The 57,000-nt window shown below is 33.2% G+C and overlaps 7 protein-coding genes across 9 annotated transcripts; 3 read left to right on the top strand and 4 right to left on the bottom strand.

The window, feature by feature from the left end:
* Window positions 1-125: 125 nt before the first annotated feature.
* On the bottom strand, window positions 126-6,298 carry LOC124456529 (serine/threonine-protein kinase tousled-like 1). Of its 2 annotated transcripts, XM_047006951.1 has the most exons (17): window positions 6,158-6,298; window positions 5,991-6,091; window positions 5,511-5,570; window positions 4,300-4,369; window positions 3,771-3,832; window positions 3,559-3,642; window positions 3,055-3,198; window positions 2,467-2,493; window positions 2,227-2,292; window positions 2,019-2,057; window positions 1,592-1,627; window positions 1,322-1,357; window positions 1,015-1,091; window positions 833-892; window positions 658-740; window positions 507-567; window positions 126-218 (listed from the first exon to the last, which is right to left on the bottom strand). In XM_047006951.1, the coding sequence occupies exons 1-17, from the start codon at window positions 6,282-6,284 to the stop codon at window positions 131-133; spliced, it is 1,221 nt and encodes a 406-aa protein (XP_046862907.1). In that variant the 5' UTR covers window positions 6,285-6,298; the 3' UTR covers window positions 126-130. The 2 variants fall into 2 exon arrangements, with proteins under 2 accessions (XP_046862907.1, XP_046862908.1); XM_047006952.1 differs by lacking the exon at window positions 507-567 and having other exon boundaries at window positions 145-218.
* Window positions 6,299-14,257: 7,959 nt separating this feature from the next.
* On the bottom strand, window positions 14,258-20,029 carry LOC124456532 (estradiol 17-beta-dehydrogenase 8-like). Its single transcript, XM_047006954.1, has 8 exons — window positions 19,843-20,029; window positions 18,747-19,063; window positions 18,069-18,164; window positions 17,582-17,667; window positions 16,195-16,279; window positions 14,666-14,708; window positions 14,498-14,572; window positions 14,258-14,426 (listed from the first exon to the last, which is right to left on the bottom strand). The coding sequence occupies exons 1-8, from the start codon at window positions 19,892-19,894 to the stop codon at window positions 14,410-14,412; spliced, it is 771 nt and encodes a 256-aa protein (XP_046862910.1). The 5' UTR covers window positions 19,895-20,029; the 3' UTR covers window positions 14,258-14,409.
* A 1,078-nt stretch (window positions 20,030-21,107) lies between these two features.
* Window positions 21,108-23,605, top strand: LOC124456527 (tubulin alpha-8 chain-like). Its single transcript, XM_047006949.1, has 4 exons — window positions 21,108-21,273; window positions 21,481-21,703; window positions 21,945-22,093; window positions 22,425-23,605. The coding sequence occupies exons 1-4, from the start codon at window positions 21,271-21,273 to the stop codon at window positions 23,400-23,402; spliced, it is 1,353 nt and encodes a 450-aa protein (XP_046862905.1). The 5' UTR covers window positions 21,108-21,270; the 3' UTR covers window positions 23,403-23,605.
* Window positions 23,606-23,691: 86 nt separating this feature from the next.
* On the bottom strand, window positions 23,692-31,769 carry LOC124456526 (tubulin monoglutamylase TTLL4-like). Of its 2 annotated transcripts, XM_047006947.1 has the most exons (23): window positions 31,560-31,769; window positions 30,734-31,487; window positions 30,072-30,314; window positions 29,718-29,828; window positions 29,347-29,420; window positions 29,101-29,190; window positions 28,651-28,755; window positions 28,498-28,580; window positions 28,126-28,254; window positions 27,589-27,714; window positions 27,404-27,502; window positions 27,016-27,063; window positions 26,749-26,835; window positions 26,003-26,113; window positions 25,858-25,930; window positions 25,628-25,660; window positions 25,486-25,557; window positions 25,256-25,333; window positions 25,108-25,177; window positions 24,919-24,992; window positions 24,614-24,720; window positions 24,425-24,488; window positions 23,692-24,291 (listed from the first exon to the last, which is right to left on the bottom strand). In XM_047006947.1, the coding sequence occupies exons 2-23, from the start codon at window positions 31,191-31,193 to the stop codon at window positions 24,229-24,231; spliced, it is 2,400 nt and encodes a 799-aa protein (XP_046862903.1). In that variant the 5' UTR covers window positions 31,194-31,487; window positions 31,560-31,769; the 3' UTR covers window positions 23,692-24,228. The 2 variants fall into 2 exon arrangements, with proteins under 2 accessions (XP_046862903.1, XP_046862904.1); XM_047006948.1 differs by lacking the exon at window positions 31,560-31,769 and having other exon boundaries at window positions 30,734-31,504.
* A 153-nt stretch (window positions 31,770-31,922) lies between these two features.
* On the top strand, window positions 31,923-40,354 carry LOC124456530 (SH3 domain-binding protein 5-like). Its single transcript, XM_047006953.1, has 7 exons — window positions 31,923-32,091; window positions 32,337-32,399; window positions 34,141-34,269; window positions 37,904-38,065; window positions 38,916-39,046; window positions 39,239-39,281; window positions 39,451-40,354. Exons 1-7 carry the CDS (start codon window positions 32,026-32,028, stop codon window positions 39,877-39,879), a joined length of 1,023 nt encoding a protein of 340 aa, XP_046862909.1. The 5' UTR covers window positions 31,923-32,025; the 3' UTR covers window positions 39,880-40,354.
* Window positions 40,355-40,686: 332 nt separating this feature from the next.
* LOC124456528 (post-GPI attachment to proteins factor 3-like) lies at window positions 40,687-44,545 on the bottom strand. The gene is made up of 10 exons (XM_047006950.1): window positions 43,949-44,545; window positions 43,688-43,840; window positions 43,549-43,611; window positions 43,110-43,171; window positions 42,454-42,480; window positions 42,089-42,198; window positions 41,921-41,961; window positions 41,393-41,467; window positions 41,219-41,307; window positions 40,687-41,133 (listed from the first exon to the last, which is right to left on the bottom strand). Exons 1-10 carry the CDS (start codon window positions 44,228-44,230, stop codon window positions 41,082-41,084), a joined length of 954 nt encoding a protein of 317 aa, XP_046862906.1. The 5' UTR covers window positions 44,231-44,545; the 3' UTR covers window positions 40,687-41,081.
* Window positions 44,546-50,641: 6,096 nt separating this feature from the next.
* LOC124456533 (myeloid differentiation primary response protein MyD88-like) lies at window positions 50,642-56,994 on the top strand. Its single transcript, XM_047006955.1, has 6 exons — window positions 50,642-50,772; window positions 51,876-52,178; window positions 52,550-52,585; window positions 54,576-54,620; window positions 56,144-56,413; window positions 56,520-56,994. The coding sequence occupies exons 2-6, from the start codon at window positions 51,893-51,895 to the stop codon at window positions 56,882-56,884; spliced, it is 1,002 nt and encodes a 333-aa protein (XP_046862911.1). The 5' UTR covers window positions 50,642-50,772; window positions 51,876-51,892; the 3' UTR covers window positions 56,885-56,994.
* Window positions 56,995-57,000: the final 6 nt, after the last annotated feature.

Genomic DNA, 57,000 nt, shown 5'->3' with positions numbered 1-57,000 from the left:
AATGCTCGGAACTCAAATCCCATAGAGCACACGTGATCATGCTCTAACCCTAACATAAATTGCTTTATAATTTATGTTATTTCTCCATTAACTTGATTCATTTAATTTTTTGCATTTATTAATAAAATAATTATATTTTACTAGATATTACCTTCTTTATGTATGCAGCTCGAAGTTTTAAAATTTCATCTTGCTCGTGATATTCAAGATGGGTTAAACTAGAAAAAGAATAAAAAAAAACGCGTTATCATATTATAAGAACATTGAAACACACAACTTTAATACACATGCGTAAATCAAAACATATTGTAAAGTATATTACACAAAATTGTTGACAGTAGAACCAATATACATACATAAAATAAATAGTCTGGATCGTTATTTCCGGATATAAAATCAACAATATCGCAGGAACATAAGAAAAAATAACTCTACAAACTTTAGCGTACAACAGAGGACGCGTGTGATCTAACACAACAATCAAAACCTTTAAACAGAAATAATACCTGGAAGGCAAAGGAGGTTTAGCAAAGTCAGAGTCAGTAGAAGATTTTTTCTTCTCTTTCCCTAGAGTAAAAACCGATACGTAAAAGGTTTTGTATGTCGACGTTTTATTCAAGATACAGGACAACAAAGACAACAAGAAAGTAGATGAACCTGTTGAAGATGGTTTACGTTTACTTAATATCTTCCTGTTTTTCTCAATGTCTTCTTTTTGTTGATTAATGAAATCTTGTTGTCTTATAGATAAACAAGCCAAAAAATATTACAACACAAGATCTCGATACATACATTATAGTTTTTTTCACTCGGAGTAAATAAATTCTCATACTTTTGTTTTTCCTTAAAAGAAAATCCATCTTCCCAAGTTTCAACAAAATGAGGTCCTTGTCTAAAAGATAAAGTCTACAATTAAATATACGTGTCTAAACTTGCATTGTGTCTCAAACATAGAAACAAATATTCCATACAACTTTTTCGCGCCATTCTCCACGATTCTACCTTACAGTTTACCTTGTTGGGACATACTGCCCAAGTCGCAAACGATTATTCATGCTTTCCCGTTTCGCTTTCATCTTTTGCTGACGTGACTATGAAAAAAGAAATGATTAAAGTCATTATTAAGAAATATATGACTGTTATGATACAATGCCTGTCAATTCTGATTAGTTTTTACACATAAAAAATTATCAATGCAAATAAATTATTCTCGTGAAGACTTGATTTACTAGTGTAATCAGGTACGTACACCTAACCAACCGTCATTGTAAAGCAACAACTTTTTCTCTGATATTTTTCTATAACGTATGCAAAATGATACCTGTTCAATAAGAAGATTTTTGATGAATTCAATGCACTAAAAAAATTGTATTCAGTCAGTCATTATAATTACATTTTGTGAGCAGGGATATACCGGGCGGAAAGCGAACTTTAAATATAAGTATAAATATCAAAGTAAGTATAAATATATATCTTGAGACCTGCAGTGAATAACTTTATACAAATCAAATTTGGAAAGTTTTCATATTTTGAGGAAAAAAAGCAGAAATTGCGAAATCAAATGTAGATTGAGATTAAATTGAGAAAATACCTTTTCGTTGGCTTTTTTCAGTTGATTTTCAACATTCTAATAAATAGTAAAATAATGTTTAATGTTTATAAATTCTCTTAAGCACAACAATAGTATAATGAATGCGGAAGAAAGAAAAGTATCACTTCAATAACATAGATAAACAAGATAAATGAGTGATCAAGCTTTTCAATTGAAACACATACTACGTATAAAATAAAGATACAACAAAGATTATGTATTGTTTTCGATAGTAATTTGTAGTTTTCCAACAAAATTATTTCGTTTAGCTTGAGATTTACTTCATTCTCTGCCATTAATTTGATTCATATATTTCTATCTTCACATCAACGAATGTTACTGAGTCAATAACACCATATATGTACATATGTACATACAACGTATCTTGTAAATATATTCATTGTTGAGTACGTAAAAAAACAAATACCTTAAGTTCTGTGATCTGCTTCATGAGTGTGGAATTGGCCTAAACAGAATATAAAATTACAATATACTATAAGACATTAGAGCTTTATGTTTCATGATATTATGGGGTCAATGCAAACTTGACTAAAAAAACCCCCTTGTTTTACAGATAAGCAAGGTTTTTAAAGACATGCATAATGGGTATGGAAAATCTGAACAATAAAACATACACTGTCCAGTTCTTTCATTCTTTTCTCATTTTCCTCAGATGTTGTAAAGGCAAGTGCTTCATATTCCTAAAATATTAACACATGTTTGAGAAAAATGAGAATATATCAATCTTACAAGCCCACTAATCACCAATCTTCCCATGCCCGTAGTTTCAATTTACAACAAAAATGTAGAAACACAAAGCTGAGAGAAGGTCCCCTCCAAATAAGACATCATTAAACATTAAAATGTAAAATTACCTTCATTTTCATCATGGTTAACTCACTCTAAAACACAAAAAGAGTTTGAAAAAATGTATCTTATTAATGCACGATGTTGAGATAACAAAGGCAATAGTAAAGTGTACCAGTAAATGATGATAGTAAAGTGTACCAGTAAATGATGATAGTAAAGTGTACCAGTAAATGACGGTAGTAAAGTGTACCAGTAAATGATGATAGTAAAGTGTACCAGTAAATGATGGTAGTAAAGTGTACCAGTAAATGATGGTAGTAAAGTGTACCAGTAAATGATGATAGTAAAGTGTACCAGTAAATGATGGTAGTAAAGTGTACCAGTAAATGATGATAGTAAAGTGTACCAGTAAATGATGATAGTAAAGTGTACCAGTAAATGATGATAGTAAAGTGTACCAGTAAATGATGATAGTAAAGTGTACCAGTAAATGATGATAGTAAAGTGTACCAGTAAATGATGGTAGTAAAGTGTACCAGTAAATGATGGTAGTTAAGTGTACCATAAAATTGTAAAACTACAGTGTGTAAACAAATAATGGTATTATTTTACCAATACTCTTCTAAATGTAGCAATTGTGTCATTATGTAAACCTGAGTTGACTCATGGACACAAACAGTTTCCAAGACATCATTGTTTTGTTGTTGCGATGACAAAGAAGATTCGCTTGATCTTCTTATCAAAGAATTTTTTTTACCCATTAAGTGAGGAAGTGTTGAACTACTTTCCATTGGACTCTAAAAATCATAAAAAGAATTAGGATATTTACACATTGTAGTGTATGTTTAAGCTACTGCAGTCTCATGACATAATGGAAAAATTTCTAAATTATTTATATTTATTAAACATAATTAAAATAAATCATACATTTTATAGGGTACCGGTAGCCAAAAGTAAATTTAATACATGTCTTATGACGTCATGTGACAATAGTTATTCAAACAATTTTCATGAAAAATTTAAGGGTACATAATGTATCTCGAAATGATTCAAAAGTTATGAACTGAAGAAATGAGATTGTTTCTCTTGTTTTTCACCCTGTACAAAAAAACGTTCCATAAATCCTGACATGGTGAGTTTGATAAAAAAATACTTACTAAAGATGGATCATTACAAGCCATATTGTGTTTAGGACTTGGTGTCAAAGACATCTTGTTTGGCGGTGTTGTCATTCCGTTCGTCTATAACAATAAAAAAACATAACCATAACATATATATAACAACATTACAATAAACGATATATTTTCTCCAATCTGTTAACATAAATACTTTACTGAAATAATCAAATTTTACATAAAAAGAAAACAACCTTAGGAAAATATCCAGTAATTTTATTTGACCCAGATTCTGCCTTACCAATCTTTGGATGAGCTATAAAAAGAAAACAAGAGATTATTTCCACAGTTTTTAATGATCACTACAAATAATTTATGATCGTACAGAATATCATACATATTTTCATTGTATGTACACAAGTACCTAACATCATTATGAAAACATCACCATATGTATGGAAATGTCACTGTTGTCATGCTAAGTACCATACACGTATGCATATGGAAATGTCACTGTTGTCATGCTAAGTACCATACACGTATGCATATGGAAATGTCACTGTTGTCATGCTAAGTACCATACACGTATGCATATGGAAATGTCACTGTTGTCATGCTAAGTACCATACACGTATGCATATGGAAATGTCACTGTTGTCATGCTAAGTACCATACACGTATGCATATGGAAATGTCACTGTACCATATGTATGGAAATATCACTGTTCTTATGCTACATGTACCATACGCATGGAAATATCATTGTCATCATCAAAGTAAGACCTGAATATTCTGAATCTGGAGCTTTTCTTTTACGCTTAACAACTTTTTCTGACTTTTCATTTCCAACATTCTTCAAAATGAGAATATGATATAGATTAATAATTAGAAATTTTGTTTACCCTGGAAGAGTTGGGAAATACACAGTACACCCAGGAAGAGTTGGGAAATACACAGTACACCCAGGAAGAGTTGGGAAATACACAGTACACCCAGGAAGAGTTGGGAAATGCACAGTACACCCAGGAAGAGTTGGGAATTGCACAGTACACCCAGGAAGAGTTGGGAAATGCACAGTACACCCAGGAAGAGTTGGGAAATGCACAGTACACCCAGGAAGAGTTGGGAAATGCACAGTACACCCAGGAATAGTTGGGAAATGCACAGTACACCCAGGAAGAGTTGGGAAATGCACAGTACACCCAGGAAGAGTTGGGAAATGCACAGTACACCCAGGAAGAGTTGGGAAATGCACAGTACACCCAGGAAGAGTTGGGAAATGCACAGTACACCCAGGAAGAGTTGGGAAATACACAGTACACCCAGGAAGAGTTGGGAAATACACAGTACACCCAGGAAGAGTTGGGAAATGCACAGTACACCCAGGAAGAGTTGGGAAATGCACAGTACACCCAGGAAGAGTTGGGAAATACACAGTACACCCAGGAAGAGTTGGGAAATGCACAGTACACCCAGGAAGAGATGGGAAATACACAGTACACTAGTTTCTTCTGATTTGATAAATAGTTAACAAATTTACTATAACAATTCAGAAGGAATATAAAACAAAAGGCCCATTAATTGCTTCAATTATTTATGCATCAATAAGATCATCAAATACATAGTTTTATGAGTAATACGATTACTGTTCTGACAAAAAACTTACTGCTAATAATGCCCATTTAAATACAATAGTGCACGTTACATTTGTTGACATAAAACAGTTGAATTAAACAACTTTATCTTGTCAAACTATACATGAGTGTGGAAATGGAATATTTGATCAATAAATCAACTTTCACAAAAGCAATGCCACATCATATCCCTATGTTGTGTTTTTGATGGTTTTTATAAATCTTTGTGCATGAGAAGAGGGGGGGGGAGCTTAACCCAACTACTGTTGTGTGTGCAATAGGAATAATAAAAGTACATTAAACATATTGTGTTTTTACAGTGGCAAGTTAGACATTTCATAAATTGGTAGACCTACAAACCTCAAAATCTCTTGATGATTCAGATAGTCCAGAAGACGCATTGCTATGGTTAGAATTCTCCTAACCAAAAGTTTATTACTAAGTCAGTATTTAGATATACTATTTATGTATTATGTACTTGGGCACAAATGGAGAAATCTTTCTTTTGACAGTAAACCTTCAATAGTATAGCAAAATAAGTTATTCATGATTTTGGCAACAGTGATGATAAAAATCATGATCTCACTTTAATACAATTTTAACAATCCAAAACAAAACGCCTGGCTATATAGCTTGTAAAACATGATTATTTAGAATTCTTAACTATTAGATCAATATTAGCACTAAGTAAAACTTTCATACAACTTTTTATTGCCGAAGAAGGAAAATTGAAACGTTAAAAAGGGATTATAAGCTGTCGTGACATAAATTTCCTCATCAAAAATTGTTCCAAGAGATCCACTTTCGTAAATGTACAAGTAAGCACAAAGATAGACTTACCCTGTTATCGAGTTTATTATCAATAAAACGTGCTTCTAACAGTTCTCTTCGTTGAGGATCTAAGCCTTGAAGACTAGTTAAGGAACTACCAGACTCTCGTCCTAAACAAAACAGTTAAAATTTACAAAGTTCAACTGCATAAGTCGCAGTTTCAAAAATTCAGAAACCTTCCATGGAGGAAAATTGCAAGCTTTTTCTACTGCGACTTAAATGTGATTTTGATTCATTGCTAAGGTGCAAAGAAAATTCTTGAGAAGGTGAAACAACATTTTTCAACTCGCGTGAATCAGCCATTGAAATTTGAAAAGTTGCGAAAACAATGGCAAAATCGCGCAGGAAGTTAGCCAATCATATAAACAAAACTGCTTCAAAAGAGCTTATACGTAAAATTCTCTCACTCCATAGCCGGGCGTGGTGGCGTGCGCCTGTAACCGAGCTACTCTCGGGGCTGGTGGTGTAGAACGTCTTGAGGTTGGGATTCCTGTTGCATATTATCCTATGTTGATCGGGTGTCCATGCTAAGCTAGGCGTCAATATGGTGATCAGTAGGGAACTTCAGATCACCAGGTTGAATAAAGAGGAACGTACTGGTCAAGGATGGAAACATAGCAGACAAAAGTTCCCGCGTCAAGCAGTAGTGGGATAGCACTTGTGAATAGGAAATATGTGACAGCCTAATCAATACAGCCGAACCCATTACCTTTTTAATTTATTTATTAAATTATTGTTTAATTAGTTTTAATAAGCTGATTGTATCCATAATTGTTTATTGTTTATTTTGACAGCAAGGTTAACACGTTTTGAAGAGATTTACAATGCATTGTGTACCATGTGTAATGTGTTCCATCCCTTTCTGTGAAGTAAAGTTTGAAGAAATAAGAACATTGTCTATTCATGAAACAATCTCAATCCCACTCTTAACAGTAAAAAAGCCAACAAAACCAGGATTCCAACAGAATCATAGACATTTAAAATTTCTGCTCAGCCTGAAGCTTATGTTGCAAATTTGAAGTGTAACGTTACTTCAATATTTTAATGGCATTTGGAAGATACTTTATTTATAATGAAAGCACATTTGTTTGGCGTTTGATTAAGTTATTGTATAAGTATTGAATGCAACGGCAACTTAAGGAACTACTGTTGATGGAGAAAGTTCAAAAACCATTATTATAACTTTTTAAGTGGATATTTGTACATGACATAACAAATGTGCTGGGCGTGGTGGCGTGCGTCTGTAACCGAGCTACTCTCGGGGCTGGTAGTGTAGAACGTCTTGAGGTTGGGATTCCTGTTGCATAGTATCCTATGTTGATCGGGTGTCCATGCTAAGCTAGGCGTCAATATGGTGATCAGTAGGGAACTTCAGATCACCAGGTTGAATAAAGAGGAACGTACTGGTCAAGGATGGAAACATAGCAGACAAAAGTTCCCGCGTCAAGCAGTAGTGGGATAGCACTTGTGAATAGGAAATATGTGACAGCCTAATCAATACAGCCGAACCCATTACCTTTTTAATTTATTTATTAAATTATTGTTTAATTAGTTTTAATAAGCTGATTGTATCCATAATTGTTTATTGTTTATTTTGACAGCAAGGTTAACACGTTTTGAAGAGATTTACAATGCATTGTGTACCATGTGTAATGTGTTCCATCCCTTTCTGTGAAGTAAAGTTTGAAGAAATAAGAACATTGTCTATTCATGAAACAATCTCAATCCCACTCTTAACAGTAAAAAAGCCAACAAAACCAGGATTCCAACAGAATCATAGACATTTAAAATTTCTGCTCAGCCTGAAGCTTATGTTGCAAATTTGAAGTGTAACGTTACTTCAATATTTTAATGGCATTTGGAAGATACTTTATTTATAATGAAAGCACATTTGTTTGGCGTTTGATTAAGTTATTGTATAAGTATTGAATGCAACGGCAACTTAAGGAACTACTGTTGATGGAGAAAGTTCAAAAACCATTATTATAACTTTTTAAGTGGATATTTGTACATGACATAACAAATGTGCTGGGCGTGGTGGCGTGCGTCTGTAACCGAGCTACTCTCGGGGCTGGTAGTGTAGAACGTCTTGAGGTTGGGATTCCTGTTGCATAGTATCCTATGTTGATCGGGTGTCCATGCTAAGCTAGGCGTCAATATGGTGATCAGTAGGGAACTTCAGATCACCAGGTTGAATAAAGAGGAACGTACTGGTCAAGGATGGAAACATAGCAGACAAAAGTTCCCGCGTCAAGCAGTAGTGGGATAGCACTTGTGAATAGGAAATATGTGACAGCCTAATCAATACAGCCGAACCCATTACCTTTTTAATTTATTTATTAAATTATTGTTTAATTAGTTTTAATAAGCTGATTGTATCCATAATTGTTTATTGTTTATTTTGACAGCAAGGTTAACACGTTTTGAAGAGATTTACAATGCATTGTGTACCATGTGTAATGTGTTCCATCCCTTTCTGTGAAGTAAAGTTTGAAGAAATAAGAACATTGTCTATTCATGAAACAATCTCAATCCCACTCTTAACAGTAAAAAAAAAGCCAACAAAACCAGGATTCCAACAGAATCATAGACATTTAAAATTTCTGCTCAGCCTGAAGCTTATGTTGCAAATTTGAAGTGTAACGTTACTTCAATATTTTAATGGCATTTGGAAGATACTTTATTTATAATGAAAGCACATTTGTTTGGCGTTTGATTAAGTTATTGTATAAGTATTGAATGCAACGGCAACTTAAGGAACTACTGTTGATGGAGAAAGTTCAAAAACCATTATTATAACTTTTTAAGTGGATATTTGTACATGACATAACAAATGTGCTGGGCGTGGTGGCGTGCGTCTGTAACCGAGCTACTCTCGGGGCTGGTAGTGTAGAACGTCTTGAGGTTGGGATTCCTGTTGCATAGTATCCTATGTTGATCGGGTGTCCATGCTAAGCTAGGCGTCAATATGGTGATCAGTAGGGAACTTCAGATCACCAGGTTGAATAAAGAGGAACGTACTGGTCAAGGATGGAAACATAGCAGACAAAAGTTCCCGCGTCAAGCAGTAGTGGGATAGCACTTGTGAATAGGAAATATGTGACAGCCTAATCAATACAGCCGAACCCATTACCTTTTTAATTTATTTATTAAATTATTGTTTAATTAGTTTTAATAAGCTGATTGTATCCATAATTGTTTATTGTTTATTTTGACAGCAAGGTTAACACGTTTTGAAGAGATTTACAATGCATTGTGTACCATGTGTAATGTGTTCCATCCCTTTCTGTGAAGTAAAGTTTGAAGAAATAAGAACATTGTCTATTCATGAAACAATCTCAATCCCACTCTTAACAGTAAAAAAAAAGCCAACAAAACCAGGATTCCAACAGAATCATAGACATTTAAAATTTCTGCTCAGCCTGAAGCTTATGTTGCAAATTTGAAGTGTAACGTTACTTCAATATTTTAATGGCATTTGGAAGATACTTTATTTATAATGAAAGCACATTTGTTTGGCGTTTGATTAAGTTATTGTATAAGTATTGAATGCAACGGCAACTTAAGGAACTACTGTTGATGGAGAAAGTTCAAAAACCATTATTATAACTTTTTAAGTGGATATTTGTACATGACATAACAAATGTGCTGGGCGTGGTGGCGTGCGTCTGTAACCGAGCTACTCTCGGGGCTGGTAGTGTAGAACGTCTTGAGGTTGGGATTCCTGTTGCATAGTATCCTATGTTGATCGGGTGTCCATGCTAAGCTAGGCGTCAATATGGTGATCAGTAGGGAACTTCAGATCACCAGGTTGAATAAAGAGGAACGTACTGGTCAAGGATGGAAACATAGCAGACAAAAGTTCCCGCGTCAAGCAGTAGTGGGATAGCACTTGTGAATAGGAAATATGTGACAGCCTAATCAATACAGCCGAACCCATTACCTTTTTAATTTATTTATTAAATTATTGTTTAATTAGTTTTAATAAGCTGATTGTATCCATAATTGTTTATTGTTTATTTTGACAGCAAGGTTAACACGTTTTGAAGAGATTTACAATGCATTGTGTACCATGTGTAATGTGTTCCATCCCTTTCTGTGAAGTAAAGTTTGAAGAAATAAGAACATTGTCTATTCATGAAACAATCTCAATCCCACTCTTAACAGTAAAAAAGCCAACAAAACCAGGATTCCAACAGAATCATAGACATTTAAAATTTCTGCTCAGCCTGAAGCTTATGTTGCAAATTTGAAGTGTAACGTTACTTCAATATTTTAATGGCATTTGGAAGATACTTTATTTATAATGAAAGCACATTTGTTTGGCGTTTGATTAAGTTATTGTATAAGTATTGAATGCAACGGCAACTTAAGGAACTACTGTTGATGGAGAAAGTTCAAAAACCATTATTATAACTTTTTAAGTGGATATTTGTACATGACATAACAAATGTGCTGGGCGTGGTGGCGTGCGTCTGTAACCGAGCTACTCTCGGGGCTGGTAGTGTAGAACGTCTTGAGGTTGGGATTCCTGTTGCATAGTATCCTATGTTGATCGGGTGTCCATGCTAAGCTAGGCGTCAATATGGTGATCAGTAGGGAACTTCAGATCACCAGGTTGAATAAAGAGGAACGTACTGGTCAAGGATGGAAACATAGCAGACAAAAGTTCCCGCGTCAAGCAGTAGTGGGATAGCACTTGTGAATAGGAAATATGTGACAGCCTAATCAATACAGCCGAACCCATTACCTTTTTAATTTATTTATTAAATTATTGTTTAATTAGTTTTAATAAGCTGATTGTATCCATAATTGTTTATTGTTTATTTTGACAGCAAGGTTAACACGTTTTGAAGAGATTTACAATGCATTGTGTACCATGTGTAATGTGTTCCATCCCTTTCTGTGAAGTAAAGTTTGAAGAAATAAGAACATTGTCTATTCATGAAACAATCTCAATCCCACTCTTAACAGTAAAAAAGCCAACAAAACCAGGATTCCAACAGAATCATAGACATTTAAAATTTCTGCTCAGCCTGAAGCTTATGTTGCAAATTTGAAGTGTAACGTTACTTCAATATTTTAATGGCATTTGGAAGATACTTTATTTATAATGAAAGCACATTTGTTTGGCGTTTGATTAAGTTATTGTATAAGTATTGAATGCAACGGCAACTTAAGGAACTACTGTTGATGGAGAAAGTTCAAAAACCATTATTATAACTTTTTAAGTGGATATTTGTACATGACATAACAAATGTGCTGGGCGTGGTGGCGTGCGTCTGTAACCGAGCTACTCTCGGGCTGGTAGTGTAGAACGTCTTGAGGTTGGGATTCCTGTTGCATAGTATCCTATGTTGATCGGGTGTCCATGCTAAGCTAGGCGTCAATATGGTGATCAGTAGGGAACTTCAGATCACCAGGTTGAATAAAGAGGAACGTACTGGTCAAGGATGGAAACATAGCAGACAAAAGTTCCCGCGTCAAGCAGTAGTGGGATAGCACTTGTGAATAGGAAATATGTGACAGCCTAATCAATACAGCCGAACCCATTACCTTTTTAATTTATTTATTAAATTATTGTTTAATTAGTTTTAATAAGCTGATTGTATCCATAATTGTTTATTGTTTATTTTGACAGCAAGGTTAACACGTTTTGAAGAGATTTACAATGCATTGTGTACCATGTGTAATGTGTTCCATCCCTTTCTGTGAAGTAAAGTTTGAAGAAATAAGAACATTGTCTATTCATGAAACAATCTCAATCCCACTCTTAACAGTAAAAAAGCCAACAAAACCAGGATTCCAACAGAATCATAGACATTTAAAATTTCTGCTCAGCCTGAAGCTTATGTTGCAAATTTGAAGTGTAACGTTACTTCAATATTTTAATGGCATTTGGAAGATACTTTATTTATAATGAAAGCACATTTGTTTGGCGTTTGATTAAGTTATTGTATAAGTATTGAATGCAACGGCAACTTAAGGAACTACTGTTGATGGAGAAAGTTCAAAAACCATTATTATAACTTTTTAAGTGGATATTTGTACATGACATAACAAATGTGCTGGGCGTGGTGGCGTGCGTCTGTAACCGAGCTACTCTCGGGGCTGGTAGTGTAGAACGTCTTGAGGTTGGGATTCCTGTTGCATAGTATCCTATGTTGATCGGGTGTCCATGCTAAGCTAGGCGTCAATATGGTGATCAGTAGGGAACTTCAGATCACCAGGTTGAATAAAGAGGAACGTACTGGTCAAGGATGGAAACATAGCAGACAAAAGTTCCCGCGTCAAGCAGTAGTGGGATAGCACTTGTGAATAGGAAATATGTGACAGCCTAATCAATACAGCCGAACCCATTACCTTTTTAATTTATTTATTAAATTATTGTTTAATTAGTTTTAATAAGCTGATTGTATCCATAATTGTTTATTGTTTATTTTGACAGCAAGGTTAACACGTTTTGAAGAGATTTACAATGCATTGTGTACCATGTGTAATGTGTTCCATCCCTTTCTGTGAAGTAAAGTTTGAAGAAATAAGAACATTGTCTATTCATGAAACAATCTCAATCCCACTCTTAACAGTAAAAAAAAAGCCAACAAAACCAGGATTCCAACAGAATCATAGACATTTAAAATTTCTGCTCAGCCTGAAGCTTATGTTGCAAATTTGAAGTGTAACGTTACTTCAATATTTTAATGGCATTTGGAAGATACTTTATTTATAATGAAAGCACATTTGTTTGGCGTTTGATTAAGTTATTGTATAAGTATTGAATGCAACGGCAACTTAAGGAACTACTGTTGATGGAGAAAGTTCAAAAACCATTATTATAACTTTTTAAGTGGATATTTGTACATGACATAACAAATGTGCTGGGCGTGGTGGCGTGCGTCTGTAACCGAGCTACTCTCGGTGGTAGTGTAGAACGTCTTGAGGTTGGGATTCCTGTTGCATATTATCCTATGTTGATCGGGTGTCCATGCTAAGCTAGGCGTCAATATGGTGATCAGTAGGGAACTTCAGATCACCAGGTTGAATAAAGAGGAACGTACTGGTCAAGGATGGAAACATAGCAGACAAAAGTTCCCGCGTCAAGCAGTAGTGGGATAGCACTTGTGAATAGGAAATATGTGACAGCCTAATCAATATAGCCGAACCCATTACCTTTTTAATTTATTTATTAAATTATTGTTTAATTAGTTTTAATAAACTGACGGTATCCATAATTGTTTATTGTTTATTTTGACAGCAAGGTTAACACGTTTTGAAGAGATTTACATTGCATTGTGTACCATGTGTAATGTGTTCCATCCCTTTCTGTGAAGTAAAGTTTGAAGAAATAAGAACATTGTCCATTCATGAAACAATCTCAATCCCACTCTTAACAGTGAAAAAAACGCCAACAAAACCAGGATACCAACAGAATCATAGACATTTAAAATATCTGCTCAGCAAGTTATTGTATAAGTATTAATTGCAACGACAACTTAAGGAATTTATTTGAACTACTGTTGATGGAGAAAGTTCAAAAATCACTATTAGATCTTTTTAAATGGGTATTTGTACATGACATAACGAATGTGCTGGGCGTTGTTTATTGTTTATTTTGACAGCAAGGTTAACACGCTTTAAAGAGATTTACATTGCATTGTGTACCATGTGTAATGTGTTCCATCCCTTTCTGTGAAGTATGTGACAGCCTAATCAATACAGCCGTACCCATTACCTTTTTAATTTATTTATTAAATTATTGTTTAATTAATTTCAATAAATTAACTGTGTATACATAATTGTTTATTGTTTATTTTGTCATTCCGTGAAGTAAAGTTTGAAGAAATAAGAACGTTGTCATTCATAAAATAACGAGAAAACCAAGATCCCTACTGAACAACAGACAGTGAAAATATCAACTTACCTATGTTGCTAGATTTGAAGTGTAACGTTGATTCAGTGAAATTATGAAGATATTTCATTTACAATGACAACACGTCTGTTAATTTGCACGATGATATCAATATATACGTACGCAGGCATAATACTTCTTATAAAAGTAAATTACTCACAGGAATATGTATGTCATAATCTGTCCTATTTTTTAACAGTTTGGAGAAATATGAAGCTTGGGAAACTACTCAAGATATATGAAGAGTGATAAAAATTGTAATTTGAAATAATTTGATTTGTATAATTGGGATGTATAACTGTTGAAACAAAAAGTACAACACAACATTAATATATATTTGTCAGTGATAACCAAGTTCCTCAACAGATTAGAATTATGCAATTTATTTCGCAAACCAATAACATATATATATATATATGGCAATAACGCATCCACTACCATCCCAAGTCATTAAATAAAAAACGTTATTCCTTTAGCTCTAAATAACTATTTTTTAAGTTATATATCTATGGCTTCATTTTACATGTAGATTCCACCTAAAAACGTAAAAAAAATTATTTAAAAATAATTTTCATAAAAGAGAAGATTGTATTTAATGTTTTCACACCAGTAACTTCGATGTTGGCTCCCGTTATGTAACTACTCTCAGTTGAGGCAAGAAAATAAGCAGCATTTGCAACGTCTGAAAAAAATAAATAATGCATAAGTACATTATGATGCGAAAAAAGCCATAGTAAATGACGTACTGAAAATATATAATGGACTTTTCTCATACCTTCTGAGCTACCAAGTCGTTTCAGAGGTATAGCAGACGTAAACTATGAGCACATATAAAAATCATCATGATCAACAAACAAGGAATGTTTTACTTGCTCAAGTCAACATAAGCAGGACAAGTTAACATTTATAAATGACCAAAGGCTAACAACAAAATGCCTGAACTAAAAAACCAACTGTACAGAAAATGCTCCGTCGCTTTAGCTTAAGTTCACACAAAATGTTTTCGCTACAAGAAAATAACGAGTAGACAAAATCTATTTACATATCTTAATATGATATAATTGAACAAAAATAATGTCACATATAAGTGCAAAGCAAGATTGTTGTAGTTAGAAATTCTAACTTTCGTCCGCACTAAAGTTACTCAGATGTGGAAAGCGGTGCTAAAGAGAGCATTTACGGTATTCCACAGTGCCACAATAATAAAATGCTGTTTTCATGTCATACTATTATCTACAATCTGCTGCACAAAGTATAATCAAATACAGCTTGCCTGACGATTATCATCTAGCGTCTCCTTTACAGATTATTATCTACAACCTGTTTTATAGACTGAGCAACCATCTACAACCTGCTTTATAGACTGGGTAACCATCTACAACCTGTTTTATAGACTGGGTAACCATCTACAACCTGCTTTATATACTGGGTAACCATCTACAACCTGCTTTATAGACTGGGTAACCATCTACAACCAGCTTTATAGACTGGGTAATTATCTACAACCTGCTTTATAGACTGGGTAACCATCTACAACCTGCTTTATAGACTGGGTAACCATCTACCACCTGCTTTATAGACTGGGTAACCATCTACAACCTGCTTTATATACTGGGTAACCATCTACAACCTGTTTTATAGACTGGGTAACCATCTACAACCTGTTTTATAGACTGGGTAACCATCTACAACCTGCTTTATACACTGGATAACCATCTACAACCTGCTTTATATACTGGGTAACCATCTACAACCTGCTTTATATACTGGGTAACCATCTACAACCTGCTTTATAGACTGGGTAACCATCTACAACCTGTTTTATAGACTGGGTAACCATCTACAACCTGCTTTATATACTGGGTAACCATCTACAGCCTGCTTTATAGACTGGGTAACCATCTACAACCAGCTTTATAGACTGGGTAATTATCTACAACCTGCTTTATAGACTGGGTAACAATCTACAACCTGCTTTATAGACTGGGTAACCATCTACCACCTGCTTTATAGACTGGGTAACCATCTACAACCTGCTTTATATACTGGGTAACCATCTACAACCTGCTTTATAGACTGGTTAACCATCTACAACCTGTTTTATAGACTGGGTAACTATCTACAACCTGTTTTATAGACTGGGTAACCATCTACAACCTGCTTTATATACTGGATAACCGTCTACAACCTGCTTTATATACTGGGTAACCATCTACAGCCTGCTTTATAGACTGGATAACCATCTACAGCCTAAATGATAGTCTATCATATGTTGCCCTTCTATAAAGAAATTGAATACAATACCTTATTTATTAATTTTGGAGGTATTGTATTTAACATGGACGTTTGTATAAAACCAGGTGAAATAATATTGCACCGAATGCCATATCTGAAAAAATACAAGTTTAACTTGATTACTTTAATTTCTTCTTGTCTTATTTTAGAAATTAGAACTTAAAAAAATGCGAATCTTCCTCGGCTATCATACATACTGTACGTACAATATTTCGCTATTTGACAATATAATTATGAAGAGAAATACATTGCAGTATTTAATTAGAAATAAACTCTGAATTGAAAAATTTTGATTCGAAATTGGTCAACAACTAATGCTCTTGACAAAGCTTGCAATTTTAGTGATTTCGTGACGTCTCTGACTCAAACTTTGCTTTGCTGTTTTACTACATGTTGCTATACATGTTTAATTGTTAAAGAAACAGTAAAACCTATTCGCGTCTTTTCTACCTACAAACTTAAAACATTGAAGAAATAATATTCACATTGTCTTTAAAGACATTTGACGCAAGGAAGAAAGCAAAAATTAAAGTTTAAACATGCCCCTATTGTTATTCAAAGTTGTTTAGGTATAGTTGTTAAGACAACTAAACAGTATTTGTTTTGTAGAAGTGTTTAAAATACATAATACGTAGCTTAATTGCGTGAAAAACAATCTATATTCAAAACCGTGGCAAAGCGAATTTTCACTATGAACATGAAAGCCCAACATACGATTTTAAAAGAGCCATTAAAAGAATAAGTTGGAAAAATAATCGGTTCTTTTAATGATGACGTCTCATCTTTAAATTAACACATCTTCAGATACAATAAACAATTATTAAGGCCTGTTCACACTATACAATTTGTCGGATCCTAAAAAACGGATTGTGTGAACACATATAAAGTGAGCCTTCGACAGTCGGATCCGTCAATATGAAAAATCGGATGGAAATAGAACTTGCTCTATTTTCATCATACAATATCAAAGGAAGCCGACTACTCAAATTACATACGTAGTTTTGACAAAGACTTGGAAACAAGAACAAAAATACGAAAAATATATCGATAAATGTAATGGATAAAACAAATGGCTTTTCACACAACTATAAATATCTAAATGAATATAATTAATAAATATGAACAAAATCATCGGAGCGTCTAAACAAGCAACCAAAAGTCAGAACCTAAACAATTGGATCTGACAAATCGGATTGTGAAATGCAATACTCAAAAATTTCCTTGTCATAACTTGATACATGCACAAAATGCACATGCAATATGACTGTCCCTTAATGATGAACTGGTAAATCATTTATGAAATTATTGATATGCATGTTAAAACATGAACATATTATACATCAAAACATATTGTGAAAAACTAAGTTAACAAAAGATACAAGATAGGTAAACTTACATAGCTAATTCTTTAGCACATGTCCGAGTCATGGCTTCAATGGCTGCTTTTGACGCAACATAGTTAGCTTGGCCAAGATTGCCAACCTTAAAAAAATACAATGTGAATGTAAAGCAACATGCAAGTCTAAATAAACAATGTTTATGGTACTATACATTTCATACGTATTTATAAATGACTTGCATTAAGTATATTCAATAATTTTGAAATTCATGAACTAATTAGTATTTCAGTTTTTTATACATTTATAATACAAGATTGGTATATTTTTGATAGAATGGCCAATTATCCTAATATTTGATATTGAAACAAAATGAAAAACATATTTTGCATACTGATCAAATTGACAACTGATGATTGAAGAAAAATCTGTCGAAGCATATCATACATGTTTAAAAACAAAAACTCCATTCAGTCAGATGAATATAAAGTCTTATTTAAAAGATGTTATTTTAAGAAATTAGATATTCAACATTGACATACATACCTTTCCTGAGATACTACCAATGCTAACAATTGAACCATTTTCAACTTTTGACTCAATCATACCTCTTGCTGATGCTTGAATCATTAAAAATGTTGCCTAAAATTATCAAAAACATGGTAAGCATGTTATAACTTCTACATTAAAATATACCTTTACTAATGAATGTAAATCTGAAACAAAACTAACTCAATTTTTTGCTGTTAGAAAAGCTTCAAGGATATGGTAGGAATAGCACAATTTTTATTGTGAACTTTGGAAAATATAATGGCAAAGCAATAATTTTTGTTCAATTCTCTCATACAAACAGAATTCAAATTTATGAAAAAATGCAATTTTTTCACCTAAGGCCTTTACTGATCAAGAAAAGTTAGCAAATGCATCAAATATTAGATTTTGTTTCAAGCTATATCTTGAAACTGGCCATGTCAATGGTGGCTTAAAATTAATGGCCTAGCAAACTCAACAATTTGAGTGGGGCACTAATTCATATATTTGTGTTATAATCCACCGAAAACAACGGATTTCAACATGACAGAACATGAAGACATAATTATGCACACCAATTGTGAGTTTGCTATGAAACTGGCCATGTCAATGAACTTTCCCAATTATATTCATGAAGTTAATATAAAATACTTCATGCGTATAATGCATAAGAAAAACTACTGTGGCACAAACCTTTAAATTAACATTTATAACTTCATCAAATGAATCCTCATTCATTTTGATTAGAAAATCATCCCTTGTTATGCCATGACAGTTGATTGCTATGCAAGGATATCTTTTATAAATTTCTTGGATATTTGCCATACATTGATGGATCTCTTTGGCAGAGGTGACATCCAGTTTATAATGGGAATGTTTCAAATCCCCCATGGTACTTAAATTCTCCACAGTCTTCAATGCATTACTTCCTTCAATATCCACAGCAATCACAGATGCACCCTCATTGGCCAATCTTTGACATATGGCTATACCAATACCGCCACCAGCACCTTAAAAAAATGATTCTGTGAAGTTTTGATAAAACACACATTAAAAATTACAAAGATATCATGCAAAATCATTTCCTAAATAATCTATTCTATTAAATAGCCAGTTTTGAGCATAGCCAAATACATTGGTTATATATAAAGATATATATTACTTTATGTTAATGCTATGACTTTGCTAAATGTGTGCTTCTGTACACGTAAATTTTTCATAAGTTCAATACATCTTCCAACAAAATCACAAATTTTTTTTCAAAATATGATCAAGATTGCGTGCGTGAATTGTACTTTGATCATTTATTTTATAGTTCTCAGTGTGATGTCAAACATTTAACTGTTGGACACAGGACATAAACGTCACAATACACAGCAATACTTGTTGTGTAAGATGGTAATAACACAGTACAAATATTTTCATAAAAGCAACAAAAACAATTCATCGAAAATATAATGGCTATTGTAAATAAAACAAAATTTCGCATAATTGCAAAATGATCATCAAAAATAATTTCACAATTCATGATTTCTATAGTGAACAATGACAGGCACAATTAAACATGAGAAGCTTTAGGCCATGTGCAAAAAAATGCTTTAAAGTTTGACCACAATATCCTTCACAGAATAGCAAAAAAGCGAACGTAATCTTTAATTTATGGCCACATCATATATCAATAAATTTTGTATCTCAATCACTAAATATGAGATACAGAGCGTTCTTCAATATTATAGGACATAAGATGCTGTACAATACAACAAGTCTTTCCACTTGTCTAATTACTTGCCTGTAACTAACGCTAAACGTCCAGCTAAATTACGGACCAACTTGCTCGCCATTGTCAGCAACCATTTATTACTTGTCTTTTATCGTCTCCAGCTAAAGATTTCCTCAATAACGTCATTACGTCATGAAATGTCACACTATATGTAGCTTCAAAGCTGTGGGAGAGCACGTGTTGTGAAATATTAAGTAAATGAAACAGCGATACGAATATACAAGTAAATATTGTATGAAAAACTAATGAATCTTGATCGAGATGTCGTTTATGCCTAATTATAATTATTTTTAACCCTAACAACTTGTCAGGACTTACCAGAGAAGCACTTTGGCTGAGTTGAAACTTGTGGACTGGGTGCTAGTTCTTTTGCAAAACAATGGCTTTGTTTTTCGGAAACAAAAAATATGTTGCGCGTTTCTTCCATTGTTTCTTTTAGATTGTGCATGGAAGCGCGAACAGCTGTTGTCGTATTTTAGTGACACAAGAAAAAAATGCCTTTGCTAATGAAAGTCAATCTGAAACAACTCTAACAAGACTAACTCGTTGTTCATTGCTAGCAAAAAAGCTTCATGGAGTTGGTAGAAATAGCGCAATTTTTACTATAAAACATCAATTTTCAACTTTAGTTTTGCGGAAACAATAAATATATTTTGGTCTAGATTTTGCTTAGCAGTGCGAATTAGGCAGCGCGAACAATAACACAAGGAAAAATATTAATTAATATTTGTTCAAGTCAAAACAGGCTTTTCACATGAAAAGTCTTGTTCTACATTCAGGAAAAGTGGAAAATTGCGTTGTTGATTCAATAAAAAATAGGAAATGAAAGCAATCTTGTTGTTTGCATTGTTATTTCAATTTATCGATCTCATATTGATTATAAATAACCTTGTCAAATATATAGAAGTTAAAATCTAAAATAGTATTTACAAATTAATCGTAGTTTCAAACATGACTTTTAGCTAATTTGTTCGCAAAAATCTAGTATCGACTCCATTTTATTAAATTTCTTAATGAAATCAGTGTTCAAGAACAAAATATATGTAACTGTTCAGGTGTTTCTCTCATTTGACAAAGTGTATTTAAAAAGTGATTTCTATGGTTTTTATGAAGGAAACATGATCTTGATTGTCAACAATATAAATAAGTAATGTTAAAACATGGCTGGGTGCTGAAAGAATATTATGCTTTAAAGTGGTTGTTGTGAGGTTAACCAGTTTTCTTATGAGACCAGCTGTGTAGATCGTTGAGACGTTTCACACCAGATGTAAGCACTTTGATTTGACAATTTGCTTCTCTATGCTTAAAAATTAATCAGTTTGCCAAATTTGACAAAAAGACGCTGTAGCGTTCTTCTTCTGAAAGTTGTGTACGTCACTTGAAATTCAGCTTCAGACCAAACGCTTATAAGAATCAAAATTTTCTAGTCCTATAACAATGGTATGTATAACACATTCAGTAAAAAGACTCAACTCCACCTATACTGTGACTTGCTTAGCGATTAAGGAAATTTGTTTTAAGTTTTGTTAACGAGCGAAGAGCTTATCGTTTGATATTTTTCAATTTTATCATTGCGCAATAATTTAAGAAATATCTGCTTTATTTGTTTATCCATGGTGCTACAATGCTTTAACATTTTACTTTTAGCGTGAGTGTCTTTCAATTCATGTGGGTCAAGCTGGAGCTCAAATTGGCAATTCATGTTGGGAGCTGTATTGTTTGGAGCATGGCATTCAACCTGATGGAATGATTGTGAATAATACAAAAGGAAAGAATGGAGGAGACACTTTCTCAACATTTTTCAGTGAAACGAATTCCGGAAAACATGTTCCAAGGGCAATTTTTGTGGATTTGGAACCTACAGTTTTAGGTATTCTTAGCTATAAAAAAGTCGGAGGAAATAATCAAATTATAGCTAGAGAATGTGGACTATTTATGTTGTTCTTTGTTACCAAAAATTTATTATGAAGCCTCTTAGAAATTTAATAACCGCACAACTACATTTAGTCAGTTTTTAAATTATTGGAATGAACAACTTTATCCTGGAGCTGTACGCGTTGATTACATTATTGTGGCTTTGTTTGAAATGATTTTATAAAACATGTTTTTAGATGAAATTCGTGTGGGAAGCTATAAATCTTTATTTAGCCCAGAAATGCTCATTAGTGGGAAAGAAGACGCTGCCAATAACTATGCAAGAGGACATTACACCATTGGCAAAGAGCTTGTTGATAAAGTTTTGGATAAAATTAGAAAACAGGCATGATTTTTATTTTTTATTCATTTAATGGTATAGTTTTTTTGATCAATTCTTCCGGCAAAAAGTATGTCAATGTAATACACTAACATTACCAAGGTCTCGATGAGTTCTTGTAAACTAAATTACACAAGGTCAGGCCTGCGCACAAGCCTCACATAGTCTGGCCCATTTGTAAGCCAAGAGCATCGTTAGCTGTTTTTTACTTTTAAAAATTTTATTCTATCATGCACTAAACTTTAATTCTTTCCATTAGTACAGCAGAGATCTCATTAAATTATATATTTTTCTATATTTAATGGAACAGTTGTAGTATTTGTTTTTGTGCTTTTAGGCAGATCAATGCACTGGCCTTCAAGGATTCTTAATATTTCATTCATTTGGAGGTGGTACAGGTTCTGGTTTCACTTCATTGCTCATTGAACGACTATCCATTGAGTATGGGAAAAAATCAAAACTGCAATTTGCCATTTACCCTGCTCCCCAGATCTCCACTGCCGTAGTCGAACCATACAACTCTATTCTTACAACTCATACTACAATGGAGCATTCAGATTGCTGTTTTATGGTCGATAATGAAGCTATTTATGATATCTGCCGAAGAAATCTGAGTATTGAAAGGCCAACGTATACCAATCTCAATCGTCTTATCGGTCAGATTGTCTCTTCAATAACTGCATCTCTACGTTTTGATGGTGCACTAAATGTAGATCTTACAGAGTTCCAAACAAACCTGGTTCCTTATCCGCGAATTCATTTCCCCCTTGCAACGTACGCCCCAGTCATTTCTGCCGAGAAAGCCTATCATGAGCAATTTTCAGTTGCTGAGATCACAAATGCATGCTTTGAACCAGCCAATCAGATGGTGAAATGTGATCCACGTCACGGAAAATACATGGCATGTTGTTTGTTGTATCGTGGAGACGTTGTACCTAAAGATGTAAACTCAGCCATTTCTACAATCAAGACAAAACGTACCATTCAGTTTGTTGATTGGTGTCCTACTGGTTTCAAAGTTGGTATCAACTATCAACCTCCTACTGTGGTACCAGATGGTGATCTTGCCAAAGTTCAACGAGCTGTTTGCATGTTAAGCAATACCACAGCCATTTCAGAGGCATGGGCCCGACTTGATCATAAATTTGATCTGATGTACGCCAAGCGGGCCTTTGTTCACTGGTATGTAGGTGAAGGCATGGAAGAAGGCGAGTTCTCTGAAGCTCGAGAAGACTTGGCTGCTTTAGAGAAAGATTATGAAGAAGTTTTGGAAGAAATTGACGGAGAAGAGAGTGATAAAGATGAAGATTACTGAATGAAATAATTTACTGTCTTTTGAATGTTTAGCAAAAATAAAAATAAACAAAAATTTAAGCTGAAGTATACATTTAAATAGAGATCGAATGTTGTTATCAAACAGCACATCAATTCTGTGGTTAAATTGTCTTAATTTATGATCATAGCATTTGGTCTCCAGTAGAAAATCTAATCAAATAAAATACTTTGATAGTTTTCAAACATAATGGTAGTTTTCAATTGCCAAAACCTCACCGAGAACTTCTTCACACGTAGACAGAGCCATTTCCAAAAGACGAAAATCAATGTTAAAATTCTGGCTACGTTTCATTTAATGTGGTGTAGTGTAGTTCATATTTACAATGAAACAAATTTCATTTTTAAGTTCGTTAAATCATAGATAGAGCTAGGTCTAGTATAAAACCAGGTCCAAAAGGTGTTATTAATTTGTAGCTGCCATAGAGATAACTTAGTAGTGACGTACTCATTCATTGGTAGTTTATATCTTGTGGCAGCGTTAAAATTAATATGCGTATTTAATAATATTTCTCGTTAAATTACGAAAAGACAGAACCATACAAGGTTTTTTAGTATTTCATTTGTTCATGTCCAGGGTTTCTACTCTATTTTTGTATGTTATAGCATATTTCTCAAATATTTCTTTGTAATTTTATTCACTCTCATGAAAATATTATTCAAACAGAATGTATAAGAGTGATTATCAATTGTCAGTAATTGAAAACAAAGTAAAAAATCTTCGAATGCAACTATCACTGCATCTGCTATTGGGTGTTACTGGATATTAAAAATTTACACTCTATTATTGAGTATAAGAAATAACTATTTTATATGTTCTTATTGGAGCATTTTTTCTTAGTTGCCATCGACGTTGTCTTAGTAGAAATGCTCTAAAAACCATAACATAAGTTGCAAGATAATGACAACAAGAATAATTAACAATAAATGTGGGACTCTTCGTAAATTAAACACAGCAAGAATCAAGCAAATAGTTATTATTCAGAGTTATTTCAAGTTAGTTACCTTAGAAGCGTGTGATCGACCAGTCTTTCTTTTTATCTTGGGCAAGGAAATTTGACTGGTCGGACTAGAACATTTGAAGCAAAATACTTTTGATTAATAATAAGTTCCATATTCTGATAATTTAGCAATAATCTCCAACAATACCTATATGACTTTCACAGCTATAAAACACAAAAACTGGTAACTAACCTTATGCCATAATTTTCAAGCAATCTCGTGCTTGCTGGGGCTGAAAGTGATCTGGAGACTGGTGACTGGTAAGATTGATCACTTGAGATTTGTTGAGGTGATACCCACTATAGTAAAAAGGTATAATTTAAGTAAAAAACAAACGATAAATAAAACATGTAAGCAAATAAATTACTCCTTTGGTGGATGAAACAATATTCAACACAACAGTCGGTTGAGGGCATTTGTCACTAACTATAATCAAAACTTTTGCTGTCGCTAAAGTAGTGTACTTAGAACTAAGTGCAATGATGGAGTATTTAAACCTGGTGATTTAGGTCATAGCATGAAGATCTGAGATGAATGCCTTGTTGAGTGTAGGTACATAACAAAGCTACTCCTAAAATACAAAAGAAAAAATATTAGCTATATAAGTGTAATATTTTTCTTCGCGTTCAAATAGAATGCGAAGAGCAAAAAAGTCAAAATAAAAGTATGGTTGTTTGTCAACTCACCAATAGCAGTTCGATGTCCTTCCCTTAAATATTTTTTGGTCCATTCATCAAGCAAAATGTTGCGATACCTCTATAAAAAGAAGAAATTGAAGAATTAAATATGAATAAAAAAAAACATTTATTGTAGCTAGATTAAAGTCGAACTTACAGGTGAATCAAAAAAAGTCAAATATTTTTGAGAGGTTTCTGATGGAAATATTCTTTGAAAACAACCACGGCGACTGTACTACAAAACACATAACAATGTTTACCTAAAGACGCTTTCTACTACAAAAAAATCCTGGGGTAAAACATCTGTTTTTGTATAATTAAATACATCGCTTTACAATTAATTTACTTCAAATGCTGTATAGCTAAAAAATGGCGAGTTTCACTTACTTCATCCTCAGTCTCCGCTAAAATTTTTATATCTTCTGGGGTTAAGATGTCTAATATTGTTGCCTTCAGTCTCTTAAATGAAAAAAAATTGATAACACAGAAATCTACGACTGTGGGAACACATACAACTAAAAACTCGTACATCGTTACCATAATTGTTGACGTAAAACCCATGCTGTAAAGACATAAAAAATGAAAGAGTTAGCATTTTTATTTTAAAAAATTCTCATTTTCTCTTTTCCTAGTTTCCATCCAATCAAACCGCTGATCATTTGTGATCGACAACGTCTTAAAAAACATGCCCAGTCACTTTTAGGGAATGGTGAAAATAGCTTGCTCACGTTGGCTATAAATTGTACTGACTTTACAAACCTTTGCCTTCTGATCAGACGTTAGAGCAAATCTTCCTTTATCTAGTGAACTCGGATTATTAAAGGAACTGCTTCTAAAAACAAATTTCGAGCGTAAATAGTACAAGTCATGGTATATACATGTAGATTCATTTTTATCATCACACCTCATCGCTGTATTGAGTAGATTATCAGGAATTTTATAGCCAGAAATATTTAACAAGTCTCGAACCATTTGACCTTTGATGCTCATATCCAAAGGAGATGTTGAATGTAAACTATAGGAAATTTTTAAATTAGTTGATGTTCATAAAATATTGCTTGTTATAAACAATGCATAAATATCTCTAATAGCTGATAAAACAGCACATTTTTAGCGAAATCAAATTTGATGGTCCATATTTAAACGTTAGGTACTAAATCAAATAAAAATACTTCAGTCTGAACATAATAGCCCAACATAATACTTTTAAAAAAGCCATCAAAATAATAAAATAAAGAAGGATTTATTAATAACGTTTCGTCTTTAACTTAAGACATCTTCAGATTGATATCCTTCTTTATTTTATTATTGTGATGGCTTTTTTAAAAGTATTATGTTGGGCTATTATGTTCATATTGAAAATTCGCTTTCCGCCTGGCAAATCTCTGGCCACGATTTTAAATACTTCAGTCCTTCGACAACTTTGGCAGTACAACAAAATGAACGTGTGTCCAGAAAATAGATTTTCACAAAAGGAAGATTGTTGACAAAGACAAGTGTTCACATATAGCTACGTAGCTACAACATGCGAAATATTTACAAAATACTTGAACGAAAGGTTCGAACAAGAACTCGAAATATTTACCAAAAACACAATTATAACAAACAAATGTTAAATATGTGAAAATTCTAATTAAACTATAACTTTACCTTGGAGAAATATTGACCTCCAAAATCCACGGTTTCAAATTTTCATCAAGCATAACATCAAATCCAAATAATTCGTTGCAGCAATAACTAAAACATATGAAACGCATTTAAAAAATGAGAGCACATCTACATACACCAAGGGATGTACCGCATGCGTATCTCTTTATCAGGCTCTTTTTGAAGTAACGATGTCAACGTACATTTGAACACCAGACGAGTAGCTATAACTGTATAACATATTTTATTTAAAATACTTATTTTCAATACCTGTTTCGTACATTTTGTTTCATCAGTACATTTACTGTAGATTCACAGCTGTAAAATATTGTTAAAAACTTCTTGATTATTTTATCCATAAAGATTATGAAAAACTTACCTAATAATCACTTAAATGTCAATGCACTTGAAAGGACGTCAAAAATGAGTTATAATACATATTTTTAGGTTTTTGTCAACATTTTTATAGGTATTTTAAAGCGATACGTATGCCTAATCAAAGATTATAAGATTTCATTAAAGGTTACTACTACGCACTAGTTTCATTGTTCTCATTCATCGCTGCTGCAACAATTTGCTAAGTTGTTGGCCGTATTGAGAAATAATTTAGTTGTAACAAGTGCATTGAAATACGTTTTAGCAGATATAACAAACTAACCATATAACAGTTTTCACAACAATATCTTTAATATTTTCCCAAATTTTGGACGTATTCACTCCACTCCGTTTTAGGTAGCCCCAAAGGGCTTTCAGAGACCTAAATTTAATCGAATGTAACTACATTAGGAAACGACGCAGAGCACTAAACGTCACGAAGAATAAAGAACGAGAAACGTTTTATACCATTTATGTCCCTGACAAACTTCTTCGTTATCATTAGGAGTATAAACATTATTATTCTTCTTGTTTATACTATAGTTTGTTAAATGCATAAATCTGTTGCCCAGACTTTTACTAGATGAAGTATATCTAAAACAATAATTTAAGCGGATATTTTACGTAACATCTCGATAAGCGTCCAGTCGGGAGGAAAAAAAAGATTTTTAAACGCGCCTTAGAAAATAGCGATAAAAATTTTGAGGTATCAAGTAGAGGGGTTTGTGTAGACTGGTGAACTAATCAAATCAACTGACGATTTTTTATATACATCATTTTTTACGTCAGATAATTAATAGATTTAAATATAACATCACACAAATTTACACAAAATACGTTTTAAAAACATATCAAAATCATCATATGAATTTGGATACAGCAAAGGAAACACTTGATACGTTCGTACAATACAATCCTCTAAGGCGATGCTTCAAAATTGTAAGCACCAAAATTTGTGGAATGGTTAATTTCTGAAAAAAAGTTAAAAGAGCGCATTTGACTTACTTGCAAGTTGCAAAGCGAGCAAGTCCATCTTCAAACAAATATATCCGTAAAGGATCAAATGACGTTACAAAAACATAAATACGAAGATCGAATTTCCTTCCATTGATGAGATATGGTTTTGTAAGATATCTAAAATGTAAAGAGAAGTTTTTGTGAAACAAAATTCTGAATGGAAATTAGATTTAAGCAGATAAAAATAATGCATTCCTCGATGGATATTTGATTTCACGTATTCACCAAGCAAACACGACCAGAAACCAGGATTGAGGGAATGAACATGGTGTGCAAGATGTCAAATTAAATAAACAGCCATTGTGTTAGAAGACGTTGGTTTTACTAAGATGTCAGTTGTGTTATAAGATGATCACTTACTTCTGAACAACAACAGGTTTTTTCTTAGGAATTTGACTCCATTTATTTACGACTCTTACACCAATACCTCTTGCGGAAGCTGGCTAAAAAATTAGAAATATTGCATAAAATGCTTCAGATGCTTCATATCATCAACAGCAAACACTTTTTTACTGGCTTCAAAATCCACTTCTGCCTATTTCCACCATCTTCCCAGACTCTCTTGAAAATTCTAAAATCTTGCGGTAAGATGAACGTCTGTGGGATGAATCCAAATTCCTGGAAACATAAAATATTGGTCTTAAATTAAACACATCAGGGATAAGATGGAAGATGGTTGTTCCGAAAGGTCACCTAATAACTATTTTTCTAGAGAGAAATCCCTGTGCCTCATTTTAAAAACATGGCAATATCAAGTACAAACTATATATAAACATATACAAACTATAACGTCAAACCTAATGTTAAAGCAATCACTATGTTAAAGAAAACATTAAACCAACATTATCCACCATAAAATGAATTTCCAACTAAAGCGATTTCTGTACCAGAGACAATAACTTCATGAGTGATTGGCATTGATTAGCGTAAAGCAAAAATTATCTAACATTGTTCATTTTTGACCTTTCTTCCATGTCGTGTTAAAAGTTTTGAAAGATTTTTCCACAGTTTGTCTTTTCTTCCAATTTGAAATGAACCAGGAAAATGATTAACCTGAGAAAAAAGATTCGTAGGAAAGTATCAGAATGTATGTTTAAGAGATAAAGGCAGTGAACAAGTCATCTAGACGGAGAATCATTTTGCAAAATTTAATACTGCGTTTGAATTCCGTCATACAAAAAAAAATTAAAACGAAATGCATTTTAACACCTTTTGGTATTCTCGAACAGATTTGAATCCCGTCGCTTTCATATGTCTTCCCCAGTAACCAAGCCAGTCATTTTCTAGAGAGATTGAGATTAATGGGTAAAAATGAATATGTGTCGTACAGTAGATGTGTCGTGTGTACGTGTACTACACATGAATAAAAAGTATTTACGCCTTTTAGGACACGTTTAATACGACACATTTATCAGCTTTTTTTAAACCAGGTTTGAATATCATTTGCTAATCAAAAGATAAATTAAATATAAAATCAACGATTGTACACGAAACTACAAAATGCCCAACGATGTTCTCTTGTATTATTATAACTAAATAAACATAAATCTCTCAATAAAATCCAACCTAAACACCCTTACTTTTGGTAGGAAGAAAACCAGATCGTGCTATGCATAGTTTCACCACATTAGGAGTTATAGGGCTCATTTTCCATTTTAAATGTTTCTTGATTTTTGAAGGAAATGGATGAACTGCAATGAAAGTTAAAAATTAAAAAGAATGAGATAACTGATTCACTAATTCATAAAATACAAATATTTTTACTATCCCATTGATGTGATCATTATTACTAGAACTTTTACAACTGATTTGCAAATTTCTGAACTCATAAGTTTTTTGTTTTGTAATTAGTGAATGAAGACAAACTATGTAGAAAGAAGGATAAAAGTAACAAGCTAGTTATGTCATTATGTTTGATATATAGTAACAATTACCTCGTTCCCCATCAACAGTAAAATGTATTGTTCCAGGCATATTTGGAAAGAGGCTAGATGTTAGAGCAGGTTGAACTTCTTCTGTTCCATATGCAATCCAGTGACCTCTTGAATCAACATTTGCCGATCGAATTTTTGTTGATCTTTGCTTTAATGTATGAACAAGTTTCTCACGATGGAGTGGTTCTTGAAGGGCAGCTGTTGAGGGACGAGATTCACTTGAGCCAGTAATGTTCGATAACTCTACAAAACAAGACAATAAATAAATTTCATCCGGTTAGATGTGAATTTAAGGTGGATGGTGACAAATTGATAATTTGGAGAGGCAATAATTCTTAATCACAATTGATTTTAATAGATCCTAACAAAGCAGACCATGCATTTATGAATATCAGCCCCTTCCCCCTACCAATCTATTGCAGTGCATGAGTAAAATCTAGTGTTTCATGAAGGATTTTTTGGCTATGGTGTTGTAATGAGTGATGGGATGGAGAAAGAAGTTGAATTTTACCAATGATTTCAATCATTGTGGGAAGATTTTATCAATCCCACTGATTAGTACAAAAAACATGCTTGGATTCTGTTACAAAGAGTATAATTATAAAATGGACACATTGTAAAGGTTTGAAGATTTGCAAGAAAAGGTTAAATTTTACAATCACCATCAGACTCATCTTCTATGAGATTAATTCCTTCTTCGAGCAGCTCGTCATCATAATAACAATCAGATAATTGTTCAAAATCTTCCTCAGTACATTCAGAAAAACAACCATCACCCGGGGATCTTTCAATGCAACTGTAATCAATGTCATCATCTTCAACACAATCTCGTTCATCATCATACTCTTGTCTAAAAACTGAGCTTTTTCGACGAAATGCAGTAGACCTTGGCAAATCTGGAGGCTTTGGTGTCTTAGATCGAGCTTTAAACAATAATTGATTGCCAGCATTTGAAATCAATTTCACGTCCACGTTTAAATCACCAGAGTCATTGGTATTGATCATTTCATAGTCAAGAAATCGCTTTTCTTGCTTATAAGAGACGGAAGTTATATCATTTTCATGTCTATTTCCAACGATTTCGTTGGATTTGCTTTTTTCTTTACATGTAAGCGTTTCCATAACAACTCATTATTAAAAACTGTTTTTGTAGGAACAATTTAGTTGACTTCATTTAGCACTAAGAAATCAAAATTTAACACATTTACGCCTTGCAGATAAAAAGCAAAAATTGCATTTAAATCTGCGTTTTAAATTATCCTTGGTCTTGATCCTGAAATTTACAAACGATCATCGATAAGACGCTCGGAATTAATGACGTAATGACGTAATGACGTAATGACAACAACAAGGTTGGCTTGGCTCCATTGTACTCTTTTGCTCATGCACAAAGCCAAATAAAGGATAAATTATTACCTTCAAAGAATAAATTATGAAGTTCAAAAGATACTAAAATAGTCTGAGAGAACAGAACAGAGTATTGTTTACCTTGGAAAAAATCGAATGTTTTCAATGCTCATAAAATCTTAGCTTAGATATCAACCAAAGTTACCCAACGTCCAAACTAGTTAAATTAAATGAAGTTAAATAACATTCTTTCATATAACATTCGTCCAAACTAGTGGTATGGACAGTCTGCTTTAATGTCCTAAACATGCCTTTGTCACAATTTAATGCATTGTGTTGTTGTGAAATTTATGATTGGCATAACAAACAAAAAAACCCTTAAAAGAATGTTAAATTCACACATTCCTATCATTATCGCTTACATTGTCTTAGCACTGATTGGCTGATCACTATTGCAAAATACAAAATATCAAACTGTGACGCATAAAAACCTGCCCGGTAAACTTCACTGGGACATGGGTACAAGATTTTATGAAGGTTGACACTTCAAAGGTTACAATTATACAATTATATATATTATAATTTTCTATGACCACAATTTAGAACCATGGATGATAAATGTGACTTAACTTGCTCGAATGAGGAAAGCGAAGGATTAGATCCAAGAATTCAGGTAACATATTTCCATTTGAGGATTTTATAAGAAGCGAAAATCTTAAACATAGACACGTAGGTTTAATTTGCTTCATGCTACCGGTACTGGTAATGTTGTTCGTACGCATATGCGCAAATTAGATAATTATTATTTTTCAGCATAAGCTCAACATATAAAGCATAATATTATAAGAGCTGTATTTCTATAACTTATCATGAAATTACGCATAGAGAAATCTAAAAATTTCATATGTTGTTCTTCAGGAGCAATTGGATCGGCTGAATGGCTTCTGTACTTCAGTTAATCATTTAGAAATGGAATCAAACGTAAGTTACGCTAAGGTTACATCATATACGTAGAATTGAGTTGAGCTTTGGTTTAAGTTTACGAACGTATTTTAATGGAAACAATAAACAGTGGTTAAAGTTACATATTACAAAACAATTCTTAATTATTACACTTGCCAATCATAACAAACTTCTAATTTCAATAAATCGCAACATTCTTAATTTCGAAACCTACGTAACATATTGTTTCAGTGTAACAGTTTTGTACTATATTGTTTCATTAAGTTGCTAGGTACTGTTCAAAAGGTTCAAACTTGTAATGTGGTAATTGTTTTTAATACCACTTTGTTTTAATAAATATGCACTATCTATTCAATAAATGAGCTATTTCAAAGGAGAGCAAAGAGTCATCATCCGTTTTAGTATATCTCATTAAATGAAGCAGTAGCCAAATCTCTTGTGAACTATGACATAAACGGATCCATGGTACTTAATGCAACTTTGCTTTAAGTTTGTTTTGTTCTTAAGTGAATGTCTAAGTTGTTTTTATTTTCAAGAATGATAAAATGTGATGAAAATTTTGCCACATGTATAATCAATGTTTAAAACATTTCAGGTGGCTTAGATGTCCTATCACTTTTGAGAATATGTATTTCGTTTTCTGAGTCTGTGAATATTTCATCCTTGTGAAAATCTTAATTTGTTCTGTGAAGTAGCATTTTCCAACTCAAAACACTTTTGCAGTTTGCTCCAAAACTGTTTTCAGTACTGGGAGATTTTTATGTATTTCTGTTAAACATTTGGCTGATCTTCATTTTCATCGTGAATTCCACTTGCTTTCTCTTCTGGATCAGATTTTGGAAACTTCAATTTTTTTATGTTTTTTTAAATCATGAATCATTACTTTAATAGAGTTTTCTACATATGTAGTTTGCTATGTACTTATGTCATGTAGAGTACCACAGTACATGTGCAATGCATGTACAATAGGCATACAATGCACATTCTTATGCAACACATAATATGCTTGTACAAGATGGAAAATGGACATAAAGTACCCAAACAAGGCACATATAATGGAGATATAATGCATGTTCATACACAAGAAATAGTTGCTGTAGATATGCACAAAACATACAATATACACAAACAATTTGTACAGTACACATACAATGAAACAATGCACTTAATGTCCACATTTGATATCTGTGATTCTTATCCATACCACCTGGATAGAAGCAAAACTTGACCTAAATTTTGAGTCACTTACACCAACCACTACAATTTGCAACCATATGCTAAAAATTGACATGTTTATGCGACCATCTGCCAAATGTCACAAACCACAAATTTTTTAATCCCAAAGTGATTGTGCTAATGTGAGAAATTCCACTTGTTTTCAAACTTTTAATCGGTATTTGAATTTCATACTCAATAAGTTCGAATTACTTTTCTGTGTTACCTATTTAAGTCACTATAGCTACATTGTGGCAAAGATGGTGCAAAACTTGTAATGTTTTTTGTAAAGTTCCTATTACCATACCTGTCAACTGTGTGGTGAAAAAAGCAATTTTTTGCATTAAATTATTCAACAATAACGCAAGAAACAAAGAGTTGAAAAAACACAATCTGAGATTAGCAACCACACGTCATGACCATATTGTCATGAGACAATTTTGTATTAATTTTTTTGTGAACAACATATACAACTATATACTTGGGATGTTTTCTCTAGATTGACCTGAGATTGATCTTTTGTGACATTTTTAATTTTATTTAGGAGGCACAACGACTTCATCAACAAGTTCTTTCATCAGCAAATGAGCAATTACAACAGAAACGCAAGGAACTTGGGAAATGTGTTGATAGAGCTCTACCATTTTATGTTGCCAAAAGCGATGCTAGACAGGTAAAATACTAAGTATGTATGTATATAAAAGAACTAAAATACTCTAGTATTGTAGTTTATGTACTAAAATAATCTTTGGTGTCCATATTTTTAAATTATAACTGGATATCTTATGTGTGTGACCAGGGTGCGAATTAGTTTAGAAAAAACGATGTGCAAATTTTTTCGACAAAAATTTTTCTCCAGAGGCATAATCAAATGATATTACATTAATTATTATACTGCACTATTTACTAAATTAACATTTTTAGAACGTAATATTTTTTTAACATTTTATCAACGTATACATTTTTACAAGTTATCATGTTATAGTACACGACTAGTTACTTTCTGACGAGTCTTGGTCCGAAAAATAAGCATGTTTGCTGCAGCTTGATGCCTCTAACGTATCGACTTTCTTCTTTCGCTTCTCTGGGTAAGCATGGCCTCCATATCCAATCCTTCGTTTCTTTTGTTCATACCACTGCTCTATTGCGGGAGCGGACCACTGATGGACCCTCCTCACTAATTCGCTGACTGTCCAATCTTCCTCTTGACATTCTGTTACGTAGGTGTGGCTTTATTTTGGCCATTGTTGAGAACATTCGCTCAACCACAGCATTAGACATGGGCGTAATTAATAACAGTTCCACAATGTTAAGAACGTTTAAAACTTTTCTTTACTAACTGGTGAAGAGAGAATGGCAGCCCAAACATCTAAGTATGGTATAGCTCTGCCATACGTCTCTGAAATCAACAACTTAAGCCCACTCCATTCTTCTGTCAGCATCGTATCGTTCGACACATCCCATACGTTATGCTTCAAAAGCTGAATGAAGTGGTCGACAAGTAGCGTAACCGATTCGTCTCCATAGCTCACCAAATTAACTTCCTCACCTGGCCAAGACTGGGTGTCTATAATTGGACAAAGGTGTTTGTAAACTGGTGTCTCTTGAAGATCACTAAAGCGATTGCCCAAACAGAGGATAATCGCATCTATCCACTCTTGTCGTTGTCCCGCAGCTCCATTTAGTGCACGGGGATAATTTGTGAGCACAACACCTTGATACGAAATCTGGTTCTTGTCGTCACCAGTAGGTTTGCAATCCTTCCTAAATTTATCGGAAGTAGCTTTGCCAAATGTACTACCTTGAAGCTTGACCATAGTCCAGTCAAATTCCTTGATTCTCCTTAAAGCTTTAACTGGATCATTGTCGTCAGTTATCACTGTAGTCCAAGAGACAAAACACGCAAAGGACCAATAATGTCCACAAAGATAGAAGCATACATTGGGAAACGAGCGTCTTTCCATTTAGCTAGGAATCCATTTATCTTCTGCTTTTGTGCATCAGGTGAAGTAGTTGCGGCCTACATAAGAAACAAAAAGTAACATATTACATGACATTAAATAATTTAATAAAAATGCTTATTACTGTTATTACAGGCAAACTTTATTCTAGAAAATTTAAGGAGGCGATGCAAATTTGATGGAAAATAGCAAAAGTTGGAAAATTAGCCATTTTTACCTGTTCAAGATGCTGCATATACATGCCGTAGTTCTCCAGGAAAACCTTCGTGGCGCGCACTTTGTGATCTATCCACCTTGTCCCACTTGCTTTGATGAGCTTATAGACAGTTTCTCCATACACTTCAGCTAGTTTTTTCAGCTCTCTCAGTTTCTTCGGTGACTTCTGGTACAGAGAAAACAGTTGACGCATTATTTCATCTACTTGTGCAAAAAACGTAGCCTTGAATGCGTCGGCAGCAGCAAATTCTAGACGGTGATTGAAGCAGTGGACGACAGTGAGCCAAGGAGCGACTTCTTTAGACGAGCTTCTAAACCAGTATTTCTCCCCATATTAAAACTTGCCCCATCTAGACCAGTTGCAGCTAGTTTCGATTCAAAGTTTGTAATGCCAAAACGGGCAAAAGCTTCGTTCATAGCTTCCTTCAGCCCTGAAGCATCTTCGTTTTCAACTGTTTCAACCGTCATCAATTAGCAAGTACTATGACCGTTCTTATTCACATATAATACGTAAAATAATTATTGTGATTTTACACTGGTATCGGTGCTGCCATCGCACAAAACTGAAAAATATCTTTAAATACCTTTAAATCTTCATCAAGATTTCCTTTTATGACCTCAGAAATGTGATCTGACAACTCAGCGGCTGATCGGTCTGTTCGATACGATTAACCTAGATCAACGCCTCCCTTCTCCAGGACCTTGCAAATGGGGATATACTTTTTGAAAGGCAACTCAGAATTCATATGATTCACCACTGCGTTTTTCTTTACAACAGCTGATCCTGTTATGAATGTGCGAGAGAAATTTTTTGCGCTTGTTATTCTGTCCTCTTTGTTTCCACAAATTTACAGCGCAGTGAATTCACCACTTGGCCATCATTCTCGTATTCAAGCCAGTCGGCATTTAATGTTTCTATCCATTTTTCTACTGTGTTAATTTTGCTAGTACAACCTTTCGAAGAAGAAGCCATCATGGCAAGAAAAACAAAAGCGACAAGAGAAACATGCACCGCATATAGCTACTTTTGTCTTCTGATTATCTAATACGTTTTATTGATGCTTACTTATAACAAAAAATATTTTTGTTATATTACAAACTATGCGTAAAAGCAAAAAATACGGTTAATCAAGGTTGCCAGTTTGGTTTCGCTCCCAAAAATCTTTTTGGCTTATTTTTCAAATTTGAAAATTTTAAAGGTTTTTTTTGGAATCAGAAGGAAAATGTCTCCTGATTTTATCGAAAACACTCAAAATAGCTATGATGCCAAAAAAAGTAATGATGCACAAACTACAAAACAGCGCAATGCAAAAATTAATATTTATAAATGAATTACATCCGTATATGGTCAGAAGAACCATGTATGTCAACCAGTATGTCGACTGTTGACAGACTTTCCAGTCTCAAAGTGACGACGTTTTTCAATTTGATGACATTGTGTCAACATGGCCAATTACATGGCTTAAGATTTTAAAAACTTTTTTTTTCAATATATGTTATAGTAATTAATGAAAAACTTTTTTTGCACATCGTTTGAAAAAGTGATGTGCAATTATTTTCATTTTAGCCAAAACGATGTGCAAATTGCACATTGCACACCGTTAATTCGCACCCTGTGTGTGACTGTTGTATATATGTCTTTGTTATTATTATTTTATTCTGTTGTGTCTAAAATTGGTTGTATGCTATGTGACAATATGTGCAAAACTCCTCATTAAATTGCTTATGAAAGTGCAAATGAAAATAAAATTTTTCGTTGTTAAATTTTTTTTATTTAACGAAGCTTTTGAAATAACAGTAGACCCTTTTAAACTGTTCAGACTCATTTTTTTATTCTGGTGTTTTTGTGGCCACTTGTTGTGTAAACGTGATCTCTGGTCGTGTAAACGTGATCTCTGGTCATGTAAATGTTACATTGAAAAATAGCTATGTCAATTTTAGCTTTAAAAGAGATGTACAAGTACACTAAGTACATTTCAAGGAAGTCTACTGTCATTTACTTAATATAAAGTCAAGGAAAATTCAGATATTTTAGAACATTTAAGTTATCTAACATTAAATTGATTGTACAAAATAGTGTTTTGTTTTTTCATGGATTTATTGATTTCGCTGTTTTGTTTCTCATTTAAGGCGTTTAAGCAGCTCCAAAAAACAGCAAGTGACTGCGAAAGAGCCAATGAAAGATATAAATCGGCCAAAATAAGGGTAGCAGATCTTGAAAAAATAATGACAAGTGAAGGTCGAGTGTTTGATGCAGCTCTACAAGAATTACTTAATCATGCCACACAGGAGGTAAGAAACATTTACTGAAAAAAACAGAAATTTTTTAAAAGTTTAATGAATGTGTAGGTACCTAACGCACATCGGGTGTATTTCTTTAAATCTTACTTGGTGCGTATTTTTTGGCGGTGAAGGAGATCGTGTGCATCTCTCAAGAAAAATTCTAAAATGGCATTACGGACTGTAGAAGGCAATTATGTATTTTATACTACCACATTTGCAAACTGTTGTATATTAGTGATTCGCTCGTCTTTGGTAATATTTGGATGATGATTTATGAAGTTTTGTTGGTTATTAAAAGAACTGTACAACTATACAATTATAGGAATTATAATTTACTTTGCTTTATAAAAAATTCTTAAAAATCTAATAACTCTTTCATTACGCAAGGTTCACTCATCTGCAAGTCTATAAATCTACAATAGCCCGAGGCCCTGGGACCTTTAGCTAGGACAATAATGCACCCCCCGGGAAAACCTGCACCCCTCCTGTCAAATGAGCATTGATCCCCTGAATCTTATCGTAATTACTCAATAAGAATAATTGGCATCATAAATAAAAATTGAATACTTCTGAGTTTTAAATACTTAGTGAAGAATAACAAACTTAAAAATTACTGAAAAGAATAACACGTTGTGTTCATTTTTTGTATATTTGACAAAAGATTTTACTGCGGATGGTTTTGTCAAAAAAACTGCAAAGGAAAACATCAACCAGTCATTTATGTTAATAAATATTACCCATGAAACATTGGCATACATTTTATTTTAGTCGTAGTTATTGAAAGAAAAGAGTGATAGGTTTAGGTTTGAAAAATATATCAACTTATTGGCGCTGATTATTATGCATTTGTTTACCTAAGGTAATGGAAGCTGCCGAACTGAAAAGAGAAAGTAGTTGCTCACATCACCAAGCGACAACCAATTTTCAAACATTACAAAAGAAAGTTAAAGAAATGAACAAAAATTTAAGAGGGGCGATTTTGAAATCAAGGTATTTTTGCCATAGGCGATGAATTTTTTTATTGTAGTTTACAATTATTTCACTACCATCAATTTTTTCCCCTTTTAATTGATGAATATTACTGAAGCATGTTCAAGCAAATTTATGAGAGTCAATTAGTTGAAAAAAATCATGATTTTCATGTGCCTTAAATGTTTCATTTGCATTTTTTGATTTGTTTAGAGGATATTTCGAACTGAAAGCTGCGTCAAATAGACAACTAGAGGTTCGTAAACCTTCGGATTTGTTTTTGCGATAATTCTATTTTATATAATGAGGTAATGACAACCGATGTTTTGGTGAGGGATTTAGCATTTTATAATTGTGCTTTAACCCAATATATTTTTGAATGCATTTTGTTCTACATTCAATGCGTGAATTTCTTCATTTTTTAGCTACATAAACAAAGAGTATTTTCACTTAACAAGGATTTGCGCGTGGCAAAAGAAGAATATGCTGTTGCGTTGCAGTCACTTGAAAAGATCAGTGATGAAATACATCGTCTTCGTAAGAAAAATAATTTCAATAAAGATTTGACTTTGTTGCTTCGTGAAAACGGAGTTGGCGCCGAGTCAATGAACCCAATACTAAAAGAAGAGTCACTTTATCATAACGATTTGATTCTTGGGGAAACAGTTGAACTAGAACCAAAATCTAATTTTGATTTTTCTTATATTTTTACTGATGACGAAGAAGAATTTGATTCTGAAAGTGAGGACACATTAAGTAAAGATTTCTTTTCCAGAGGTGAGAGGCCGTCTGTTTCGGGAAGTGAAGGAAACAGTAAAGATGAGACTAGTTTTTCTGATATTGATCTAACTTAATGGAAGGAGATTAACAAATAATCATGGAGTATGTTTTTTGTGGAAAACTGAAAATACACAATTGATCTTGCAACGTAACTGCCTTCCTAAAAGTGTCACTTGTGCATGAACACTTGGCAATTTTCTTTTTATCGTTCTTGTTTTCTTTATATTCTATATGAAGGCTACTAAGTAAGTTTATGAATGTTTTATGTTTTTTTGCATATTTTTACATCACTATAATCAATTAAAATATAGAGATAAAATATATAATGATGTTAGTGTAACACTAAGTAATAATTTTTTGTACATAAATAAAAAAATGACATTCAAATTCACATATAATGATTATAGTTTTATGATATATTAAATTTATCCATTATATTAGCACTGTAAATTATTTTGATATGCGTTTGGTGTATGTGCTATAGTCCACTATTTAAGTACACTGTTCTCATTAATTACCCACATGCGACAATAAAAGTTTCAGACGATACATCGTTATCCATCAAATACATCATTATCCTATACTTTATATTCTTCAGTTCAGCTAACCATTTACTAAGCTTTAATTTAAAAAACTATCATTAAAGTACAAATTCTTTGAAAACTATTATTTTTCCCTATGTTTGCTCTTAAATCAGGGCCGTGGGAAGATGGTGAAAGTATAGGTGGCGAAAGGGTCAACAGTCCACAAGGAACGCTAAACGTGACAGCATTTCCTATAGGAGCGCTTAGATAATCAGTACTTCGTAGGCCGTCATCTTGAACTCAAATAATTTAAAATTGATCACGTTTTTGTGATCAATACATTGGAAAAGGAAGTAGTTTCTTTGGAATACATATATTTTTGATTGTATGAAGATAGATGCACGTAAGAACAAGGAAAAAGTAAATTAATTCTAACTCCACATTCATTGGCGTTCACGTAAGCATCGTGGTAGTTAAATTCAATATTCTATTTCAATAATTATATTGCAATTATTTAATTTCAATCTATCAATCTCTGTTTCTAAACGCCATCCAAGTTAGTGCAAACATCAGTTCGATTATTTGGCTTCAACGTCACCATACATACGTACGTACACGTCAACTTTTATGACGAAATGAACATCTGGCTTCAACGTCACCATACATACGTACGTACACGTCAACGTTTATGACGAAATAAACATCATAAATTAAGATTGAAATCATTGTTAGAGAATGTTTATTTTCATTGATCATGGGATTTTTCCAAATTTTTCATCATGAAAGTAATCATCCAAGAAAAAACTTAAATTGAAAAATGGTTGATTCACATAAGTATATTATACACAGATAATCAACAACAGAAAAATCAATAACTGCAACTCATCACCTGTACCAATAGTAGCAATAAGGAATTGTTGTCAGGTGCCAGACAGCATGTGCATCTAAAATTCCCCAGATAGGTGGAAAGTCACAAATCTAAAATAATAAAGGTTCGATAATTTGTTCATTAATTCTAAATGTACGTAATAGCTACAACACGATCTTAAAGTGACTTACTAACCTCAAGGACAATCAATAACACCAAAGAGATATTGATGAAAGCACATTTCCATACGTAAGGACGAGAAATTCTGTTCTAGTAAAAACGAGACAAGAAAAATTTCAGGATTCACAAGCGATGACGATTCATTGGAAAAGAGCAGACATTTCCCACAGTTATGAGACATATTCCACAATTCTGCAGCATTTGCAGCACATTGTAGCAATGGCAACCTGTATCACAAATACATCATTATCCACAGTTGTGCAGCATTTGCAGCACATTGTAGCAATGGTAACCTGTATCACAAATACATCATTATCCACAGTTGTACAGCATTTGCAGCACATTGTAGCAATGTCAACCTGTATCACAAATAAATCACTATCCACAGTTGTGCAGCATTTGCAGCACATTGTAGCAATGTCAACCTGTATCACAAATACATCATTATCCACAGTTGTACAGCATTTGCAGCACATTGTAGCAATGGCAACCTGTATCACAAATACATCATTATCCACAGTTGTGCAGCATGGAAACACTTACGTAAAAAGACCAGGAGAGCCACCCTAATACATTGACAAGACCTAAAACAAGAATTAATAAAAATGTAAAAACACCATTCTTTATTTTTTCTAACTGAGACACTAACATAAAGAGACGATTTTAGGCCAGATGATTTACTAAATATCAATGACAATTAACGTTACGTACCAGCAGCCAACGTTACTTTCATGTTATAACCATAATCAAAACGCACGAAGGAAAGGTAACCACAGTGACAAATGAATAAAATGAAGAGAAGAAGACCAAAAAAACGACATCTGAATAAACACAAAAAAGCAAGACATATTTGTGAGTCATCGATAGACTAATAAATACTGTACATGTATATCTAAATGCGACAAAAATTTTCAATTAACGCCAAAGCAGCAGAGGAGTACTTAAAAAAAGATGCTAAAATATAAGCTCTTCTAGTAAGGTTGTAAAAGTTTTAAAGTACTTTTGTAAAGGTGTAAAACAACTTATTGTTTTAATTATTTAACTTTAAAGCATGAAATAAAAATGAATAAACACACCTCTGATGATGCTGTCTGCCAAAAGTCCTATAAAATTGCAATAAACGAGTGTTATTTATCATGTCCAATATTATTTATGAAACCTTGCACTTGCATGATTAATTTTATTCTTCCTAACTCCATATCTGTTATTAATTTTTGACAAGCAAACGTAACATACTGAACAATAAGTTATCGAAGTAAAAGTGAGCACTAATGATTGATTTTAATTCCAGTGGAAATTTTTTCTCTCCAATTTTGATAAATTGTTTTTAGATATACTTTTTGAGAACGTACGTAGGTAAACTTAACATTTGGGTACAAAAAAATACTTAATTAAAAAATTGACTCTTTTCTATTCAGACTTGTTTCTTATTTTTATTCCACAAATACAAACGTTGCTACAGTTTCATCCATAATGTAAGATAAAATTACATCAAAAAGCTAAATTTTTTCTGAGAAAGTTATTTTAAAAAATTTGCTATTGTCTCTACACAAATATTCAACCTAAGTTATGTATTGTTGCCAAATTTACACAAAATGCTAATGTAATCTAAACTTAATTTTACTTGATGGATGTTTAAATATTAGCATATTAAAATTTTATAAACCATTTTACATTTCATCCAAAATCACATCATCCTATGTATTGCATTTAGTCATAAACATGTTAATACCTTACAAAATATGAGTAGATAGATACTAAAACCAACGATGTTCCACAAAAATAATCCATTCTCTATAAATATATAAATAAAACAGCTTGAAACTACCTACATGTATGAAGCTCTTTGAAGAATTATGATGTTACAATATATAATATGTAAATAATCATTGAAAAATGAATATTTTAACAGATCATTTTAGTGTTGATTCTAGTGTTGGTTTTGTAGTGTTTTGTAGTGTTTTATTGATATTTGACTATTTATCGACATTGTACATATACATAAGTGACATTGTAGACATACATAAGTGACAATATTTCTCATATTAAGGTCTCCATAAATGACTATAGGTAGTTGCAATCTATTGGCTACCACTATGATGATCACATGCAAAATAAGATATGTATGTGCTGCACAAAAAAATAAAATAGAGTGAGTTTAAGTCGCTTACTTCAGTGAATACAAGATCTCTTGTGTGAAAAATTATTGACCAAAACCAAGCATGTATACTGACCTATAAATGGTAAATATGTCTTTAGTCTAAAGTACTTTATGCAAAATATAAAAATGACATTAAATAAAATAAATACCTTGTTATACAACCACCAAGTAGAATACATAGAATAATTAGGATTGACATGTTTTCTATACATTCTCCAGCCAAAGTAATGTCCAAGAGCATTGCCAATTGAGAATATTGTGGATGCTGGTTCTTGAATTCCACCAAGCCGAATAAAAGGCCACTACAAAATCAATAAATTTTAAGGGTTTCTGGGGTAAAATTTAAAATATAAAAAAGGAAATGGCAGAAATAAGTCATGATTGTAGTTGCCACATATAAAAAAACTAACCTTGCCATAAAATTGTTCAACATTCAATCCTCTTGAAATAGAATTATGAGTAATTTCATGCATACAACTATACTTGCACTCGTCAGAACATTTCCAACCAAATAAACTTAAATAATATGGTAGCTTTCCTGGATAGGTCTCAGTATAACGACAAGATGTCATACAATAGCTCAAGCATACTCTAAAATCTTCTCTACGGTCACCACTAGACCCAGAAGTCATAGAGTTTAGCCATGATAGGCTATAAAAAGTAAAGAGTATACACTTATGATAACTTGACATTATCGTAACATCTCTGATCCCTTCAAATGTACTTTATTTATAAGTTGTCATCGTCGACCACAAATAATTCTTCTTGTGAAAATGGCATCATTGTTTCAGCATTTAAACTCAAACACCAAGACAAACATTATTGCTTATTTCACCAGAGATACGTGTTTCACCTCGAAGTGCAACTGCTCACTTCACTTGTGCAATGTCAAAAATAAAACACAAGAAATGGAAACACAATTTGAGTTATAATGTTTCAATTTCTATCAAATTTTTCAAAGTAGAACAAAAAGAAGACTGAGACTAAGCAATTTTCAGGCAACCGTGCTTACTTCGTAAGTTATTTGTTGCTATAATTGAAAACTATTGATAGTAATACTGACATATGTTACTAATAGAGGGCTCTGATTGTATGTGGTTATTTATGTTGCATTCATAGAAGAACGCATGCGCAAAAAAATTGATTTCTCTGTCTATGAAGCGTTTTCCATTGCCAGGTAGACTACTTTTTTTGTTTCACTATTCTCGAATTTTCACCTTTTATGGAATAAATATAACCAATTACTAACTATTGCATTCCTTGGTGGGGTAATGCCGTCCAAGAGATTTATGGAAACTTTGTAATTGTACCAACACACCTCCGCATGTAGCGATCCAGAGCAAAGTATACAACCCCTAAAGAACATCTTAGGAATTTCCAAAGAATATAAAATAACTTTTATGCTTATCAATTTGCTTCTGTGATTTTAAGTAATTCCAAGAAAAAATTGTTACATTTATAACGTCATTTGACTTGCTCCTGGATTTGCATACTAGCTACTGTATCAATACATGTGCCGTATACGTATGAAAAACATGTTTAAAACATATAAATAAAAAATGAAAACCAATGGAGATTTTATGCTTGGTTGATAAATGCAAATTTTCTGCACGTTATTTCTCAAAAATACGAGCGTATAAATTTAACCCAGTAGACAATAATGAACGTCCATGAACTTTCTCGCGAAGAATGGATGAAAACTCTTGAATAGTTCATTGCAGAACTGATAGGTGCTTGAGACTTCAAGTAAAAGACCACAATTATGCGCAACCAGCCGACGGTCTAAACCATTTAATTCGGTTAATGTGGTTTCCAACTTCATTTTCGGCAGAACCACATTGACTCCAGTAGTGAACTAAAGAAATGCAATGACGTTACTTACAAGAGATTTAACGAATATTGTCAAGTAGTCTAACGTTACGTGCTCTTTGTCAATTTAGTAACTTTATCCTGTGTAGGCTTCTTTCACCACAGAACAAGAGAATGTTTAACATGTTCTGGAATTTTGTACATTGACCTTCAACAATTGTAGTATCGGATTCCAGGTTTAGGAAACTACAAGGTGATATAGCACTAAACAGCATTTTCAAATCTTGAAAAGTTTTGACGTAATTAATGTGAATATACATTTGGCTATGTTGATTAAATCTATATCTTGCAGTAGCTATTTGCTCTCAGGTTACCAACATGTACGCAGTGCGTGCCTACTTTTCTAAAATGTACGTCATTGTATTTAATAAACGCAGTGTTTTGGGAGATATACCCAAAGGCCGAGAAATAAAAAAGAAACGTGAATATTCATGATAACTAAAATAAATGTTATGACAAATGACTTCGCTTGGCCCCAAATGTGGACACTGTTTTTTTGGCAAAAACAAAACGAAATGGTAGGGAAAACCGGTATATCCGGTAAAAAACCCTCCAATAAAAGAAAAGAGGAAAAATTTAGAAAAATTTTCTTCAATTTTTGTAATTTTAAGATGTTTTATATTTTTGTTGTTTTCAATGATCCCGATGATCTACTTTAACATGCATCGTAGCCAGATCGTGCGTTACTGTCGTATAGAAATTTAAATTTACAGAGCGACAAAAACGCGCGCCGACTAACCTATTGACACAGCAAATATTTTGTGTTGGAACAAAAGAAACGCAAACTTTGGTGGAGAACTAAAAATGAAAGAGCGCGGAGTGTTAAAAGAAATTTTAAAAATAGACGAAAAATGAAAACTAATAGCAGCCATACATAAATCTTATATCAATGAAAAATAAAATGACCAAAGTCACGTCATGACTTGCATAAAATAATTTTGGTGTCTACTAGACTTCATTCGATTCAAAATTTCAATGTTTCTACCATTAAGACCTTCATTAAATAATAGCTGGCTTTCACTTGTGTGTTTTGTCAGAAAATTTAACAATCGTGAAAATTTAGTTTTACGGAAATTTTTAACGGTTGAATTTGTAAATGCATATCAAAAGTCACACGTGTGAATCTTTCAGTAAAGACGCTTGTTTCTTGGTGCTTCTGTTCGTCGTTCATTCATTCTCCAGTAGAACACACAGACATAGCTACTCTATAAAAAACACGTTATAAATGTCAGCATAATCAATGTACAAAAACAGAATTTAAATATATTGAAAAGCACAAAACTGTAATACCTGATCTCCAATACCAATCTGATAAACTTGTTTTAGTAGGTCTCTTCCCTTTTTTTAATCGCGCGTTTTAACGTGTGTATGATAGAAATTTATTGTTACATTTTTATCTTAGAAATTCAACCAACCCTACTTGCAGCATTGCAATTTTCTTTATAAACGTCAAAGAAAATAAGTAAAAAGTAGAAAGCGAAAGCCAGCTATTTTCCAACAGCAAGTGACATATTTTTTGACGATTTCTTAATTTGGGTTTTTTCAAGATTAAGGCTCAAATTATAAAAAATAGACCATCAGGATCCACTTTAACCATCTCATGCAGTTACTCATACAACACTTATCTACTCAACTTACAAACCACAAGACATGGATCGTGTTTTTCCACTTGCTTGTTTTCCATCTTCGTAGAATATAGTCCATCTTTACAGTCCAATCATTTCAATGTTCATACGTACATATGTCGTTATGCGACGTCCATTCACAATGTTTATAGCATTCCATACACGAAGTTACCGGCATCATCAACCAATAAAGTAGCTACTGATATCATGAATCGCCATTTCGATGTCTACAATTTCTGATGGTAACTTCAAGCGAAGGAAAAGGGATCACTTCAATACCCCAGTTATATCATCACTCAAAGAATGCTTAGTGCAGAGTTGATCTTTTGTGAGTATCAGCTGACCACCTTTAGGTGGGCTCATATAACAATGGGGCCCATCATCATCATATGAACAAACAACTGACATCACCAAAGAATCAAAACTACAAACGAACATTCTTGGCCATGAATCACCATGACACATGAGTAATGATAAACTAATTATAGTAATTGAAGTGGAGGACGCAGGTGGTAAAGGGAATTTTACAACTCCATCCGTGTGGGATCTACAATACAAGAAAATATGAAACACATGTTTTGAGATTTCATGATGATTAACTCTGCATATGACGTCATAGTTTGCGTTTTTAAATTCTTAATCAGATATACTGAGAATGAGCAAATTACAATGTGTGATTGGCTCCTTAGGATTATGTCCTCTTTCACAAAGACAATAAGTAATCCTTCAATGCGTTTAAATAAAAAAATTCATTAGAATCTTCAGATTTTTTGTGTTTGGAATGTCGTTATGCAAAGTAAGGATGCATGATGTTGTAGCTTAAGATTTATGAATTGACAAAAAAATTTAGAAACTAGAGTTCAATTTTTTCCAAATATTCATTGAATCTTGCAGTCATACTTCTTAGGTTAAGGTTAGGAGAGTGTTCTGCTTGTCCTGATGTGTCTCGACTACTTATATTATTGTAGGGAGTCGTAGAAATTCGAGCAAAAGACAATTACGGCTCTCGTTCATTGCATGTCTACACCACATACAATCTGTGAAAACTGCACCTCTATGCACTCAAACACATGGTGCGTTAGAGACAGAGGGCAAATTTAGTGAATTTATATTCCTGGCATATATTCAGTAATGACTGATGTGACATTGAACAAACACACCAAAATCAGTAGCATTAATAAAACCCTTGAGATTTTTACGAGAATCTCAATTATGATGAGTCAAAAGCAAATAATCATTTATCGTCAGTTTAGTCACTTACATTTGTAGTTTCCAGCCGTAGGATCTATTTTCATACATGATATCGAGGGAACCATTTCAAAGGGTTTTCCTCGCTAAAATTTCTTTTCGCACCTGCTATCGACATGGATGAGATACTGATAGTATATATCAACACATCGTGGTTTTCAAATGTTCAAATATGGGCAATATGTCCATTGACAAAAGCTTTTTATGATTGACTACGTTGCAGCTCTGTGTTGATAGGTATCAAAGTTCGCATGCAGGTTTCGTTGACAGCTTGGTTTCTTCGTGTTGCGCGGTATATTATCAACTGAACTTTCTCAAAAATGTTGGAAAAGGCCTCTTGCTGTTGATGGAATTATTCCCAAAATATCGGGTAACACCAAGTAATGCTAAAATCACTAACCAATCTTTTCCTTTCTTCTTTATAGCAACCTCGGTCCTATGAACGTATTTACAACTCTATTTTTCCATGTTTTCAAAAAGTTTCTTCAAAGTCCTAGATTCAATTCTTCTTCATTTGCATTCAGATGTCTTGATTTTTTATTAACAAACACTTTCAAATACATTTGCTTTCAAACAAACGTCTTACAGTAACTTGTCATCGATAACAGTTGAAGGCAACAATTTTTTTGCTTTGCAAAATCACTAATCTTTATGTTTTGCCTATACGTATAGTCTTGTTCCATCTCATTTGAACAACATCTGCTCTCAAAAACGCCTCGTAGTTTATACATAGCTACACTTGAAGTATATGGTATTTTTATACATGGTGGCATAACATTTTGGTATTTGTTCCACATGATTGTTTAATATTCATTCTTCGTACTTTAACAAATTACCGGATATTTATCAAACCTAATTTTCAAAAAACGTATTGTCGGTAAACAAAAGAACTATACTTCTATGCTCTATCCTCTTTAATATACGAAAATGCAAATGACGATTAACCATTTTTCTCTGATTTTACGCGAATAATTAATGAATTAAATTTATTCAGTCTATTAAATAACGCAAATATTACGATTTTGGGCATTAAGATGTTGGTGATGTCAACCATAACGCTATTTACTCTCTCTTAACCTTAACATAGAAAGTATTACTTCGTCTAGTTTCTAAATTTATTATCGTCTCATGAATCTTAAGCTACAACATCATACATCCTTACTTTGCATAACGACATTCCAAACACAAAAAAATCTGAAGATTCTAATGAATGTTTTTTATTTACACGCATTGAAGGATTACTTATTGTCTTTGTGAAAGAGGACATAATCCTAAGGAGCCAATCACACATTGTAATTTGCTCATTCTCAGTATATCTGATTAAGAATTTAAAAACGCAAACTATGACGTCATATGCAGAGTTAATCATCATGAAATCTCAAAACATGTGTTTCATATTTTCTTGTATTGTAGATCCCACATGGATGGAGTTGTAAAATTCTCTTTACCACCTGCGTCCTCCACTTCAATTACTATTATTAGTTTATCATTACACATGTGTCATGGTGATTCGTGGCCAAGAATGTTCATTTGTAGTTTTGATTCTTTGGTGATGTCAGTTGTTTGTTCATATAATGATGATGAGCCCCATTGTTATATGAACCCATCTAAAGGTGGTCAGCTGATACTCACAAAGATCAACTCTGCTCTAAGCATTCTTTGAGTGGTGATATAACTGGGGTATTAAAGTGATCCCTTTTCCTTCGCTTGAAGTTACCATCGGAAATTGTAATCAACGAAATGGCGATTCATGATATCAGTAGCTACTTTATGGATGATGATGCCGGTAACTTCGTGTATGGAATGCTATAAACATTATGAATGGACGTCGCATAACGACATATGTACGTATGAACATTGAAATGATTGGACTACAAAAAATGGACTATATTCTACGAAGATGGAAAAAAAGCGAGTGGAAAAACACGATCCATGTCTTGTGGTTTGTAAGTTGAGTAGATAAGTGTTGTATGAGTAACTGCATGAGATAATTAAAAAGGATCCTGATGCTCTATTTTTTTATAATTTGAACCTTAAACATGAAAAACACCCAAATTAAAAAAATGTAAATAAAAGATGTCACTTGCTGTAAGAAAAACGCTGGCTTTCACTCGCTACTTTTTACTTATTTTATTTAACGTTTATAAAGAAAATTGCAATGCTGCAAGAAGGGTTCATTGAGCGATCCAAACTAAAGAGATCCATTGCATGTCGACTTGGCATATTTTGTCCAAGTTTCCAGATTTTTAACCTGTATTTTAACATTATTGAAATCTACAGTGGCAACACTGAACACACTGGCAGCCAACAGCATCGTCTTGGTAACCAATACGGCCAACGCCTGTGTGAGACAGCCATAAGAGCCATATGGAGCCACCGGATGATGGCTTTTACTCAGAACAGACGATGAGAATATTTTAATTATTTTTGGGAAGTTACCCCGTAATTTCTTCGTCAGTTTACATTTAATTTCCATTGTCGGATCATTACAGGTAAGCGGTTGTTGTCGTTAAAGTAAAGTTCTTTGGTTGTTTTTTGTTTTCATTCGGCAGTTACGAAACATAAAGCTTATGTTTGAAATGACTGAATTAAAATTTTTTTAAGTTTATTTGAGAGGTATGTTGACATGTTTACCTCTTATATCGAGGAGACGTCCTTATTTTACAATATTTGTTTTCAGTATACCAGGTAACTAATCAGAGTTGTACGTAATACTTTCATTTCTTTAATTGTCTAATAAATGTATTATGATATTTCTTGAAACGATTTACGAAATCAATATTTAGAAATTTTATTAAGTTGAATTATGTGTCAAGGGTTTCAATGCCTTATCTTTAGGGTTATAAATGTATTAATGGCTGAGTTCCAAATACTTACGATTTCTATTAATGAAATTTTACAATAGTTTGGTTGATTTGATGTGTAAAATATTGTAATCATACTGTCCACAATATGCTTTCCTGCCGTAACAATATTTGATATTGTACTGCTTTCTTCTCTAATATCATAAACCATGCAGATTTTGAGTGTGTCAATTGTAAGTTTGACTGTGTGTGAGTATTTTGATGTACATATACGACATACTCACCCAGTTGTTGTTCTACAGAGTAGTCAATATAGTACAATTTACAGAGACTCGTTTTAAATTAAAAACACAAATACACCGTGGATTTGAAATTTCTTAGTTATATTTTAGACAAAATTTTGCCTTTACGATTGTTTGTTAAGTATTTTGAAGCTTTACTTTACAGACTGGGAAATATCAGGTCTGTATATATATTGTAAATTTAGCTAACTAAGCAAATTTATTTTAATGGACACAGAAATTATCTGAAATATTCTTTATCACAATTTCAACAAACATTATGTATACAATTGATTATTATTATCCTTGCCCTGGTCTTTTACCTTTATTGATTATCGTAACTGCTGTAATATATTTTTATTAAAGTAAATGTTGGTTCATTGGATTAATAAATTGTAGTGATGAAATATTGTTTTTACTTTATGTATTCAATTGCATTGTTTTGACCATTATAATATTTAAGCTGGGATAAAATAATTTTGAATATACAATACTATGCATATTATTTAGGAAATCTGGCATTAGCAATGGCATCTGGAGAAAAGAAAATGGTTTTACATATGAGTATTGCTGCTCATCAACTTTTATCAAAGTTACTTCGACCAAAGTTATCTGGTCATGACTGGAGAAGCCTTGCTGATTGTATGGGATTTACATATGAAGATATTCTTGACCTTGAATGTGATATGGATCCTGTTGTTTCTATTATTCGTCAATGGGAAAAGCAAGATGGTGCCACAGTGGAAAAATTGTTACTTTTTCTAGAGAAAATTGAGCGACCTGATGTTATTGAAGACTTAGAACCGTTTATAGGTATGTTATTTGCTTTTGGAAATGGATTTGTTTTGTATAAACTTTAATAAGTCATAAATTTTTTTATACATTCATGTCAATACAAACAAACTTAGATATATCATACATTGTTGTATGTATGGACAGTGATTGACTATAATTAATTAAACTTAATTTTGTTGAAAATTATTTTTCGGCCGGTGATTAATTTAGACAGGCTGGCTATACATACTTACCAAATAATGAATCAAATCTTAAGACTGCCCAAAATGACAATTTCTATCATAAGATTTAAGTTTTTGTAATAAAGTTTTTTGTGATGTTTTATGGGTATTTAGAGTACAATTTTTTTTAACTTGAACTTTGTGTTTTGATTCTAATTAATTTTTCAGAATCTACGCCTTTACCATCAGAGTACAGAAAATCAGGTAATTTTTTACTTGTAAAATACTTGTTCATAGCTTTCTTAAGTATATTTGTATTTCAATAATTTCTTAAAAGCACCATGGATATCAGACATTTTAAATGAAAGACGAGTTTTTTATCGTAAACATGTTTCGGCATGCTTATGCCATCTTCAGTACATAGAATGAAAGTGATTATGCTATTTACATGATATATAAATATGTCACTACACTCTAATATTATTAACACCAATCATATTCACAATACACCAAAACCCATGGCAACGCATTTCACCCCATCCAATCACATTAATCCACCCAGTAATCCCATTAGACGCTCTAAACGTCTCCAAGTTATAACACGATTAAAGCACGTGTAAATAAATGTCCTCATTCTGATGAAGGCTTGAGGCAACGAGTCGAAAGCTCAATAAAAATCACTTAAAATCCGGAGAAACTTTTATCTTTTATGTATATAAATATGTGTATGTGACTATCGTTAAGTCAAAAATTACAAATTACAAATTACAGAATTAAAAATTACAAATTACAGAATTAGACCTCAACAAACAAATATACCACATTGATACAATATTTAACCTGTAATACAATATCTAACACTAATTGTGTAATTTGATACACTTAACGATAGTCACATACACATATATATATATATATATATATATCATGTAAATAGCATAATCACTTTCATTCTATGTACTGAAGATGGCATAAGCATGCTGAAACATGTTTACGATAAAGAAACTCGTCTTTCATTTAAAATGTCTGATATTTGTATTTGCAATTAGATCACAAATGGGAACACCAGTGGTGACATGACAACAACAGTGGTGACATCACAACACCAGTGGTGACATCACAACACCAGTGGTGACATCACAACACCAGTGGTGACATCACAACACCTGTGATGACATCACAACACCAGTGGTGACATCACAACGCCAGTGATGACATCACAACACCAGTGGTGACATCACAACACCAGTGGTGACATCACAACACCAGTGGTGACATCACAACACCAGTGGTGACATCACAACACCAGTGGTGACATCACAACACCTGTGATGACATCACAACACCAGTGGTGACATCACAACACTAGTGGTGACATCACAACGCCAGTGATGACATCACAACACCAGTGATGACATCACAACACCAGTGGTGACATCACAACACCAGTGGTGACATCACAACACCTGTGATGACATCACAACCCCAGTGGTGACATCACAACACCAGTGGTGACATCACAACACCAGTGGTGACATCACAACACCAGTGGTGACATCACAACACCTGTGATGACATCACAACACTAGTGGTGACATCACAACGCCAGTGATGACATCACAACACCAGTGGTGACATCACAACACCAGTGGTGACATCACAACACCAGTGGTGACATCACAACACCAGTGGTGACATCACAACACCAGTGGTGATATCACAACTGTAATTGGAAGGGATGTATGTGGGATATGCCATATTAAGTTCCTTTGAAATCAAATGTTTTCAGCAGATTATAACATACTTTTATCAATATTTGCCCACCAATTATTGCGTTGTTGGCACTACTTGGAAACATGTGTAGTTCACAATTTAGGCCTGTTACTCCTGATGTTACACCATTCTATGTATGTGGTAAAACTTGGTAGATTGATGAAGCTAGATTTATGCCGCGTCTAGAAAATAATTAAAATTCGTCGAAGCTGGAAACGTCTGCGCAAATACAGTTCGTGTAGTCTTGTTAAATCAATTTGAGTCCAGTCTGTAGGCGCTTATGAAAATTCATGAACAAACTGAAAATTCTTGTTTAAACTTTGCCTTGAATTAGGAGATTATATTAGAAAAATGGTTGTATGGAAAATTGAAATATGTTTTAAATACGTAGCTAATGAAAAGATCGACTTTAACTTCGAACAACTTAGAAATATCAACAACGTATAATTTTGATGAAATGTTTTCTGTTTGGATAATTTAGATATCAAAGAAAGAAGGTTATCTCTAGAACTAGAGCGATTAACCGGTAAGTTTGTCGTGTTGATCAATTTTACAAGAAAGACAATTCATAAATTTTTGTCACATCGCATAAGTCTGTGTTGTTTGCCTACAGAGAGTTTTTTTTATGTTACGTATATCACCTGAATTATTCTAGTTTGATGCGTGTTTTTGTGATTATATATTCGCTTTCAAGTTCCAATTTTCTTTTCATTCAAAACAATCTTTGCATTCTACAGTAGTTTTTGCTTATTTAACAATTTTAATACGAAAAAATCACGTTACGTACAAATCTTTCATCGGAATGTCGTACATGCTTGCCTGAGATTGCGGACATTACGTAATAAAGGGCAAGACTTTCAACTTCACATATATTGGTCAACAAAATGTCTGAATAATTTCCCGAGTCTGTCAAAGCCGAAGAACTGAAAAATATTCTCTGTTTGCTTCCCTCGTACGTATCTCCCGATTTTATGTTCTCGAATGACAAAATAAAATGGCTGGACAACCTCTAGATGGATTGTACGTAACATTGTAATTGTAAAATAAAGAAATAGAGTTATAATCCTTGATAGAAAATACGTACACGCTACATCGAGCAAAACGATGCCAATTGTCGACGACTAAACGATGATCGACTTTCTTAAACTTATATTGCGACGTAAGAAGCAAACTTAGAAATTTCTTTAACACTCAAGAAATCAAAAACTATCACCAAAATTTGAATCACCCATAGGTTTACCGTATATCAATTGCCTTATATTTGCAAGGACATCTTTTAGTTTTACCAGTTCTTCTACCAGGCTGCTATTCCGCTTATCAATTCTTTTTGCTAACTATATGGCAAAAGACTCGTTTTTGTTTGAACTGCTCGATCTTAATTTTGAGCCATGGCAAGCTTCAACATTGCCTCCTTATTTACTAAAATTCTTCTTAACGAATCCAGTTCAACATTATTTTTACCAATGCTCATCTTTTTCACGATTTATTGCAGCTCCATGGATTTGAAACCTTTTTAAATCGCCATAAAAATGTTGCTTTCTATTCAATGGTGTTCGATGCCAACTGATTGATGCCATTACTGTGGTTTCATCTCTACATAGATCCTCTGTTTACATGAGTTTCTATGATTTTTCATGAAACAAACTGGTTTAAATAACTGTCCTTCTCATTTTGATGAAATCACTATGATTCATGTCGACGGCTTTTTCTTATTATTTTGCTCTAACAACTGAATTTCACAATTCCTATCATAACTTAACCTACCACATCCTTACATCAAATGCATCTCAATTCACATTCCCTTTTCTTCTTTTCGCCTTTTTTCGGAAGAATGGCACTTCAAAGAACGAAAGCTTTGTGTACCTATAGTCTATGTGTACCTAGCATGTACTGTAGTCTCTTCACTAAATTTCACAGTTTTTTTCTTTTCATTACGTATAAGGACAAAATATTATATTTTCATTTATCAAAATATATTATATATTTGTTTCTTAAAAAAAAAGAAACGTGTAGTTTATTAATAAGAGTTATTCTTTTTCATATTTTCAGTTTCAGATGAAATATTTGATGCATTTATCTGCTACGCAAAAGAAGATAGAAGTTTTGCGTATAAAATATTAACAACGTTAGAATCGCCGCCTTTTTGTCGTAAAATCTGTATTGATTATCGTGACTATGTTCCAGGAAACTGCAGGATTGATCAAACTGCAAAAATCATTGAACATAGGTGCATACGTTTAATTGCTATTTTGTCACCAAACTTCACCAGTTCATCAAGCGCTGGATTTCAAGTGAGAATTGCTTTAAATCTTTCGCCAGGTGAGAATTTATCTATTTGAGTCGTATATATAACAAGTCATAGAACTGCTAAAAACTTCCCCATTTTAAATACGGCTGAATTCATAAAAGACTCTATGTTTTTTAGATTTTCAACAACGTCGTGTTATTCCAATACTTTATGAAGAATGTGAGATACCAGAAATTTTAAGGCCTATCTATTATTTAAATTATAAAGATTTGGACGACTGTGAACGTCCACATTTTTGGAAAAGACTTGCTTCCTCACTTGGGTATGTTCCAAAGGGAAGTCCTCAAGTTCAGCTTAAAGGCCATAGAAGTCCTTACAATAGTCCAAGTGGAAGTCCACAAAATTTGAGGAAAATTAACGATACATCATTAACAGATAAAAATGACAGAAATAAATCTTCCAAGGAAAAGAAAGAACGTTCCTTTAATGACAAACACAAATTACGTGGTTTCAATTTACTGAAATCAAGAAAATGTCAATAGTACAGCGGCGTGCATGAAACGAAATGATTTTCGCTTGCTCACAGTCTCATCCAAAGGCAAAGATGTCGACACAAGATGTCTCTTCTCTGTCTTCCTCTCTACTGCTGTTAATCGCA

This window comes from Xenia sp. Carnegie-2017, unplaced genomic scaffold, assembly GCF_021976095.1.
Source record: "Xenia sp. Carnegie-2017 unplaced genomic scaffold, XeniaSp_v1 HiC_scaffold_52, whole genome shotgun sequence".
NCBI lineage: Eukaryota > Metazoa > Cnidaria > Anthozoa > Malacalcyonacea > Xeniidae > Xenia > Xenia sp. Carnegie-2017.
The sequence above is the reverse complement of the archived record's forward strand: the minus strand, read 5'-3'. Positions and strand labels throughout refer to the sequence as shown.

Excerpts from the sequence above, each read along its gene's own strand:
- LOC124456530 (XM_047006953.1), top strand. The coding sequence starts at position 32,026 with ATGGATGATAAATGTGACTTAACTTGCTCGAATGAGGAAAGCGAAGGA. Across the intron at positions 32,092-32,336 it reads GATTAGATCCAAGAATTCAG|GAGCAATTGGATCGGCTGAA; the intron begins GTAACATATTTC and ends GTTGTTCTTCAG. Across the intron at positions 39,282-39,450 it reads CGTCAAATAGACAACTAGAG|CTACATAAACAAAGAGTATT; the intron begins GTTCGTAAACCT and ends TTCATTTTTTAG.
- LOC124456527 (XM_047006949.1), top strand. Across the intron at positions 21,704-21,944 it reads TTTGGAACCTACAGTTTTAG|ATGAAATTCGTGTGGGAAGC; the intron begins GTATTCTTAGCT and ends ACATGTTTTTAG. Across the intron at positions 22,094-22,424 it reads TGGATAAAATTAGAAAACAG|GCAGATCAATGCACTGGCCT; the intron begins GCATGATTTTTA and ends TTGTGCTTTTAG.
- LOC124456529 (XM_047006951.1), bottom strand. The coding sequence starts at position 6,284 with ATGGCTGATTCACGCGAGTTGAAAAATGTTGTTTCACCTTCTCAAGAA. Across the intron at positions 1,358-1,591 it reads TGAAAAAAGCCAACGAAAAG|TGCATTGAATTCATCAAAAA; the intron begins GTATTTTCTCAA and ends CAATTTTTTTAG. Across the intron at positions 1,092-1,321 it reads AAAATCTTCTTATTGAACAG|TCACGTCAGCAAAAGATGAA; the intron begins GTATCATTTTGC and ends CTTTTTTCATAG.
- LOC124456528 (XM_047006950.1), bottom strand. The coding sequence starts at position 44,230 with ATGTCAAGTTATCATAAGTGTATACTCTTTACTTTTTATAGCCTATCA. Across the intron at positions 42,199-42,453 it reads GGCAGACAGCATCATCAGAG|ATGTCGTTTTTTTGGTCTTC; the intron begins GTGTGTTTATTC and ends GTGTTTATTCAG. Across the intron at positions 41,962-42,088 it reads GAAAGTAACGTTGGCTGCTG|GTCTTGTCAATGTATTAGGG; the intron begins GTACGTAACGTT and ends TTCTTGTTTTAG.
- LOC124456526 (XM_047006947.1), bottom strand. The coding sequence starts at position 31,193 with ATGGAAACGCTTACATGTAAAGAAAAAAGCAAATCCAACGAAATCGTT. Across the intron at positions 29,191-29,346 it reads CTGTTCGAGAATACCAAAAG|GTTAATCATTTTCCTGGTTC; the intron begins GTGTTAAAATGC and ends CTTTTTTCTCAG. Across the intron at positions 26,114-26,748 it reads GAGGTCAATATTTCTCCAAG|TTTACATTCAACATCTCCTT; the intron begins GTAAAGTTATAG and ends AATTTCCTATAG.
- LOC124456533 (XM_047006955.1), top strand. The coding sequence starts at position 51,893 with ATGGCATCTGGAGAAAAGAAAATGGTTTTACATATGAGTATTGCTGCT. Across the intron at positions 54,621-56,143 it reads AGAACTAGAGCGATTAACCG|TTTCAGATGAAATATTTGAT; the intron begins GTAAGTTTGTCG and ends TCATATTTTCAG. Across the intron at positions 56,414-56,519 it reads TGCTTTAAATCTTTCGCCAG|ATTTTCAACAACGTCGTGTT; the intron begins GTGAGAATTTAT and ends TATGTTTTTTAG.
- LOC124456532 (XM_047006954.1), bottom strand. The coding sequence starts at position 19,894 with ATGGCGAGCAAGTTGGTCCGTAATTTAGCTGGACGTTTAGCGTTAGTT. Across the intron at positions 19,064-19,842 it reads ACGTTTAGCGTTAGTTACAG|GTGCTGGTGGCGGTATTGGT; the intron begins GCAAGTAATTAG and ends CATTTTTTTAAG. Across the intron at positions 18,165-18,746 it reads TTATAAATGTTAATTTAAAG|GCAACATTTTTAATGATTCA; the intron begins GTTTGTGCCACA and ends TGATAATTTTAG.